A 72,089-nucleotide genomic window follows, 5' to 3' on the forward strand; every position below is an offset into this window, starting at 1 on the left:
GGTCCATATACACAATGGAGTATTATGCCTCCGTCAGAAAGGATGAATACCCAACTTTTGTAGCAACATGGATGGGACTGGAAGAGATTATGCTGAGTGAAATAAGTCAAGCAGAGAGAGTCAATTATCATATGGTTTCACTTATTTGTGGAGCGTAACAAATAACATGGAAGACATAGGGAGTTAGAGAGAAGGGAGTTGGGGGAAATTGGAAGGGTAGGTGAACCATGAGAGACTATGGACTCTGAAAAACAACCTGAGGGTTTTGAAGGGGTGGGGGGTGGGAAGTTGGGGGGACCGGGTGGTGGGTATTAGGGAGGGCATGTATTGCATGGAGCACTGGGTTTGGTGCAAAAACAATGAATACTGTTATGCTGAAAAGAAATTAAAAAAAAAAAAGAAAGAATGATAGGAACACAAGGAATCAATGAATCGTTTCCATTGAGTAAAAAATAAATTTGCACCATTCGTAGAAAATAAGGAATAGTGCAGAGGACCATAGGGGAAGGGAGGGAAAGCTGAATGGGAAGAAATCAAAGAAGGAGACAAACCATGAGAGACTCTGGACTTCAGGAAACAAACTGAGGGTTACAGAAGGGAGGGGGCTGGGGTAACCGGGTGATGGGTATTAAGGAGGGCACATGCTTCAAAGAGCGCTGGGTGTTATACAACTGAATCAATGAGCAATACATCATAAACTAATGTACTGTATGTTGACTAATTGAAATTAATTAATTAATTAATAGATTCAGACTACTTTATGCATCAAAAAGTTCATGGGATCAAATCCCCCACCTGGCAATACAATACACTCTGACAATTACCTGTGTTTGGTTCTAACTCCTATCACTAATTCATCTCCTTTTTATTCACTCACTGATTCTTTTATTCATTTATTCATTCTTTCAACATTACTTACCTAAGAACACAGCTCAGTACCATCTCCAAAGAAGGAAGAATACTTGTCATCCACTATTTTACAACAGAATTTAAGATTTTAAAAGGCAAGAGCCACTTCTACTTCTATCTTTGATTTCTAAAAGCATCTATCACAAAACAGTGCTCAAATGTAGGCTGAACACACAAATACACAAAAACATCAGCTGGTTTTCAATTAATTTAAAAGTTGATTAAGTGAACTGGCCCTTTTCTCCCCATGAGGTGTTCCATTAATATTCAGTATCAGTTACCTCTATAAAATTACTTCTATTTCTCATTAGATAAATCTCTGCATTAATGGAATCTTTTAAATCCACTTACTGTGCTGAGCACCAGGCTGAAGAAGTTGTCTAAGATGGGATCCTTGTCCACAAGCATGGAGAGTTCGGTGCCATTGAGTGTTCTAGGCTCTGAGGGTCCTACAGTGAATGAGATAGAGAAGGTCCTTCTCAGAGAGCTTCCAGACCAGAAACAGAGTGCCTACAATAAAAAAAAAAAAAAAAAAAAAAAAAAAAAAAATTTTTCAAAAACCTTTAGACCATTCCTAAAAGTAATACATGCCACGAGATTATAACACAACACAATATAATGGGAATTGAGTCTAACTTCTTTAAATAGGACCTTGGGAAAGACTCTGAAAAAAGGATATTTAAGCTGCATGGAACAATCTGAGGACAAAGAGTGGCAAGTGCAAAGGTCTTAAGTCTAGAATGAACTCAAGTATCAGATATATATTTAACTATTTCATGTGAGGTAAATACTTAAAAAGAACTTAAAAAGAGAATACTGGCATACTAATCAGTGATTAAAGTTCAAAGCTAGCCACACACTCCACTGAGGCAATCTCACTTAAAACACTTCCAGAATGAGTATGCATGCATAGAGTATGAGTTTGCCTGCTCTGTTAGCCACAAATTATCTTTGGCTGTCAACCACGAATTGGAGCCCACCCCTAATCGGCTTGTCTTCCCCTCTAGCTCTGTGTCATGCTGTCAAGTCCTTGGCACCCCCGGATGCCTGCACTAAAATGGCAATCATAACCACAGCAATCCATCCACCATTCCACCCACCCCATGTCTGTCCCTGACCAGAGAGTCCTTGTCCACCTCAGAGCCAACAGCCAGCATGCTTTTATCCATGAACATAAGTGGTGTGTGCTCATTCTTCTGCCACATCAGATTATTTGTAGTTATCACCCCAGGAAACAATTTGTTGATCAAGACAAATGAAAAAAATTTCATTTAGGAATTTCATATTAAATGCCTACTGAGATCTTAATTGAAGTTTTTATGTCATCCATGAAAAAAAATCTATCTAGGTCTATCTATGCCTGTAACAAGGACATGGGGACAGATGCTTTACTTGCCAGACACTTTTCCAACTCTCCTCCCTTCTCCTTTTTCACTGATTCCAATTTTAGAGTGGAAATAAAGTGGTCATTTTACTATGTGGGGTCCCTAATTGTTCTCACCTACAAATTGGTCTAGGTGCCTAGTTAAAGCACAGGGCCAAAGAGCCAATCATTTCACTGAAGGGTACTGAACCAAATCAAAATCAAGATGGTAACATTTCCCCAGACCCTTAGATTAGGTGTTCTTTCTACTCATTTCCCTAAGTGGCTATACTTTTGCTATGATAGCATTTATGACACTTAATTGTTAAAGTTTGTTTAAAGGTCTATCTTTTCCATTAGAGTATTAAGCCCATAAGAATAAGAATTGAACAGATCGAGCTCATCACTTTACCCCCAGCGTCTAACCAGTGCCCAGGAAATTTACATTCATAATTTGTTGAATTAAGGGATAAATGAAGCAATTCCTCAGAAACACTTTCTCAAACCAGAACAAATTCAAGCAATGAGTCTAGTGTTCTTAAGTTCTTCCTACCAGTCACAATTCTGAATGTCACACACCACACCCTACAGCACAAATTAGTTCCATCTTGGTGCATTTTCCTTTAAGACAGCTCATGATATAAATTTCTGCAGGTATGTGTACAGTACAAGGTGGCATGTGTTATAAAGGGGTATATATGGAAAACTATATGGATGAGTAGAATTAGGTCTTCTACTGCTCCATTCAGAGTTATATTTCCCAGCACTTGTATTCAGGACTAGCTTTTCAAGGGCAAGGATCTTTCTTTGTGCTACAATGCCCACTAAAGGTGCAAGACTTCCTCTATACGTAGAGTACTCACAGAGTATCTAGGAATCCACAAAGTTATACAGGCTAGGAACAATCCAATATTAGGAGCACTACTCATGTTGTAGATGTCCTAAGTTTCTCTAATAGGATAATTTTAAGGTGCATGTGAGTAGTGTCTGTTTTAACAAAAACACCAAAAACATCAATTTTACAACAAATAAAGGTCTTGAGCCACCCTATGAATTTGTATACCACGAATATCCTTCCAACAAATTATTTTTGGTTTAATTAGACAGTAGGTTTCTTTTCATTCCAACTCAGGAATTCCACCTGATTTATTAAACATCATCACTAGCTATTTAATTCGCCTTCCAAAAAAAATAACCTCAGGTTTTCCAATCAGCATCCAAAAATAGTAAGACTTGTTTGTTTCAGTAAGTGTGAGAACAGTATGGTTCATATTAAAAATAAATTTATCTTGTATGTAAATTTTACATATATAATCTCACATAAGATTCACAACAACATTGACAGATGGGTACTGAGGTTATTGCCATTGTACAGATGAGGAAACTGAGATTGTTTGAGTAAAATAACTTTCCCAAGAGCCACAAGAAGTATGAGCTAGAGGTAGAATTATGGGATGTCCAGCATTCTACCCTTCCCCAACACAACCCTCCCTCTTAGACCTGAAAGCCACCTATTAGTGCCTAAAATCAGCCTGAAAGAGAGCAGGGATCACATGCCCAGTCACCTGTGCCCTCAGTGTTGATACACCATGATTGTCCCTAATACTCAGCAGGTTACCAGGCAACCAGCTGTGAGATGAATAGCACACTAAGAAGATGAAGTGATTAGGCGGAGAATCAAGTAATCCATTTTACCTTCAGAATTATGACTCAGATCTTGCTCTCTTCCATTAGCTTTCTTTCAGTAACATGATAGTCCTATTTTTTCTATACTGGAACAGATTATATTTCCACCTCCCCCAAAAAAATTCCAATTATTTTGATGACATCAAACCTGCTATGTAAAGACCAACTTCATGCAGATCTGATATGAATGCTTATGTTGATCTGTTTAAATATTTATAAATGATGCCTCCAATCTTCCTTATTCTAGTGGGGTTTTTTTATGCTATTTCTTTTCTTAAAAGGTGTTGGTTAAAATAAAGCCAGCTGAGCTATCATACCCCCATATAAAAATACATAGAATTTTTTAACACTAAGTTGGCAAATCAGCTTGCTAATATCCAGTTGAAAAATCTTTCACTCAGCTCTTGTTCTTTTCTTCGTGATCTTCCCTAATTGTTTTAATTTTCATTCCTTATGTGCTTACAGTTCAAGTCACAGAAGTTCAGCCTACTCAAAACGGTAATTGTCCATACTTTGCCTCATACCTGAAGCTACATAAACACCCATACACACATATACACATATATTCCCAGGCCGGGGTGGGGGACCCACTTATTCCAGAGTCCCTATTTGCAATGTTTTTGTCACTTTTTAAGATCTCTTGAAAGTAAAATCTTGCAGAAGAAACCACTGGGATACAAATGGACCATTTACTTGGGATACGTGCTAACAATAATCAGTAAGTATATCTAATATTCATCCTCAAGCAACTGGAAAAGTGCATGCAAATGCTAAATGCAACGAGTAATTTAAACAGAGACATGGGTGAGAACATCAAGCAATCGGGAAAATTACAAATGCTAAGTTTTCAACTCTTACCCCTTGCTTAGATCCACACAGTGTCCAAAAATAATCCAATCTAAAGAAACACACCAGGAGAAACTCTTCTTAATTTTGAGATTTTGGTTTCTCTTAAAAACTTAAAGGTCTGGTATATTGAACAGAAATTTCTGCATGGTCAAAGCCAGACAAAGCTGAGGAGATTGGCCTTAGGAGTTTCCACAGTTTGCACAGTTCCCACCCCTTCCCTTCATACTTCTATTCTAGCTGACTTTATTCATGTCCCTTCCTTTCCAGTCCCTGGAGGCATGAGGGTCTTAGTCCCCTGTCTACCTCCTTCTACCAAGATCTATCTTCAGATCTTCTCCTATATCCTCTATATCTTCGTATCAGCTATATTATTTACCCTCTCTCACTATCTGTGTCCACACGGCTACCAGACTGTTCGAGAGCCACCTCTAAGCTAGATCTCTGTCCTTCCTTTAATGCCAAATGACCCCACCCAGTGTTTTCACTGTGGCTCATCTGAACTATTCTCACGGACGGCCAAGCAAACATGCCACTTCCAGATTCCCCTGAATCCTTCAACCCATGGCTTCAGTGTCCTGATTTTATGATTCATTGCTTATAAAACGTCTGAACAGCACAGCCTGGCTTTTAAGATCTTCCGTGATCTCCCTACCTCTGTCACTGATACACCTGCCACTCTCGCCTCACCATTCAACGCGCTCGCTCTCTGCCCCAGAGACCTGGAATCATTCAGCGTCCCTTGTTCCGGCTGCTCTACCTGCAGAGTCATTCTTTCCTTCCCCTTAGCTTATTCCTATGCTTCTCTTCTCCCTTCGCCTTCCTTACCCACCAGACAATATCTAACGGTCTCTCAAGAGTATCATAGTCACAGGGGCGCCTGGGTGGCTCAGTCAGCTAAGGTTCTGACTCTTTATTTGGGGTCAGGTCATGATTTCTGGGTCCTGAGACTGAGACTGGCATCAGGCTCCACGCTCAGCACGGAGACTGCTTGAGATTCTCCCTCCCTCTCCCTGCTCACTCATTCTCTCATACATATATACATACATACATACATACATAGAATACCATATTTGCTATGAAGTCTTCCTTAATACCCCTCATTAGAGGTACTCCCTTCTCCTCTTAGCTCTTGGCTTTCATAGGTCTAACTAACTCCCATAAATTCCCTTGTACTCTGTTCTCATTGAAGTATAAATTTCTTGAGGCCAGGTACCAGGTTATAACATTTCTTTAACCCTTCAAATCTTGGTGAGCTGCTCTTTTACTCCTAAGTATTTACTTATTTGTGCATCCTGTGTTTAACATTTTACAAGCATGTTTTCTTGATTCCTCACTGAACTCAGTCTCTCATTTTAAATAAAAGAAGGCTTAGAGATGCCTAGTGACTAGCAGAAGGTTCTAACAGTAGCTGATATCAGGCGGAACCAAGACTGAAAATTAGATGGGTCCTCGTCCAAAGGACATGCCCAACCAACTTTATGCCATGTTATACTTTTTGTTTAAAAAAAAAAAAAGTTATTTTAAAACTAATTTAACAAAATTCAAATACCTTGGCACATTAAATGAGCGGAAAAATACACACAAAGCAGTGTGCCATGTTTAAAAAAACTTCTTTGGAATATTTTCCAGATATTGGCAAGTTTCCAGCTGAAAACAACATGGAATATTATAAATGCCAACCCTACTATCTATGTCAACAGTTACGTTCTAGTCAGTAGAGGCTTAAACAAAAATCCATCCTGTAGATACCACACCCTGACAAGATCACACACATAAATTAATGATAACTGACAGGTCATATCCAAAGGGAAGTAATGGAGTTAGCTCATCGAGTCATTGAGAGCCATGAAAGAAATGATTTTAGGAGCAGGTAAAAACTTAAAAAGGGAGAACAGAACAGTGTTAAAAAAATATCCTTACTGAAGATATTGTCAGTAAACACACATGTATCGTGTACTATGAGAAGAAAATTAGATCTTATTGAAAAAAAATTAATTTCTTTGGGGAAAAAAATTGTATCATAGACAGCTATTGCTGGGAAGACCATCACTGCATGATGAGGGATTAAGAAAATAGTGAATGACTTACTCAGAGCCATAGACCTAGTCAGATTTTAGGCTAGGCTTGAAACACAAGTAGTGGGATCCATATTGCCTCCATCACCATGCTGTTCTTCTCTGATATTTTAATACCTCCAAAGTCTAATACCTGAACAGTATTTCTGCACTATTAGAAAAACATGGAATTTGAGCTGTGGGTCATTTTGTGGTTTTGGTTTTTTGTTTTATGGTGAAGGCTGCTATCAAATCCCTCACAGAGTTTGTCTCACTATCCCCGTTTTCTTTCCTCCCTTTCTGTCCTTAATCTGCTTCCATAATTTTTTTGCCTCCACTACTCCACCAAAACTGCTCTTCTCCAGGTCACCCACAGTTGTTAAATCCAATGGCAATTTCTCACTCCTCGACTAACTTCTCTCTGCACAATGGGCACAGTCTATCAGCACCACCATTATGGGACACTCTGCCCTCCCCCACCTTGCAAGCACACGGTTATTGTGCACGAGGACAGAACAGGGACACAGGAGGATATGAATGGAACACTCAAAGAATTGGCTACCGCATCTGTTTCTACATGAGAATGTTCAGGAAATGGGGCACTGAATTTCGCATTTGGTTCATCCAAGCATTCTCCTGACACAAAACTGCTTGCAGACCAAAATGTTTGACTTGTTCTCATTTTGCTTTGAATAACCTAAGTGCAGAAGCTCTTTTGATTCCCCTCACAGAAACTATTTCTTCATAGATAGACCCCGCTTCCCTTCCAGAGCTTATAGATAACTTCAGATCAGCCCCACACACATCCCCCCCCCAACTTTCACTTCTATCTCAGAGGATAGCATAAGAAGAGAAAGGAATCTGGGATCAGATAAACCTAAATTTGCATCCCAGATCCTTTTATTTCAGAAAATTTCCATAGCACTCAGAGCCCTAGTTCCCTCAGTTGCAGAAGAGAGGTAATGGTGTATGTGCGTCTTTTACATGGCTGTTCTGATGATTATGGCCAATGATTTATAAAAAGCACTTAAGGTAACGTATTAATACTGTTAGCTTAATTGTGCTCATTGGACTATTCTCTGCTAGGATGGTGGTCTCGTTATCTCTTTTAAAGCAATGTGTGTTCTTTAAAGCACTAAACTCTTTACTGCCTCTGGGTTTTGCACCAACTCTTCACTCTTCCTTACTGATAACAATTATCTGGGGCCAACGGCTTAGCTCCGGAGACTGAGAGTTAAGTATTCAAATACTGAGTATGCCTTAGAAATGCTGGGTTGTCTCCTGCCCCAAAGGTTAGGGAAATGAAATGATATTTCATTTATTAATTTTGTCTAAAAAAATAGAAATTATTATGTGCTATTCTTGGGGATAGAACATACAACAAGCAAAATCCTGTCCCTTTTTTTTTTTTTTTTTTTTTTTTTTTTTTATTTATTTGACAGACCGAGATCACAAGTAGGCAGAGAGGCAGAGAGGGGCGGGGTGGGGAAGCAGGCTCCCTGCTGAACAGAGAGCCCAATGTGGGGCTATATTCCAAGACCCTGGGATCATGACCTGAGCTGAAGGCAGAGGCTTTAACCCACTGAGCCATCCAGGCGCCCCCAAAATCCTGTCTTTATTGAAGTTTACATTGAGTTAAAGGAGAAAGAATTAAAAGCACACATCAGGGCAATATACAGATTTGAGTTGTGTTGGGCTGTATTTTGAACTTATTAACTTATTAATGATGGAATGTCTATCAGCATCTAAATGGGCAGTTGGATGTGTGAGTGGAAAGCTCAGACACAAGGTCTAGGCCAGAGATATAAAATTCAAAGTAAAAATCATGAGTATATAAATAATAATTAAAATCCTGACACTAGCAGAGAACATGTGGAGTGACTATAAACAGGAAAAGATCCAGAGAGAGATGGCCTAGGAATTTAAACACTAAGAAATCTGGAAGAGGACGACAAACCAGCAAAAGGAATGGAGAAGGAGTGGCCAGTGAGATAAGAGGATAATTATGTCCCTGATGAAGACCCCTCTGGGCTGGACTGTCCCTGGCAATGACAGGGCATAGGGGAGGGGAGTACCAGCATGAGCCCATTCCCGGTCTCAGTAGGCTAACACCATGGGGGATTCTCTGTTGGCCCAGAAGACACATCTTCAGAATGGTGCTGTGGTCTGAGGCTCTTCCTATTCTGTCCTCCTCCACCCCTCCTTTCATCAGCCTTAGCTCGTGGTCTGAGCACTCCCTTCCGGCTCCTGCCCCCACGTCCCTGACCCTCTCATAGACGTTTGTCCTACTAAATCCTTCACATGTCTGTTTCCAACATAGCGTCTGCTTTTCTAAGCGGGGTAATTCTCAGGCTTGTATTTTGCATTGTTATCTCAGAGTTTCTCTGGGGAATAAAGCTCCACTCATCTACTGCAACTCTGGGCTAATAAGCCCTTTAGTTCCCCTAATAAGCCTTTCCTTCCCCTTATTGCTTCCTCTTTACCTACCCATTCCTCTTGCACCTTTTAATCAACTATTTGCATTTGAAACTTTGTCTCCAGGGAAATCCATACTAAGACAGATATTATAAAGAGAATAATCACAATTTTTTAAACATTTTCCAGCAGTAGACAGGGGTGCTATTTTCGTTATTTGGTGGGCGGGGGTGGGTGGGTGAGTGGGTTCTATTCAGATGGATAAAAATACCTGCATATTAGGGATACCTGGGTGGCTCAGCTGTTTAAGCATCCGACTCTTGGTTTAGGCTCAGGTCACAATCACAGGGTAGTGAGACTGAGCCCCGAGTCAGGCTCTGCACTGGAGGTTGAACCTGCTTAAGAGTTTCTCTCTCCCTCTCCCTCTGCTCCTCCTGTACCTCTTTCTCCCTCCCTCTCTCTCTCTCCTTTTTTTTTTTTTTTTTTAAAGAGAAAGAAACACCTGCATACTAGTGAGTGGAATTTTCAAATGGTCACAAAGCTGCTTGTGCTCACTCAGTGTCTCAGATTTCCATGTTCCCAATCCCAAGAGCCATCAGCACAACAGATGGCTAAAATATTCTGGGATTTATTTATATGCAGAGATTGTGCAGTTAATGGGAAGAAGCTTAACAAGGGAGCCAAATGCTGGAGTACACATCTGGATGGATGCTTTGGGCAGCTGGGCATAGATCAAGAGGGTTATTACCGCTGTCAGAGAACTGAGAATTGCCATAACCTTCTCACAAGGCATCTGTGACAGTCCCCTGCTTCCCCAAGTGTGGGCCTTAGTCAGCCTGAGACCCTGTGTTCCTATTGGTCTATATGAGGTCTTCCCTAACGTTCCCAGTCCAGTGTTAGGCTGAATTAGGGCCTGAAATCCTCCCTCCATGGGTACCATTGCTAACTCTCCAAGGCCCTGAGTTTTAGTGAACTGTTCATAACCCAATAATGCATTCTCTATCACTGAAAACTTTCTCATGCCACCCAACCCCACCTGAGCATAACTCGCCGCTAAGGTTTAAATGTCTACATTCCCCCCAAAATTCCTATATTGAAAACCTAATTCCCAAGGTGATGGCATTAGGAGGTGAGGCCTTTGGGAGGTGATGAGGTCACCTGATGAGGAATGGGATTGGTACCCTTATTAAAGAGGCCCCGGAGAGCCAGTTCATCCCTTCCAGTATGTGAGGATCCAGAAAGAAGTCTGCACCCCAGCAGATGGCCCCTAGCCATGCTGGTACCCTGATCTCAGACTTCCAGCCTCCAGAATGGTAAGAAATAAATGACTGTTGCACATGAGCTACCCACGTGGGGGCATCCTGTGATAGCAACACGAACAGACTAAGACACTTATCAAACTGCAAAGCCATTTTAAGAGAAGATCAAGGAGCCATATTAGGAAGCTGAAACTGTTCCTTGAACATCTTCTCAAGGGGCCAGCAATTCTATTTGTAAAAATTTACCCAGATGACATATAATTAAGGAGGATCAAGAGTATTCCTACAGCAAGAAGGGTAACATGAATGTTTAAAATATGGCATATGTTAAATAAATGATTAAAATGATTAAAAATATTGCCCACAGAATTCTGTTTATATTTTGCAGTTTACTATTTTTCATCATTGTATCAAGAACACCCCTTCAGGGGGCGCCTGGGTGGCTCAGTGGGTTAAGCCTCTGCCTTCAGCTCAGGTCATGATCCCAGGGTCCTGGGATCGAGCCCCTCATCGGGCTCTCTGCTTAGCGGGAAGCCTGCTTCCTCCTCTCTCTCTCTGCCTGCCTCTGCCTACTTGTGATCTCTGTCTGTCAAATAAATAAATAAAATCTTAAGAAAAAAAAAAAAGAACATCCCTTCAAGATTGTTGATGACTATGTAGTATTTTAATCATTTCAATATATTATAATAAGTGTATTATATATGTATGTATATATATCATACACATGCATCTATACAGATCTGTGTTTGTAAACCCTGTATGTAGAAAAAAAGACTAGAAGGATTTCATAAATGGTCATTTCTGAATAGTAACATTATCAGTAATTTTCTTTTGCATGCTTTTCTGGAGTTCACAATTTGCAAATAAAAAATAACCATGACTTCCTTTGTTCCCAGGAAAGGAAAAATGACAAAGTATTAGTTAATAAAGAGAAGGAAATTCTAAGTGTGCTCCAAAGACAACAGACATCACTTTGAAAGCGGGTCGGGGAGGGGGTAGAACCAGGGGTCAGGCACCTACACTGAGTCTGCTGAGAGCAAGACCTCTTTGGGGTGTTTTTTTTTTTTCCTTCTGTGTCCTGAGCTCTTTTGCAGGACCTGAGGGAAGCTGTGGTCACTTTGCCCAGCAAGAGAAGAATTAGCGACAGATGTTAGGAATCATCAAGTTCCCTCTGGTTTATAGGAAAAACAAACCTGAGCTTGCTTCTGACCCTGCCAAAAATAAATAAATAAATAAATAAAGACATCGTAGAAGGATCCCAGTGGCTCCCCCTGACACTTCCTTCAGAATGAAGGAGGCTAATTCCTTCAAAGACACATAACCAAGGGCTTTGTGCTCTTATTCAACTCTCAAGTGTAAAATTACAGAGGCCGAACTTTCTGCACACACACACACACACACACACGCACACACGCTTCTACACCAAACAGCGGACTTTAATCTTGGATTAAGAACCGACTGGTTCCGCTGCCCTGGGCTTGTCATTTAACCTCCCAGGAGTTCCCATTCTGCTATCTGGCAAAACCTGGTAATTATCCTGCCCTTGCTGCCAGGGAGGTTATGTCGCAAGGTGGAAAAATAGCTGCAAAGCATAGAACTCTCGGATACTTTATCAACTTTCTGAGCTAAGTAAGGGCTTTCCTGAGATCATGTCTTAGGGCTAATATTGCTGTGCTCACAGCAGGATAAAGGAGAGCTTTGGGCCCCAAGGTCAGGTCCAGTTCTTGGTTCCCAGTAACAAGTATATTTTGAATTATTTAAGATTAAAAGGGATTTATTGGAAAATTATCAGAGTAGGAAAGAGGTAAGAGTGTTGGGGCACTAGGCTCAAAAATGAGTAGGGATTATGTTCAGTCTGGAGGGTAACTACCCTGTAGCTGCTCTAGCAGCCGAGGTAAGGCTAACTCCACTGCTCCTGCCACCCACTGTCTCCAGCATTCCCTCTAGTCCTTGGGTCATTCACTCCTGTTACAACGCTCCAGGCGGCAGAGCGTCCATCCCACGCCTGTCTGATGATTTTACAAAGGCCTCCTTAAAACAGCAGTGGAAAGTGGCTTCCTGGAATAACCCTGCCGGCAATTCCACTCACGATGGGGGAAAAAGCTAATGCCTCTTAGACTCTTTCTTGCAAGAACAAAAAGCCAAACAAAGGATCCAGGTCACCACACTGTCAACTCAATTGAAGAAGGAAATATCGTGACAAAAATCAGTGCTATATTAAAAGCTAGTTCACTGATTTCCGGCCTCAACCAGCTTTCCCAGTCTTATTTCATTACGGCCTAGAGAATCCAGACTTCTTTAATTAAAGAGGAGCTTTTGTTCATCACAGAGCAAAAATACAGAATATACTTACTGACATTACCCTAAAGAGAATATACTTTGTTTTTAGAGAAATAAAGCATCAGTCATCAGGACATCTTTAGTCTCCTAAAGACATTGATCCACTCTGCACTTTATTTAGAAAGTGTCGGGGCGCCTGGGTGGCTCAGTGGGTTAAGCCTCTGCCTTCAGCTCAGGTCATGATCCCAGGGTCCTGGGATCCAGCCCTGCATCAGGCCCTTTGCTCAGCAGGGAGCCTGCTTCCCTTCCTCTCTCTCTCTCTCTCTGCCTGCCTCTCTGCCTACTTGTGATCTCTCTCTGTCAAATAAATAAATAAAAACTAGAAAAAAAAAAAAAAAGAAAGAAAAGAAAGTGCCCCCTGCCCAGAAGACGTCTTCCTGCAGATTCTATTATGATAAGCAAAAGTCATCCATGTTTGTTTGTTTGTTTGTTTGTTTAGTTTTATATATTCATTTGACAGAGACAGAGAGAGAGCACAAGCAGGGGGAGTGACAGGCAGAGGGAAAGGGAAAAGCAGACTCCCCTCTGAGCAGGGAGCTGGACATGGGGCTCTCTATCCCAGGACGCTGGGATCATGACCTACGCTGAAGGCAGACCTTAACCGACTGAGCCACCCAGGCATCCCTAAGGTCATGCATTCTTTTGGGCCACGTTTGAAAGCCATTACCAGCATGATGTTTACCTGCCCATGCCCTATCATGGCAACTCTCCAGCTCCTCTGAATTCCTCTGAGATTCCGGATCTACAATCTTCTGAAGACCATGATACATATGGTTCCATTTCAGAGGGGTGCTACATTCGAACAAGCACAACCTTCACAGGCAAAACACAATCTCTCATATCCTGATTCGAAGAAACCCTCAAACACTAGACACCCTGTTCATCAGGAAGCCTCTCCTCCTTGACCCCAGCACTGCTTTCCTCTCTCCCATCTTTACTATGTACGTAATGCATAAACTTACCCACCAAGTCTTTCTTTTGTTCTTTTCTCTACATTTTCCGGTTCTGTAGCACTCCCTCTCTGTCTCTGTCTCTCACATATACATTGAGAAACTGTCTTGGTAGAGGCAGACTCTAGGGAATAGAAGGAGGGAATTAACATAGAGGTACCAGGAAGCTCTATCAAAGGGGAAGTGGTATTAGAACTACTGCCAGGGTAACAAATTGTATCCAGCTTACCTATCTAATACGCATTTGGAAAATCACCTCAATTTCAAGTTATTTGTTCACAGGCAATTTTCTTCCCAGCTGAATTTTGAGATGTTCAGGAATAGAGACCATGTCTCATTATCTCTTTTTGCTCTCCCAGAGCTTAGCACAGTGCCTGATAACCACATGATATACACATAATGGATTAACAACCACATTCATTTATTAACAATAATCAGCAGGTAACCGGTAGTCATGATTGTACTGTCCACTGGTGATGTACAGCAAATTAATAATTACCTAGCTCTTGATCCCCAGAAGTTCCATTTCTGTCATATCTGCATAGACATCATCCATACAGACTTCAAATGAGGGCTCTCTGAGGGATAGGCTCACTACTAGGAGCCCAAAACCCATGTTGATCCTTCACTGAAAGAAAGGTAGCTATGACTCACGCAGTACACACTTTGTTAAAATAAGCTTTCATTTCCTTGCCCCTGGCAGTAGCTCTTAGAAGCAATCGTGAATGGCTGGGAGAGGATTCACAAGGTGATGAAGAGTGAAGGGTCCTCAAAGTCAGGACGAAGTGACAGCAAGCCCTTGGGCAGAGGTGTGAGATACAACCCAACTCCCCCATCACCAGGTACTTGAAATTTCCATTAGGAGGAATAAAAACTACTTCAGTAGAGTGGAATTTTCTACTTTCCCAAGCCCATGACCTCATTTAATCCTCCTCCAAGCAATGGTGAGGTCCCCTTTCCTATTCTAATGTACCCCTATCTCCATCTACCTAATGCCACACTATATAGCCACATAGAGTAAAAAGGCACTCACCATAATAGTAATAAATTGCAGAAAAAAGTATTGGGGCTATATAAAAATACTCATAGTATTGGTGAATTTCTTTTACTTTATTTTTTACTTTTTAAAAATGTTTTAATTTTTTTTTTTTTACTTTTTATATATCAGTGATTTTATTGTTTTACTTTTAAGCAAAATGGTGGTGATAACCATGAATACAGATTTATTAGGATTCTATTAGCGGTCAGTCATTTGCCATTCATTTCATCCCCACACTACCCCACAAAGAAAATGCTGTTATTGTTCTAGTTTCCAGATGAGGAAACAAAGACTCAGAGAAGTTAAGATGCTTCACAAAGGTGACAAAGCCTAATGGGCCGGTGTTCAAACCCAAGAGTTATCCAGTTCTGGGAACCAAGTCACAACATTAGCTGTTTCCAAGGTAGCATCAATGTATGAAATAATGAACCAAACAAAACTTCTTTCTTACAAGACCACCATTTTTATTATGCTTGTTTGCAATGCAATTCTGTAAGTGTTTTTTGTTTTTGTTTTTGTTTTTCAAAATTCATTTGGTCGTGATACCCTTTGTGCATGTGGAACCAGCATGCTAACTTGGGGAACACGCCACTGCTTTAGCCTCTGCCTTAAATTCAAAGTCTCTGGAAAGCTATTTGATGTTTCCAACGAAGGCCCTGAGAGTCTCAAAGCACATGATGAAAACTACAAAAAAGAAAAATCACCTACCATTACATCAGTCCAGGCTCTGTAGTAAGGTGTGATTCCCAATTCTGAAATGAAGAAAATGAGGCTTAGAGAGGCTCTTCACGGCATTCCTTTTTACTGGTTTCCATTCTCCCAAGCATAACTGCAGATTGTGAAACAATCTCTAAATTAATCTTTCAGTATAGCCCCCACTTTTCCATCACACCTTAATAAAATACCATTTTGAGAACACAGAATTGGATTAAACCTTTGTTTTGTTTTTTTAGAAGATTTGAGGCCCATTTCTGAACAGTCTGCCTTCTAGAAGAACTATATTAACAGATTAAGTTTCCCACGAAATAAGTAAAAATCAACCTGACAGCCCTATTGTGGCAAAAGAATAAAATAAGGTCAATAATAAGAACTCACTCCAGAGTCAGATCTCCTACTTGAGACAAAATGAAACTAATTCTCTTATTTCAGAACTGACCTTCAATTATTACTGGCCTCCTGTATAGTCAATTCTCCCGTTTTTGTTAAGATGACCAAAATCACATAGTATAATAATGCTTTTGTGGCAACGGCAAAAGAAAACCGTCACTCTTGTTTACTGAGAGTGTGAATATATAGTCTTTCCTAAGAGGAATTTGGCATTTTCATTCAAATTTTAAGCACACATTCACTTTGGCCAACATGTTCTATTTCTAAGACTCCAGTCTACAGTTATTCTTGTGTAAGTATACATCATATATACACATACCATGTGGTAAAGAGCATGTAAACATTATATGTAGATGAATCTTTTTTCTGCATTGTTTGAATTTGAAACAACAGTATAAGCTTGTAAATTCTTGGCAAAATATTAGAAGGTTGCACAAGACAACCATTTGGAAGGGTGAAGGCCAAGTCAAAGGGATGGTGAGTGGAGAAGCATCAGGTCAGAACAAGAAATGTTTTATTTTCCACTTACGGAATAATGAGTTAATTTTTTAACTTTGTGCATATGTAATTAAGACAAAAAGAGAAGGAAGATGCATCTGTCCCCACAGGATTGTATGCCGTAGGCAAGTGAGGGCACCTACCTTCTTTTGACTTCATGTTCTTGGCTCATATGTTCTGTTCCCCCCAAGCATTACTTCAGGTTGTGAAACAATCTCTAAATTAATCCTTCACTATATGGTCTACTTTTCCATCAGACCCTAATAAAATGTCACTTTGAGAACATAGAGCTGGATTAAACCACCTTCCTGGTTAGTCAGCGTACATGTTCTTCTTAAACTTAGAGAACTCACTTCAGCATCTCAAGGGTTCACCCTCAAATGTTGTAAGCCACAGGAGAAAATAAGCAAGGAGTCCCTGGCCAGGGAAGGTCAGCCAGCATGATTTAACAACCACCTCATCTGCTGTCATCCTGTGGGAAAACATCTGTGCTATTCTTTGGGTCCTTTCTGGAACGGAAATGTGTCACCCCATGTTGGAGGTACCAGAGCCTCATTGGAATACTGGCCTTAATGAGTCAAAATTTATAAATGTAGTCCGTGGAAGAGTTTCTAAGAGGGTGACCCACATAAGGTCAAACACTAAAATTCATGCAAGAGGTAAGAGATGAGGTAGGCACCATCCATCTGGCACTGGAAAAATTCAGTCTGTTCTAGGAACGCTGGCTGAGTCTCTGTGATACCAGCTGGCAATTCCAACAACAAAGGCCATTTGTTGAGTATGTACTCTGAGCCAGGCATGCTGCTGAGCACGCTACGTACATTTTCTCATTGAATACTTGCAATAGGTTTACCATGTTTATCTTACAGATTAAAGACTTGGCCAACAGTTTCTAAGTGGTGAAGCCAGGAATAAAACCACACCAGCCGGATTTCTCAAGCCCGTGCTCTCTACTACTCGACTCCAAGATGCTGTTATTTTTGCCTTGGTTTTCTAAGTGCCTTTTTCAAGAGACAGGGCTGCACAATGGTGGGAAATTCGAGAAATCTGAACGCTCGTGATCTAGTCTTTCTGGGCCAAGACTCATCATCACCACTCTGCCTTTCCATGTGTCCACCTCTGAAAAAGGAATTCTGCTGGACACGTAAGTGATCGCTACATGAGAAGCACACAGTCATCATGGTATTGATCATTTCCCAAGCTATTTTGGTTCGTCTGGGCTCTAAGGATAGAAACCCAACCTTTTGCTTCTTTCTTCATCCCCCTTCATTCTGTTCTTCACAACAACATTAACACCAAAAAGGAGATGATGTTTTCTTCCTTTTCCTGCTACAGAAATGGAGGCTCTGACACATCAAGCATCACACCCAGAGCTATGTAAACCTTTTCTTAACCTCTCAGAATCTGTTTCCTTGCTGATACACTAGAGATGACTCCATCCAACCCTTAGAGGTATTGAGATCACGCCTTTGAAGTACAGAGTGCAAAGGATACACGGGACATACTACAACCTGCTCTCACTGGTAAGTAGTTACTTCACACTTGGGAAGAGTGTTCCACCTGCATGGACCCTGCAGAGGTGACCTAACTTCACTAAACATCATCTGCCCCATGGAAATCTTCCCACCCAGCTCAGGGGGCTATTTGGAGAATTAAATAGAATGAACACTTGACCTAAAACCCAGCTACTGCCTGGTTCATGCTCAAAACAGAATCATCACCTCCCCCAAACAGAATGCTGTTGACATGTGCCTCTGTAATCCATGCCAAAAATTTGTTGTGTTGTGTATGTCAGCAACATTTTCCTCTTCTCCTGCCCCACCTTCCCCTAGACTCCTTAGGAAAATACACAATATTAGATGGGATTTTTTTTTTCCTTCCTCTGTACGTTGCTTTTTAATAGGATAGAGAGCGCCACAACAGGTTCCATCTTTTTTCTCAACTTCCGTCCCCGTCCAAGTCACTGAGCGCCCTGCGGTAAGATGCCTCCGAGGAGGCTATGTTTTGGGCTTGGTCTTATTCAGCAACACGGCTGATGGGATTCTCAGCTCGAGCCATACGCTTGATTGCATTCCAGCACAGCATTTGATGTGAGAGAAAGGAAGAAAGAATCCCTCTTACTCATGGCTGAAAGTAATTTCAGGGGGCTCGAGACAAAGCAGAGGTGATACCAACCATCTCCTTACAGCCGTTGACAAACTGACACTCTCCCGCCAGCCAATTTCACGCATTTTCTTTTTCTATCTTTTTGCTTCCCCCTCTACTCGTTTTTTTCTGGACATGCTGAGGGAAGCCTCACAAATTAAACTAGGAAAACTCTGGGTGCCCTGCCATCTCGTCTTCAGCCTGAGGTTGAAGTCTCACTTTGCAAAGTCTTTCCATTGAGTCGGTACTGCTGATTAGAAGACCTGTTCCCACATGCACAGCCTCGAGGTGCCTAGTTTTAGAACTCAGCAGCTCTACACAAAATATGCCATATCTGTCAAGAGGCCAGATGATTTATAGATGCCTGGAAGCAAGGCAAAGAAGGCTGGCTAGAGTATGTGGTGTGAGAAGCAGGCAAACAATACCACCAGGATGCTGGAAAGTCAGAAGTGATTTCAGACATGTAGCCCCTTGATTCAGAAGAGGAGTGGCTTCCACTTATAACTGTTCTCCTGAAACCCAGTTGAGCTGAAACTGTCCCTGAGAGCAAGCAGGTACACTGTCCTGGTCTTCTTGGGAACACCAGAAACTGCTTCTCTCCTGCTATTTATGATGTGATTATTCTGTGATATATGATATGTGATATGATGTAATGATGTGTGATAATGCACATGCATAGGGCCAGCTGGAATTCAAAAAAGGCCAAAGAGTTCCAGGGTTCTGATTTGAAAACTACTGCCAGCTCATGTGTTCTGAGCGTCAAGTGTTACTTCTTTTAACCCTTGCACTATCCTACCCATCCAATCATTCTGAAGTTCTCATCATTTTCACAGGGGAAGATCAAGAAATAAAGAGTGCTCTTAAACACCTTGTTCAAACATCACCAAGCTAGCAGGTGTCCTGAGGACACCTAGCTAGAAGAAACTGTCTGTAAGGAATAGGAAATTCAGAAAGTGACTTACCCAAGACAGGAATTGTGTTTCTTATTTAACAATACAAGGGGAGCCAGGCAGCTATTGGCCTATTGGCTTAATAGTTCAAAAACAATTGCATTCCTTTTAATTTCAGTTGGCCTTTGCCTAATGGTGTCGGAATGACTGCTTGAACTCTGGACAGAAAGCCTGTATTCAAGATGGTTGAAAGTCATCTAGGAATAGCACCAGAAACTTTGTGTTTTCTACGAGGAAAACAATGTCTTCCTAGAACTTTCTGAAATTGCCTGGCTCCCCAGTAATGTCTCACTGGTCAGAAATTAGTCCCACAGCCATCTCTACTTGCAGGGGAAAGCTGGAAAATAAGTATTTAGCCTTTGCAGCCTGCATAGTGGTGGGTGGGGGAGAGGCAAGAGAGAGCTAGTGCTGATTTCGACCAACGTGGCAGGGGTGGTGAGAAGTAAATGCCTCAAGAGATACTTGGCAGCAGAAATCAGACAGAGCTTGCTGATTGACTGTATGCTAGAGATGAGGAAGTGGAGGTCAGATATAAATCCTAGGTTTCTAATGTGGTGCATTCATGGACACTGGGAGTCACAAAGAAGGAAAAGATTCTGCAGATGGGAGGTCATGAGGGCACTTGGAACATGATGACACTGGACTATCTTAGAAACATTTAAATAGCGATTTTAAAGCAGTTAAATTCAAGAGTCCAAAGTAAGATAAGTTGTCTGGGCTAGAGAGATGTGAGATATAAGTTTGTGGTTATCAATCATTTTCATCAACTGGGGGCTTCCCACCTTTTCTACCTGTATCTTTGCTCTCTTGAATTTTTTTTTTTAAAGATCTTATTTATTTATTTGACAGACAGAGATCACAAGTAGACAGAGAGGCAGGCAGAGAGAGAGGAGGAAGCAGGCTCCCTTCAGAGCAGAGAGCCCGATGCCGGGCTCAATCCCAGGACCCTGGGATCATGACCTGAGCCGAAGGCAGAGGCTTTAACCCACTGAGTCACACAGGTGCCCCTGTTCTCTTAAATTCTTTATGGCAGTGGTTCTTGAGCAGGTACAGTTTTTTTTTTTAAGATTTTATTTATTTATTTGACAGAGAGAAATCACAAGTAGATGGAGAGGCAGGCAGAGAGAAAGAGAGGGAAGCAGGCTCTCTGCTGAGCAGAGAGCCCGATGTGGGACTTGATCCCAGGACCCTGAGATCATGACCTGAGCCGAAGGCAGCAGCTTAACCCACTGAGCCACCCAGGCGCCCCCAGAGCAGGTACAGTTTTGTACCCCGGGAAAGATTTTGAGTGTTAAAACTCAGAAGTGGAGGAGTGAGTAGTCCTATCGGCCTCTAGGGGGGTAGGATGACAGGAATGCTGCTAAATGTTTCATAATGCACAGGACATCTCCCTGCCCTGAGACCCACTCATAATGAAGATTTACCCAGTCCAGATTGTCATTTGTGCTGAGAAACCTTGCTCTATGATAAACTCACTTCTGACCTTGACACTCCTCCAGCCCATGTGGTCCCCATGAGTTCTGCTTTTGAGCTTCCCCTAACTTCCTCACACCTCAGCCATTACCACCATCTTTAAATCGCTGTGACCTCATTCCACAGCAGCTTTCCAGAACTAGCTTCTAACACACAGACTCCTCTAGCAGTAGCGCATGGCGAGTACTTCTGTGGGCTTGACTCAAATTATGGTTCAAGTCATCCCTAGAACAAGGATCCTTGCCTTATTTGTAATTTACAACCTAAGAATCTCCTGAATATTGAAATCATGGGAAAAGTTATTATAAGTGAATTCAATCACTACTCCTCAGACACTGAATCTAAGAGGCATCCTAAGGTCTCCAAGGTAACCTTTAGAACGTATAAAAGGAATGACTACTTTAGACAGTGTTCTACCCTAAGAAATAACCTAGATTACTGAGTAATGTAAATTGCAGAGGATGGATTTATAACAGGAAATCTATTGCTGTTTGAAATGCATCCCTAAATTTTTTAGTTTCATGGGGAGAAAAACCAAGTGCCTATAAATGACCATATGATTTCCCTGTAATGGTCACTCTTTCTTACACTTTCCAATTGAACAACTTGAAAAACATTAACTTGCCTTGCCTACAAAAGCCATCCAGTTTCTTCCAATGAGGCTTTATTAACTGTTAATTTCAGAGACACACTCTCAGGAAAATCCAATTGAGTAGAAGCTCTTTTTAACTTGACTCTAATAGAGCCTACATATGATTCTTAAAGACTTATTAAAAAGCTCAGCTACATGTCTGAATTTGTAGAATCTGATCCAATGACGTGGAGAGCAGCAGACCATTAAAATTAATTGAAACTACTAAACCATTTCGAGATTGATTTATTTTGTATTACAAAAAATTAAATAAAATGGGAGGTGCTAAGTTAGCCTCTGCCCTGAAGAATTAGTCTAAAATTACAATTGAAACATCTCAAATGAAATTATTGTAAAACTCATTAAGATATATATTAGGTTTCCAAATCACACTCATGCCCCTTGTAATTTAAATACTGAGCTATTCTCATTTAGAGATAACTTGGATCTCAACAGTGAGCAAGTAGCAAGGGTTCCAACAAATGTGAGCCCCTGGTGAGAACCTGGAACATCTAACCTGTGTAGATCCAGCTGTGGAAGAGAGCTTTTTCTCTTTACAGAGCAGGAAATATCTGAACAGGAAAAACAATTTCTCAAAACCACGACTGTATTTATTATTATTATTATTATTATTGCATTTTGCATTCCTCTTTACTGTTTCCGAGAAAACCCAACGGGGAACTTGCTGAATAAACCACTCAAGAGAAAGATGAAACATTTAGAGGCTTTCATCCCAAGTGTCCAACGTGATTTCAAACGTGGGCATCCGAGCTGATAGGTAAGGCAAGGAAAAGTAAGAAATCATTTTTCTACAAAATTATCCACACCAAAGAGGTAAAAGGATGAGCGTGAACCCTCTCATTTGCCAGTCAGCCCTGGAGCACCCCCGGGGTCCCATTCTTTGGTGCTCCCTGACCCTGTGCTCCCAACACACCAGCCTTCCTCAGTTCCCCAGATACACAGCAGTCCCCTCACCTGCTCACCTGCCCTTCTCATCAGCACTGCCTTCATCTTCTCCTCTCCCATTCCCTTCCCTTCTTCCTCAATCTCTCAAAGGACCAGAGTTCTCAGAGCTACAACCTTCCTTAGCATTCTGAGCTTCCCACGAGATGATGCAACTGTAATTGAATAATGATATAAATATGTTTTAATATCTCTCATTAGAATTGAAGCCTCAAAAAGATGTGATGGTCTGCTTTGTATTATCATTTTATCCCTAGAAACTAGCACAATGCCTGGAACAGAGTGCTCAATATTTGTTCAGTGAATGATTTACATTAAAAATGGTCCCATTTGAGCTTCAGGCAAGAGAAGACCCCAGTTATTTCCCAGGGGCCTATAATTAGCCAATGTGCATAGAGATCCTACAAGGACAAGAAGTTAACAAGTCTGAAGCCTTCACAGGGAAGGGCAGCATTTCAATCACAGAAATTTAAAGATGAGGAAAGTCAGTTAGTTAATCCCAGGCTGGGCAAAAAGAAGCCTTGCAGGCTGCTGAGATTCTAGTCATTCTTTTGTGGCATGTTTAAATGTTCCAACCATTTACTTATAATTAGACACAGTGGGGAGCTAAAATGAACTTTCCCATATAACGCTTTGCCAGCATTTCTGCAAAAGATTGGCAAAGACTCCTGCAAAGTGTTAGCTGTTGCCTGTCACGCAGTTCCTCTTCATGGGGGACAACATGCTCAAACTCCTGCAGGGGCCAGTTAAGGCCGGCAAAGCTGGAGACGGAACAACCCAGCAAACTGAGAGCCCACACCTCGGAGGAAGGAGCAGGCTTGGGTTAGCCACAGTTGACAGCTGCCATGTTAAAAATGGGGGCGCAGTGTGGTTGTGACATCCCCCTATTTTTAAACACTTTTAAAATCACTTTAAAAGTCACTGTGTAGGCCAAACAAAACACATCTTGAAGATGGATACATCAAAGGGCCGTCAGTTGGGCAAGTCCGCTCCACTATCTTTATCTTTGTTGCTCAAGGACCAGGGCACTGGCCATGGTGAGAGATGCTGCCTGGGGCTGACCCAGATCCTGTAGAGGGCAGAAAACGCAGTCACAGCCAGGGGGGCACCTTCTTAGCCCAACATTCAAAGAAAAACCCCTTTCCAACAATTTGCCAATCTTCCCTCCCTCTCTGAAAACCAGGTTGGTGAAAACACAGTCTTAATTTACTATATGGATGAAAATCACCAGGTTCCAGCTTGTGTTTGGCCACACAGTGGGGCACTGCTGGAGAAAAATTTAACCTCATTCACCTTATTCTCTTTCCAACACAACCTGTCTCTCTATCAGTGAAAGAAAATTATTACCATATTGTTTTTTTTCTTTTTTTTACTCACTTATATGCATTGAGACATTAAAATATAACCAAAAAATTAAATAAGACATATATCCATTACCAAGAAGTACAGACTGTTCAAATGTTACCATGTTTGCTTCAAGTCTTTTCTTTAAATAAGTAACACAAATAAAACTAAAATTTCTCACACCAGTTAGAATGGCCAAAATCAACAAAACAGTAAACAACAAGTGTTGGAGAGGATGTGGAGAAAGGGGAACCCTCTTACTCTGTTGGTGGGAATGCAAGTTGGTGCAGCCACTTTGGAAAACAGTGTGGAGATTCCTTAAGAAATTTAAAATAGAGCTTCCCTATGACCCTACAATTGCACTACTGGGTATTTACCCCAAAGATACAGATGTAGTGGAAAAAAGGGACATATGTACCCCAATGTTCATAGCAGCAATGGTCACAGTCGCCAAACTGTGGAAAGAACCAAGATGCCCTTCAGCAGACGAATGGATAAAGAAGATATTGTCCACATATACAATGGAGCATTATGTCTCCATCAGAAAGGATGAATACCCAACTTTTATATCAACATGGATGGGACTGGAGATTATGCTGAGTGAAATAAGTCAAGCAGAGAGAGTCAATTATCATATGGTTTCACTTACTTGTGGAGCATAAGGAATAACACAGAGGACATTGGGAGATGCAGAGAGGTGAGTTGGGGGAAATTGGAGGGGGAGATGAACCATGAGAGATTGTGGACTCTAGAAACAAACTGAGGGTTTGGAGGGGAGAAGGGTGGGGAGATTGGGTGAGCCTGGTGTTGGGTATTATGAAGGGCACTGGGTGTGGTCCATAAACAATGACTTTTGGAACACTGAAAAGAAATAAAATAAAATAAAATGGAAAAAAAAGTAAAATTTCTCTGTGTTAACTTCCAATCACATTATCTTCCCCTTCCTGAAAACTATGTCTTTCAACTGTATCTAACCAATCCCTTTTATGTTTTTACACGTGTATGTATAATAGCAGCTACATTATATTATTTTAGGTGTTTTAATTAGGATAAATGTCATCATACTGTATGCACAATTCTGCATTATATTTTCCTACTCACTAATATACTTAAAATCTATCTATAAAGGAAGGGATACAGAGAAAGAGAGAGACACAGAGACTTTATTCCTTTAACTTCTGTATTGTATTCCATCACATGAATTTATCTCATTTTTTTCCTTTCCTAAATGATGGCACATGTACCAGAACATAATGCAAAAAATTCCCCCAAAACTAACACTCAAAAGAAATACTCCTATGCGAGACTTGACAAAATCTTTCACATTATAGCACAATCTTGCAATTACTTTATGTTAAACATAGCATCATTAGGGAAGACACATTATCAAAAAAAAAAAAAAAACAAAACTATGCAATGTTAGCTTTAGCTACTAAAATGATGTCACTTAATGGAATATATATTTTTTAAAGATTTTATTTATTCAACAGAGACAGAGATCACAAGCAGGCAGAGAGGCAGGCAGAGAGAGAGGAGGAAGCAGGCTCCCTGCTGAGCAGAGAGCCCGATACGGAGCTTGATTCCAGGACCCTGGGATCATAACCTGAGCCAAAGGCAGAGGCTTTAAACCACTGAGCCACCAGGCGCCCCATGGAATATCTTTTTTAAAAGAAGACAGCTAGGGGTGCCTGGGTGGCAAAGTTGGTTAGGCATTTGCTTTGGCTCGGGTCACAATCCTGGTGTCCTGGGATGGAACCCCTCATCAGCTTCCCTGCTCAGTGGGGAGCCTGCTTATCCCTCTCCCTCTGCCCTTCCCCCAACTCATGCTCATTCTCTCTAGTGCTGTCTCTTTCTCTCTCAAATAAATAAATAAGATCTTTAAAAAAAAAAAAAAACAAAGAAGATGACAGTGGAGAAAATGAACAGAGATCAGGTAATTATTTATGAGGGTAAGACCTCACAATTGCAATTGCTGTGTGCCATTATTCAGAAGCCCTTTACAGATCACTTTAGATCAATACAGTAATGGGTTATGTTGTTGGAAAGCAAACACATAACTACAGGACAAATGAACAAATGACCTATCCCAATGTTAAAGCAGATGTGTTCTTGTAGCTGGGGTAAAATTTCCAGGGCAAATTATCATTGACTCATAAACTACACAGAATGATAGGCCCTGTGATACTACAGGACTCAGGAAGTGGTTCTTTGCTGATGAGATCCCGATATCAGAGGCACAGAGGAGGAGTTAAAGTGAAACCATTTTCTGAAATATGTAATTTAAGAAAAATGCATTTTAGTTAATATTTGATGAATATATTATTTCAAATATGCATATTTAACAGAGTTGTTATTTCTTTTATATCCCTAAAAAGTTCTATGCTCAATTTGGTCCCAAACCTCTTTTTTAATTTTCTCAGTGAAAACATGGGAAGTGGTCACTGTATATTGGGATCTACCTTATATTTATTTAGTCATATGTAGCAATGAGTGTTCTGGTACAGTCTTTCTCCTGCATGTGGCCAATAATAAGAATTTCTCCAGTGTACGTGCCCAGAAGGAGGATTTGGCACATCACTTTCTTACTCTGCTATGTCTTTAGAATTCTGCACTCCTTCTCAAAGGACTTCTTGTTTTCTAGGGGTCAAAAAGCCAGCAAGAAACAGGCAGAAATCCCCAGTCAGCTCCACTCAGAAGTCTCTTTAATAAGGGAGCTCTTCACAGACAGCCGCTCCTACATGAGATTATCATCCCTGTCTGACCCCTCGCCCACCCTTTGTGAATTAAGGACTAGCTAGAGTCTCCATCTCAAAGGACCATTCATAGGAATGGGTCACAGGTCAGTTGTAAGAGATTGTGTCCCTTACCTATCATCCATGTCTGCAGAGTAGACCACTATCCTTATTAGTATGAAGTTCAGGTACCAGAACAAGCAGTAGTGCATGGCCTCTGAGCACTCCCTCCAGGGCACTTGAAGGTCTTGGTCATTTCAGAGCAGACAGAGGCCTCAAGAGGCAAAGAGGCCCAAGATGAAGGCAAACCCTCCCCAATTAAGCTAAACAGTAAAAGTAATCAAGGATTCGAGAAATAAGTCATTAGAAACCTTGAGAAACCCAGCAAACCCAGAAGCAAATCATAAAAAAGAAAATTTCCTCAGTTCTCTATGTGGTTATTCTTTAAGTCTGTCCCTTGCTCAAGTGCAAGCTCCAAGTGCATCAGGAAGTCCTCCCAGAGAAGACCCAACTCCAGGGCACCTGGAGAAACTCACGGACACGAACCATTTTTTACAGGCATGGGATCTGATTAACAGTTCTACTTCTGGACAGCTGTGGGGCCAGTCGCTTCAAGGCTCAGTTTCCTCCTCTAAAGGAGGAGAATAAAAATCCCAGTCTTGTGGGATTACTGTGAAGACTACATATCATAATACATACCCAGTCCCAAGCATGGTTTGTTACATGAAAAAGTACTTGATACAAGTTAGCTCTACTTTTCACTTTTCATTTTAAAAGCAAGTAAAACCAGCACTAATACTAATATTAATACCAACACTAATACTAAAGATACCACCAATGCATATTTATTATTCTGTGCCACTGGTCCACATCGTCGCCTTCAACCTTCGCAAGCAGGGTGTGACTAGTTTCAGCTTCACTTTTACCAATCAGAGAACTCACACTCAAAAGGCTCAGTAAATTGTCCAAAGTTGACATCGAGTGAGGGGCAGAATTGGGACTAATGCTAAATGAAGCCAATTCTAAAGCCTCTTTATTCTTTAACCGAAGTTCTAGGTATTTGAACTATACCACATGATGATTTATGTAGAGTGAAATGACCACTCAAGCTGAGCTAATATATACTCTCAATAATTAACTTTTTTGTAATGAGAATACCTGAAATCAACTTTCTGAGAAAACTTCCAGTATTCAATAGTGTATTATTAACTACAGTCATCATGCTCGCATTAGATCTCTAGAATTAGTCATTCTGTGTAACTGCAACCTTGTGCCATTCACAACATCTCGTTTACTCATGTCGCTGCCCCGGGTAGGCATTGCCTCCACTCTCTGCTTCTATGGATTCAACTTTTTTTTTTTTTTATTCTACATATAAATGAGATCATTCGATTTTTCTTTCTGTCTCTGGCTTATTTCACTTGAAATAATGTCCTCTAGGTACATCCACCTTGTTGCAAATCTCAAGCCTTTCAGCATCAGAAACCACCCTGCCCTGCTAACCCTGCTGTTGGTAAACTGGAGTGAGAGAAAAATCTCTGGGAGGATCTAATTTATAGATACTACCCAAGAGTGGGGCACAATTCAAAGTCCCACATGATACTGGCTTTTTAAAATTTCTAAGCAGTGTGAGTCAGGGGTTTCCCCCACGAAGTCTGCAGGCAGTTTATCCCCCACACCTCCTTACTTCAAGAACTCTGGGAACATGACAGGGAAAGCTGGTCACGAACTCTCTTGTTCTCAAGCTTGACTGCAGGCTCCAAATCAGGTCAGTCCCTCAACCTCTTTCAAATCCTGTGCTTCTTACCCTAAAGCAAAAGTCAAAGTTTTATTCAAACACTCAGAGGATTCAGTTCACTCTTAATGACTGAAAAACAACTATGTGGGTATTTAAAACAAAACAAAACACCTACAAGAAACTGACTGTTTCTGCTGGGGGTAAGAATGCGTTTGGGACTTGCATTTGAGGTGGAAATGTCTAATGTACTAGAAAAGTGACTTGAATCCAAACAATTAAGTTCTCTGAAAAGAACAGAAACTGAAACAACAGAAAAACTGATCCATTATCCTCCCTTCCTTGGTTTATTTTATTTATTCATCTACTTCTTTCTTTCTTTCTTTTAAGATTTATTTATTTGAGAGAGAGCACCTGGGGAGAATGTCAAGCAACCTTCCCACCGAGCACAGACTCCAACACAGCTCTCAACTTCACGACCCTGACATCATGACCTGAGTCGAAATGAAGAGTCAGACACTCAACGGAATGAGCCACCCAGATGCCCCATTCATTCATCTACTTCTAAGTACTCACTCTGTGGAAAGTGCTTGGGATCAAGGGAATCAAAGCACCATCCTTACCAGCAAATTAACACCCGACAGGGCAGATGATGCTATGCCAGAGGGAAGCACAGGGTGACATAATAGTTAGCGGGCTCTGCTCCATACCAGGTCCTGCACCTCATGTGTGATATCTCCTTTAACTCTTACAATCTAGCAGGGTCCTTAGTGTCACAAATATGGAAACAGATCTGGGGGACATGACTCACTCAAGATCACACATTTACTAAGTGACAGAGATGAAATATAAGTTTAGATCAACCTAATTCCAGAACCTGATTTTTTTTTTTAAGATTCATTTATTTTAGAAAGAGAGAGAGAGCACTCACCAGAAGGAGGGACAGAGGAAGAGAGAATCCCCAGCAGATTCCACAGATGTTGGGTTTGATCCCTCAACCTCAAAAGCACGATCTGGGCTGAAACCAAGAGTTGGACACTCAGTGACTGCACCACACAGGCACCCCACGGACCCTGATTTCTTAATAACTTTGTAGTGCTCTCCAGGAAGCATAATAAAGGCAAGATTTCACTCTTCTAATGGCTGAATAATATTCCATTATATGTGTATATGTCATATGTACATATGTATATATGTGTGTGTATATGTATGTATTCAGTCTCTTATGCACATTTGTGCATGTATTATACATATGCATAGGTACCTAGGGGTACACATATATACATACCCCTTCTTCCTTATGCATTATCTATTGATGGACATTTGGGCTGCTTCCATAGTTTGCTTATTGTAACCAATGCTGCAGTAAACATAGGGGTGCATAAATCATTCATATTCTTTGGGTAAATAACACTGGAATTAAAATTGTTAAGAAACAAAGAAAGCATAATAAAGAGACACAAAATCTGCAGTGAAGGGCAATTGTGGAAACTTCCTCAGAGGAAGCAGCCTCTCTGGTCTGAAAAGTTATAAGCAAGGGCTGGGGGAGGGAGAAAGGATGGTTAATGGCTTCGTGGACCCAGAGAGGCTGAAGAGCAAGCTGGGGTCAAAGCCATGAAGCTGGAGTCAACCCACTATAGAAAGCTAAGATGATGGGACTTGGTCCAGGAAGTCACGGGAAGCCACTGAATGATTTTAAGCAAGGCAATTACATGTCTGGATTTTACTTTTATAAAGATCACTCTGACTGTTCTGAGAAAAATGTATTAGAAAGTAGCAAAACTGGGTTTTGGGAGACCTATCTGGCTAAAAACAAGATGGACGCTAACAGGGGCAGCTAGCAGTCCACGTTGCAATGACTCAAGAAAAAGGTTGAGAGCCAGACAGGCTATGTAGAGCACAGGATTATACAGCTAATAAATGATGGCATTAGGAAAGATGCCTTCTTTTATTTGAAAAGTGAGAACTGTCTAATTTGGAGAAGTCTTTACTTATTTTTTGTAGTATACTGCTACATGCAAACAGCTAACCAAAAGTCAACTGAGATGTCTTGTTCATTAATCTCTCTTCAACAGCAAGTAAACCACTTAATACTGAACAAGATTAAGGGGAAAAGGTCTAAAACTCATATAAATAATGATTAAGTAATATAAAAGCCCTTTTTATTAAAAATAATCTAGATAGGCGTTGGTGGGGAAAGGAAATGTCTGTGGCTCTAGGAGGGTAGCATAAGGAATCCTTGAAGAATTGTTCTGTACCTTGACTGTGATGGTGATATGCAAACCCACGTATGCTAAAAAGGCAAAGAACTAAATTTTCTCTCTCACTCACACTCACACATAAAGGAGTGCATGCAAAATTGGCCAAATATGAATAAGGTTAATACATTGAATCATTAACAACTCCCTGGTTGTGATAGTGTACTGAAGTTATACAAGGTGTTACCACTGACAGAAAGTAGGTGAGGATTACACAGGATCTTGGTGTATTATTTCCTGCTATTGCATGTGAATCTACCATTATCTCAAAGTATTTTAGAAAATAATCTAGAATAATAGCAGCTCTCAATTTATTTTGAGTTACAAGGATAATATAGTATAAACTATAAATTTTTCTCCACAAAAACTCCTGTGCAAAATTTTTCATAGAATTTCATCAACTTCAAGAAGACACAGAAATTCTTCTGAATCTCTATATTTTTACATTACACAGATGCTGACAAGGACACCCAGAAAATTGATGCTTTGCCCTTCTAAGGATAGAGTTGGGTTAAGACCTTTTACTCTAGAGCAAGACTGCATTCAAATCCTGCCTATATTATTTCCAAAACTGGACCACTGATATTGGGCCAGTTTTTTTAAACTGTGTCTTGTGTGCCTGGGTGGCTCAGCTGGTTTAATGTCCGCCTTCAGCTCAGGTCATGATCCCAGGGTCCTGGGATGGAGCCGCACATAGGGCTCCCTGCTTAGTGGGGAGACTGCTTCTTCCTCTCACTCTCCCTTTGTGTTGTCTCTCTCTCTCTCAAAAATAAATAAATAAAAATCTTTAAAATTTAAGATGAATGGATCAAGAAGATGTGGTATATATACACAATGGAATACTATGCAGCCATCAAAAGAAATGAAATCTTGCCATTTGCGACAACGTGGATGGAACTAGAGCGTATCATGCTTAGCGAAATAAGTCAAGCAGAGAAAGACAACTATCATATGATCTCCCTGATATGAGGAAGTGGTGATGCAACATGGGGGCTTAAGTGGGTACGAGAAGAATCAATGAAACAAGATGGGATTGGGAGGGAGACAAACCATAAGTGACTCTTAATCTCACAAAACAAACTGAGGGTTGCTGGGGGGAGGGGGTTTGGGAGAAGGGGGTGGGATTATGGACATTGGGGAGGGTATGTGCTTTGGTGAGTGCTGTGAAGTGTGTAAACCTGGTGATTCACAGACCTGTACCCCTGGGGATAAAAATATATGTTTATAAAAAATAAAAAATTATATAAAATGAAAAAAAAAATTTAAAAAAAAAATAAGTGTCTTAGGTTCCTGACCAGTAAGAAGAAATTTATAATTTTACACACATTCATAAGGACTAAGTGAGTTAATGTAGTAAAACCCTTAAAAGAGTACCAATCACACTGTTAATGTCTATTTGGTTGCCATGTGCCAGTTCCTTCCCATCTTTTCAGTTTCATCTTTTCTGGTGTTCCATTCCCAAGCTCTGCTTTAACCATAACTGCTCCTACATCAGAGCCTTCACATATGCTGACCTCTACCCTAACCACCACATACTCCACATACTCACACCCATTGAACATGCCAATCTCTCCATGTCATCCTTCCCATCTTAATGCCAGCATTAGTTCCTCAAGGAATTCTTCTCTGACCTCACTACCAAGGTCAGTTATTCCTTTTAGAAGCTCTTAAGAAGTTCAACGCTAGTCAAGATGTCTGGGAAGTGTTTCCTGAGTTCCCATCCAAGATAGTGACAGAGGAAGACCCTGAACTCAGTTCCTCCATGGAACTCACCAAATTACCCCTATTTATAGAACAATTCTCCTAAAGAAGAACTGAGGATGGCTCCAACAGCTCCTGAATGACCGAATACAGAACAGCAAAAAAGAACAGCAGCAAGACAGACATGGTAACACAGGGAGCCCCCAACCCCAGTGATGTGAAGAACGGTGGCCAGGGACAGTACAGAGGTATTTTAAACATCCCTCTGTCCTTGAGCACAGAAAAAAGGTGCAGTATAAAAGAGCAACTAGCTTGTAAAAGAGACAATGCTATAACTCTGCCCAGTGGGAGAGGAGCTATTGGAACTCTCTCCAGGTCAGAAGAACTGGAGAATAACCTGGTTTACATTACCACCCAACCAAAGCAGAGTCTGGACACTAATCAGAAGGAGATTTTGACCTCAGCGACCCCAGGGTCTACAAGCCCATAGCAGCCCCTGTGGCTCTGGGACACAGAAAATAAGTTGCAGGTTTGGGGTTTTTTCCCCTCTGTCTTATTTTTGGTATTTGGGTTTTTTTTTTTTTTACTTTCTACTTTCTTCTTTTTCTTTCTTTTTTTCTCCTGTTTTTCCTTTTTCTATTTTTTTCTTCTATTTTTATCATTACTATAATTATTTTTATCTTTCTTTAAAAATCCATGGCTTAAAAGAACAGCTAGCATATAAAAGAATCAACCACAGAACCCCACCAAATGGTGGAGGGAGCTGCTGAAATGCTCTCTGGGTAAGAGGGGCTAATGGACAGGGTGTGCCCTCGCCCTCCACCTGGAAAACACAGACCAAGTCTGTGCTTTGCACAGTCAAGGCACCCTAACCAGCCTGTCACCTCACTGGGCCCTGGGTCCCTAACCCACACCAGCCCCACTGTCCTACCAAGACAGCCACGGGATAGTGTAAACCAGACCACCCCTGGATAGTGCGCACTACAGTCCCAGCCTTCATGCCCAAGTGACACAGGCAAAACTCCCCAGAAGACTCCAGACCAACACCCTTTTGGCTTTAGACCCCTTACTACAGTGCTAGTGCAGAGCACTCCAGTACATCCTAACTGATGTCTGCTTCAGATCCAGGCACCCTAAAAGACAGCCTGGAATACTCCCACACATGTGGCCTTGTCTCCAGCTCATAGGCCAGAGCAGCCCCTACCCTGAACACCTTGGGACCCTGTCTGACACCTAATTCAGCATCAGTTGTCTTTCCAGGTCACTCTCAGAGTCAAGAGCCCCAGGACACTCAGCTTGTACCCGATGCAGCCTCAACTCTACCACCAGGGAACATTTTGTGCAGAGATCCTGGGAACCACATTGGCTCATGCCCATTAAGCTTTAGCTAGGCTGCCAAGATGCCTCCTACAGAGAGCTACCCAGGACCTCCAGGCCCATATCACACCTCAACTCCAGACACCCCTTCAGGACACGCTCTGCACATAGAGTCTACGAACAGCCCAATTTACAACCACTTCTGCTTCAGTGACTCTGCCAAGGTGCCTTCTGTGTGTGAAGCCCCAAGTCCCCCCAGCTTATACCCACTGTAGTTTCAACTACTCTGCTAGGGCAACCTCTGTGCAGAGCATTAAGGGACCTCCTGGCCCACACAGCTCATCAACTTCAGCCACCCAGAAAAGGCATCCCCTGCACAAGACACCCCAGCCTATTTGAGTGTTAGTTGTTTTGACAACTAACTAACTAACTAACTAACTGACAACTAACTAACTAACCCCCCGTGGAGGGGTCTAGGAACCTCGGCCTATGCTAGCCGCAGCTCCAGCCAGCCCACAGTCACTGAACACACGCAATCTAAATGGGAGATGAGCATGCATAAGACCATTCCTTTAAGTTTAAGACAAATAGGTCTTCCACCTAATCCACAGAAGTAAAAAACAAAGTCAAGCAAAATGGAGAAAGAGAGGAATGTGCTCCAAAAGAGACAATAAGGAAAAAATCTCAGAAAAAGAGCTAAATGAAACTGAGATGAGCAATATGCCAGATTAAGAATTTTAAGTAATTATTGTAAAGGTACTCATGACCTTCAATAAAGAGATAGAAAATATTAGAAAGAACAAATAGAAGCTGAAGACAATGAACGAAATAATGAACACCTGATGAGCATAGATGCAAAAATCCTCAACAAAATACAAACAAACTGTATACAATACATTAAAATGATAATTCACCATAATCAAGATAAATCACCATAAATCACCATAATCAATAAACTTATTCTAGGGATACAAGGATGGTTTAATATTTGCAAATCAATCAACCTGATATACCATATAAACAAAATGAAGGATAAAAACTATATGACCTTGAAAGATGCAGAAAAAGCATTTGACAAATTTCGATATCACTCATGATAAAAATTCACAACACAGTAGGTTTAGAGGGAACATACCTCAACCTCACAAACCTAGTAAACCTAATAAAAGCCATCTATGAAAATACACTGGCTAACACCATACTCAGTGGTGAAAAACGAAGAGTTTTTTCCTTTAAGATCAGGAACAAGACAAGGATGTCCACTCTCACCATGGTACTGGAATTTCTAGCCGTGGCAATCAAGCAAGAAAAGGAATTAAGAGGCATCCATATTGGTAAAGAAAAAGTTAAGCCCTGACAACTCTACCAAAAATCTACCAGAATAAAATGAATTCAGTACAGTTGCAGGATACAAATCTAATAATCAGAAATCAGTAGCTTTTCTATACACTAATAAAATACCAAAATCATAACTTTAAAAAAAACAGGGCAATTTAAAAATTTAGAAAAGAATAACTAGGAATAAAATTAACCAAAGAGGTCAAAGAACTATACTTCACCAACTATAAAATACTGATGAAAGAAACTGAGGAGGCCACATGCAAATGAAAAAATATTCCAATCTCGTGGTTTAGAAGAATTAATATTGCTAAAATGTCCATACTACCCAAAGCAATCTACAGATTCAATGCAATCCTACTGAAATACTAGGAACATTTTTCTGTTTTTGTTTTTTTCCAGCAGCACTTTCCACAGAACTAGAATGAATTTGAAAAACAACAACAACAACAAAGCTGAAGTATCACAATCCCAGATTTTAAGATATACTGCAAAGCAACAATCATCAGAACAGTATGGCACTGTCACAAATAGACATAGCAATCAATGCAACAGAAACAAGAACCCAGAAATAAATCCACATGGTAATATGGTCAATTAATCTATTAAAAAGGGAGGCAAGGACAGTATCTTTAATAAATGGTGCTGGGAAAACTGGACAGCAATATGCAAAACTGGACAGCAATATGCAAAAGAATCAAACTGGGCCCCTCTCTTATATCATACACAAAAATAAACTCCCAGTAGATTAAAGACCTATATGTGAGAGTTAAAACCATAAAAATATCAGAGGACGACACAGGCAGTAATTTCTCTGACACTGGACACAGCGACATTTTTCAAGGTAGTTCTCCTAAGGTAAGGAACACAAAGCAAAAATAAACTATTGTGACTACAACAAAATAAAAAGGTTTTGCATAGCAAAAGGAAGCCATCACCAAAACAAAAAGACAACCCACTGAATGGAAGAATATATTTACAAATGATTTATTAGCTATGGGGTTAATATCCAAAATATATAAAGAACTTCTACAGCTCAACACAAATAAAACAAGCAAACAGATTAAAAAATGGGCAGAGGACCTGAATAGACAATTTTTCTAGAGAAGACATATATATGGCCAACAGATATATGAAAAGATGATCAATATCACTCATCATCAGGAAAATGCAAATCAAAACCACAATGAGATACTACTTTACACTTGTTAGAATGACAAAAATCATGAAGATAAGAAACAAGCAATTGTTGTCAGAGATGTGGAGAATAAGGAACCCTCATACACTGCTGATAAGAATGTAAGTGGTGGGGGCGCCTGGGTGGCTCAGTGGGTTAAGCTGCTGCCTTTGGCTCAGGTCATGATCTCAGGGTCCTGGGATCGAGTCCCATATCGGGCTCTCTGCTCAGCGGGGAGCCTGCTTCCTCCTCTCTCTATCTCTCTGCCTACTTGTGATCTCTCTCTGTCAAATAAATAAATAAAATCTTTAAAAAAAAAAAAAAGAATGTAAGTGGTGTAGCTACTGTGAAAATCGGTATGGAGTTTCCTCAAAAAATTAAAAATAGAAATACTAAATGATCCAGTAATTCCACTACTGGGTATTTACCTAAAGGAAAAGAAGACACTAATTCTAAAAGATATATACACACCTATATTTACTGCAGCATTATTTACAATAGGCAAGATATGGAAACAATCTGAGTGTCTATCAAGAAACAACAGGTAAGGAAGATGGGGTATGTATACACAATGGAGTATTACACAACCATGAAAAGGATGTGATCATGCCATTTGTGACAACACAAATGGACTAGAGAGTATAATGCTAAGTGAAACAAGTTAGAGTGAGAAAGACAAATATCATGTAATTTCACTTGTAAGTGACATCTTCAAAAAATATGAACAAAAAGTAAAATCAGATCTATAAGTACAGAGAAATAATGGTTGCCAGAGGGGAGGGAGGTGGACAGCTAGGGAAAATGGATGAAGGGCAGTGGGAGATACAGGTTTCCACACATGAATGAATAGGTCACAGGCAAAAAAGCACAGTGTTATGAGTATATTCGGTGACACTCTAATAGCAATGTATGGTGACAGACAGTAGCTACACTTGTGAACATGGCATAACATAGAAACTTGTGAAATCACCATGTTGTACAGTTCAAACTTATGTCACACTACAGGTGAGCTCTACTCAAATTTTCTAAAAATGTTTTTTAAAATGTTCATTATACACCTGCAATGCTACATGACCAACATGTCTCTTCACTAGATTTTAAACTCAATGAGACTAAAAACTAGATCTGATTTGGTTCTCCCTAGTGTACCCAGCACCTATCCCAGTGCTAGTCATTGTAAATACTCAGTAACTATTTGTTAAGTGAGTGAATAAAAAATAAACATATCATGAAAGAAGCTGACAGACATATGGTACTTTACAAAGAAGACCGTTCACCCAAGAGAGGGCAGGTTTTCTTCTCTACCATCGGTTCACAAGAGAGAGAACTTGTACACAAAGGGATCTTGTATTCCATCTAGTATTTCACTTTCATTTTTTTATTGTAGTTAAAGGATTTTAATTCACTTATTCTTCATAAGGCACACTAGAATACATGGAAAATAACAGAGCCATAGACAATCAAAATGCCATTCTGCTTTGGACCTTCATTCTGAACTACACACGTGCGTGCGCACACACACCCACACACAGTCTGTCTCATTCACACACAAAGATACCCGAGGAGAAAATTAAATTTCTCCCAGTCTTTTCAAGATTCAGATGCATATCTCATCAATGTTTATTCATATTCCCACTGTACTGATTCTCAAGGAAGTAAATGGTACTTAATGAGGAAAAAAGAAGCAACTTTGAAAGAAAAAATGAAGCTTACATCACGCTCTCCTCCATCCCCCAATTATACTCCTAATCTTCCTAGACACTGTATCCAACGTCTCCTCCAGTTTTCTATGCTATGGTGTATTATTGAAAGGTCCCACAGTTGGATTAATTGGATCAACACTGAAGTTTTCATTTGCTATGTGAGTTTAACAAATTAATCTGGCATATAATGAAATATTGTGCAACAGTTTCAGAATGGATATTGCAAATACTGCCTTGTTCAATTACTGTCAAAATGCACATACAGGAAAAATATGAAAATCCGAACATATAATTGCAGACTTAATTACCACTCTGTGCTAACCAGAGGCAATCACACTGAATTTGTCAAAGCATTTCAACTAGTTATAAAGTCTCTGTATAATTCCAAGAAATGGGAACACATGACCAAAGACAACACAGACTTCACTGAGTCTTAATTTTCCTCGAGTTGTGAGGATGGCACAGGAAATGGTGATTAACCAGAGCCAGAGAGTAGGGGAGGTAGGGAAATGTTGATCAAAGGGTACCAAGTTTTAGTTATACAGGATAAGTAAGTTCTAGAGATTTAGAGATGTATAGCATGGTGACTATAGCTAATAATATGGTGTTTTATACCAGAAATTTCCAAAGAGAGTAGATCTTAAGTGTTCAACACACACACACACACACACACACACACACACACACACACACAGTAACTATTTAGAAAAAAAACTTACCATTACTCTTCTTAATCAAATAATCATCCTGAAATTTAACATGGAAAGAATATGTGCACTAAGCCCAAGAGGCCTGATTTGTCCTGTGTCTCGGTCTGTGGCCTTGGGCAAATCACACCATCTTTTTGAGCTTCACTTTACTTAGCTGAAAGATTAGTAATGCCTAGTAAATGGGGTTGTTGTATATATGATGATGACAATAATAGTAGTAGTTTTAATAATAGCGTGGGGAAGGGGCCGGGATCTGACCTCACAACCACCTACTATGATCGGATTGTTCCAGAGAGGTAGCCTGGACACTTGGATGGACAGAAGTGTTTCCATCCAACAGACCTGCAAGCAGATCTAGAAATGTTGGCATCACCTCTCCTTCAGCTACTAGTTGGGGTGGAAAAGGGGGACACACTTGTCAGCTGTATGCCTAAAATGAGGTTCTTCTGTAATTCTTTCCACAGCCTCTGTGGACAGCAGCTGCCTCCTGAGGCAGCCTGGAGTATGGAGGAGAGAGACGGAAGGATGAAGCAGCTCAGAACGAGGAACTAGCCTTCGAATTCATTTGCCAAACTGGAGTCCTAAAGCAGGCTAGATGTCTACAGATGCTCCCCAGTGGGAACAACTGCTGTGTACCTGCCTGGCTCAGGCTAGTTAACCTCCTGATGAATTTAAACTGCCAAAATACTGAACGCCATAAGCAGAACCAGCCCCTGTCAAAGACCTACTATGTGCCAGGAGCTTCTGTTACCCTGTCTTCGTCTGTGAACTAGGGACAGCTATAAGAAAAGCACCAAACTCTCTGGTTCAGCGAAGGAAGCAAGCAAGCAAGCAAGCAGACACAAGAGTGGTCAGATAAGGAGTTTTCTCTGGACGACAACTATGACTCAGCTCTTACAATTTAATGGTTTAGAAGTGGTCGAACATAGGTTATCTCACTTGCATTATCTTGAGAATTGTGATCAGTATGAAATTCAGCAACCCTGTCACGTGTCCTTAAAGACAGACTACTCATTTACTGTTGAGCACGGATTGAATGCCTACTAGGTCTCAGATACTGTCCTAAGCACTAGAATACAGCTGTGAACAAGGCAATGATCCTGCTTTAAGAAGGCTGATATTCTAGTCATCTAATAGAAACAGCAAGCATCAGAGAGCTGCAGAGACCACGAAGTAACCGATGATGCAGAAAAACTGTGTGTCTGTTTTAGATTCGGTGATAAACAAAGGAATCTGAGGAGACAGCATGTGAACGCAACTACTCAAGTCCACGTTTGTATGTCCAAGAACTGTCTCATTCCTGCACACCCAGTAAATTTTTATCATTGAAAAACAGTTGACACACAATGTGATATTGGCTTCAGGTGTATAATATAGTGCTTCATAAAGTCAAGTCATTTCTTGATTCAATTATTGATGAATTTGTAGATCAGCGAAGTATCAAAATCCCCAAGGAGACCATTGGTGTTGACGTTCTTCCTCCTCACACCTTCACCAGAGCAAGCACTATATATAATCACCATGATCTGCTTTACTAAAAGCAACAAATCACACTAGAATATTACTTCACACTCTCAGGGATTTTCACTTCTATTTTTCCTTTGATTCTGAGAAGTGGGTATTGTTATATCTGTGGTACAAGTGAAGAAACTATACTTGCCACACATCAGATGGCAAGTGGGTGACTTCTAGTTCCACGCCTTTTCCAAAATATACGTCTAGCAGAGACCACTTCATGGAATCAACATGTACTAAATCTCTAGAGCGGTTTTGCTCATTGCTGGTTGATGGAGATTACTCAGTGATGAAGACGTGATATTTGACCTTATCAAGCTCTTCGTCTAAATTGGAAAAACATTTAAATAATTACCTAGCAAGTCGTTAGAAAAACACAACATCTCAGGGAGTAAGGGATAGAGTTTCACAAAGGCTATGTTTAATCTAGGCCTTGAAGGAGGAGTAGAGGTTTACCAAAGACACAATGAAGAGTTGGCGGGGGGGGGGGGGTCGTTGATCCAGACCAAAATGACCAAACAGAAACAGGAAGGACAATGATGAGTTAGCAAAGCAGCCATCAGACTCTTATGACTGAGGCAGAGAGTCAAGAATGAGTAGGGAGAGGCAGAGGATGAGTCCTATAAAGTAAGCAGGAACTGAACTCTCAATGGTACCGAATGGTAAGCTGAGGAATCGGGACTTTGTTCTGTCTGAAATGGAAGTCACTGGAGCATTGAGAGCTGTGAGTAATAACAGTCCATCAATAACTTCAAAAAGCGGTCTGGAGGTAGAATAGAGAATGCGTTGAAGCCAGGCATGGCTGGGAGCAGGACAGCACTATTAACCGTTGTAATCATCCAAGGAGAAGTGCAGCGTCTGGAACTAGGACATGCCAATTACCAAAGAGACGAACACTCCATCATGGCTGGAGAAATAATGCAAAGAGGAAAAAACAAATATCTAGACATGTTATCTTTATCAAAGCCCTCTCCCGATCCTGATAGAGTCTTAGAAAGTGTGTGATTGTTTGTTTTATTTGGAAATTAACTCCCTGAAAGAATGTTAAGCCCTGAACTTAAATTCTGCTTTTGCTTGAGAGTCTATCTACATCTATATTCAGACCAAGAGCGTTCTTTGATCTATCTTATTCTGTGGGTGATGGTCCCGTTGCCCATTTCCATAGTATTAATAAGTGCATCTGAAGGCAGAAGTCATCCCACAGCATGTGCACGCTTTCGTCTAACCTTGGGTCTGTGGCAGAAGTCTGAGTAAGACACCTCTTGGTTTCCACCTTGAGGTGTTATGCTGGGTCTCCAGCCTTGGACGGTTCTCAGACTTAAAGACTTTGCCCACTCCTTCATTTACTTAATCTCTCCTAAAAAACACTGTTCAGACAAAGTGAGGTAATCACTGTTTACTTCTGGCTAGTGTCAAAAGCCACATTTTGCTGGTCACATGTGAATCAGGCGTTTCCCCCAAAGGGTAAAGGCAGAGAACTCTGACCTTGATAATTGAAGAAAAGGGCTAGAAAACCATTTGGCAATTCTCCTACTATACTGGGAATGTGACTCATCTCAAAGCACTCTTCACGCAGCTCAGGCCAGGAGAAAAATAAGGACTGGAGGAATCTGGAAGGCTCATTGCTCATGCTGATTTGTAGCTCCCTGCACACTGCATCAGGAAAGCCTCTGGGCTGCTTCTGGAAATATGAATTTCTTGATCAGTTGCAGAAAATTAACTGATGGGTCCTGGATCAACAGAACTGTTAAGTAGATATAGAGTAAGTCTAAATACCTACCATGACTCGCTAACCAATATCTACTCTACATGTTCTACTGCTAAATGTTTTTGTATCAAAAATAACCTAATCCATCAAAGGACCTGGATTCAAATCCTAGCTCTGCCACTCGCTAACCAAATGACTTGGAGAAAGTTAGTGACTTTAAGTTAGTTCCTCAGTAAAATGTTAACAGTAGAAACAATCACACAAGTGTTATAAAAAATTAGACAACAAAATATAAGGCACTTAGCATAGTATCTGGCACATAGTAAGTGTTCAGTAAATGTCTGCTGACAGACTACTGTTATCTTTATGTGTCATTATCAATATCTTATTATTCTTGCCTGCCTTGTCTTATTCCTCTATCGTAGCGGTTAAAAGCCTCAGTGTTAAGATTAGCTTTCTAATCTCATGTAGACCATTCATTAGGTGTATGATAAATCTTCTTTCTCAGCAACAAGATAAGGATGTCAATAAGAATACTTATAGGGCTTGGAGAAAGATTAAATAATAGATACAAGGCTACTAGATGGGTCTTGACACATAGTACATGTTCAATTTATGTCATCGTTACCATTATCCTAATCATTATCATCACTATTTTCAACACCACCTCAATTTTATTGCACACACAGCAGTTAAGAACCATAATGTCATGGGTGTCCATAGAACAACACAGAAGTCCCTGCTCTTATCTTTCTACAAATGACTCCTTAGGGCCTCCGTCCCTAAGAATTTGGATGGATCCAGGCCTACATTGGAGTTCCACTTCTCAGTTCTGATGCCACCACTAAAAACGGGGATATGGAAGGAATCCTTACACGTTTGGTCTCACAATAAGGAGACAGAGAAAGAGGCCTATGTAACAACTGGGAAGGCCTGAGAGAGAATATCAAAGTTACTGTTCATGTTTTCTCTAGTATTAGGAATAGTGAAAATCAGTGAAAGAACGAAGGATAAAAGAACACTCTTTAGGCAGACTGGAAATAAAGCCTTTCCTAGGTATTACACACCTGGTTCAGTGTTTTACAGTCACCAACTCCTTTCTTTCTCAACATTAGCCCTCAGAGCATACAATTATTAGCCCCAAGTGAAACTGAGGCTTTAAGGGACTAGGTGACATATCCAAGGGTAAACAGTTTTAAGAGCCAGCACTGACTTGCCCTCTTAAAAACTGTATTCTTTTTTATATAAATCTTCTCACGGTAGGTATTACCACAGTCAGATGAAAAAAGTGGCAGATTCATTCAGTAATGCCTCCTGGATCTTTATATTTTGGGTTTCAAATATTTGTATACTAAAAAATACCTGAATTATCTATTGCTACTCAAAGCAAGCATCCACACGAGCAACTAATTAGGTGTCTCTCCATTTGCACGTCTTAGATGCATACAAAGCAATTCAGACTGCCTTGTACAGGCTGTCAGCTAATGAGCTCTCTACTCACAGAAGTATTCAAGCACCAGGTGATCAATCGCATGACTGAGGAGATTCTACATTGGGAAGGAATTTGGACTCCAATATTTTATTTACTCTGCAATATATCAGAGTATTTACTATGACAAAAGGAAATGGCAAATTGATTATAAAGGTATATTGTTATGAGAAAACAAACCAACCAGATACAGGTCCTTTAATTCATTCAGAGGGTGGTAGTTTTTCACTACACAAGCTTATACCCAAGAAAAGAAGAGGCAGACATTTTTCAAATTGTGTTCCATGGTGCATAAGTATCTCTCCTTCTTTCTTGAGAAACACAGGAAATGTTTTATAATTATAAATAGGAAAAGAAAAGTAAACGTATTTTTAAGAATGTCAACCATATGACTTTTCTGAGCCTTTTACCTGTTAGTAGGCATTGTAATATCTAAAAAGGGACTACAGCATGCACCCTATACCCAAATTACGTGATCACAAAGCCTCTCAGCAGAACAGTCCAGGAAAGCACTGCTTCTCTAGAACATGCACGGGCCATGGAGTAAGCAGACTGAACTGCCTCCCCCGTCACCAGTTAATTACTTAGAGTGAGTCCTCATTAACCCAACCAATGCACTTCAATTAAATAAGATGATAAATGCAATACAGCTGGCTCCTCGTGGTAGTTGCCCGATAAAAGCTAGTTTCTTTCTTGTCATCACCAAGTTGAAAAGACCAGTGTTGTATTGTGGAAGTGATTGAACATCCCAGGCCCTATTATTTTACCTATAGAAGGTCTCTATTAGGTGACCAACTATCGCCAACCTGGAAGTGGACCCGTTTGTGAGGTGACTTTAAAAGACTTTCTTCTTATTGAAAGCATCATTCCAGCAGTATTCTGCTATTTCCATGATCTAAGACTAAAGCTTTAATGTTTTTCTAAGATCGTATTTGTCTGACAGAGTTTTCAGGATGCCTTTGACATAAGACCTTCTCCCGGACAACAGTTTGTGAGTTCATCTCTGCTATTGCGCCATGTTATAGACCCTGCCTAGCTTCAGGACTCCCAGAGGTTTTATTTCTAACAGAGACATGTGTGCCTTCTCTGGCTACGTATTTCCATTAAGTGCAATGTATTTAAACATACTTGAACTTGTTATCATCTCAACTTTGCCCTTTATTCAAATGGCTGTCTCTGCACATCAGTATCATCTTTTTCCTTTGCACCATACATTTTCAAAGACCTTTTGGTGATAATGTCCCTCAAAACGTAGATAGTTTTAATTACTATTTTCCCATATCCCAAAGAGCTGAAGTGACTTGGCCAGGGCCACACAGCTCGTTAAGAACAAGTGACACTCATTCCATGTGCTCCTGACATAGCATAGTCCTCAGTCTCCAGAAGAACCAAATTCAATTCAACAAATTGAGGAGCTCTCATATATTAGGCACATAATAGCAGATTTTATCACTCTCTCTAATATATAGGGGGATTACTGTATTATTTTTAAAAGGGGAAAATGTCCTGAACTTATTTGCCAAGAGCTATTCTCACAAATGCTTAATTTCAAAGAGAGGAATCCCTCTAGGGCATGAGAAGAAGGGGTGTGTAAGAAAGGATATAGTATGTCCAAAATTTCATAGTTGCCAATGTTCTCCAGATCCCATTTCAGCTCTTTCAGGGAAAAGATCTTACTCTAAAGATGAAGCAAATGGCCTCAGCCATTCATCATATCCAATTGTTTCAGTCATTTCTTCCAGAACAATAGCTTATTTCCCTTTATCGCTTTTAGTTCTAACATGTGACATAGTAGACTTTAAGAATGGGCTAAGTTATGTGCACATCCATATGCCTGTATGGTATTTAAAGGCTTGATATTTAAAGGGCTTGACATTTCCATTACAACCAATTCCTCTGAAACCAATTTTAGGGGCTAAGATGGCAGACCAGCCCCTCGCCTCACATCTAATCAAGGTTAGTTAAATGTGCAGTGGAAAAATACCACAAAGTTTGTGTTGGCCTGGCTTCCACAGTGTATGTCTCATTGACCAAAACAAAGCTCTTTAAAAATGAAGACAGTAAAAAGACCTGTGGTTCTCTCTACTGCTCAGTTAAGGGAGGCTAAGGGACAGCTCCACAAAAAGAAATGGGTTTGAAAATTGCTGATGCATCCTTTATCACTGCAATTTCCACAAGGTTATAAAAGTCATGCTTGGATAAAATCTTGAAAGTGCCAAAGCAATGATCTAAGAAATGAATGCAGATAAGCCTTCTCCATTTTAAATTATGAGCAGTGGGACTAGAATAGAAATGATATCACTGCTGAAGAATCTAAAATTAAGTATGTGAGTTTGCTCATTTGTATACAACAGGACAGTAAATCATTTTATGGACATAATGAGTTTGAAATGCAGCTGCCAAGAACTCTCAACCTTGGCGATGTTGGTTGGCACTGGAGGAAAAAAGGTCTTTATTTCTCCACGACTTTGCAAAATACTCCAACATGCTCATTGCTGTAAGTCACTCTCTTGTTAATTGCACATGTGGGGACTGGGGGGTAGGGGAAGCTGGGGTTTGTTTGTATTGTGTCTTTAAGAATGAAGAAAGAAAGAAAAAAAGATATGGTGCCCTCTCTCTTGGAGTCCATAGAGAACAGGCTACTTCTGTGAAGTTCAAGGCAATTAACTTGGTCCTGGCCCCTTGGAGGCTGTAATAAAATATCGGCTTTCATATCCACATGAAAATAAGGACACAGCTATCTTTTCAAGGCTTAAAAAATAATAACGTGACTCAAAGGGTGAATAAAAGAAAATCTAATTTATCTTCTGTCCCTTTTCCAGTTCATTTTGGTTCATATTTCATGAACACATGAATCCATGAAGGACTTCTGAGCCTTTTCAGAGGAAACTAAAATGGGGGGGGGGGGGGAGAAGAAGAAGAAGTAGAAATTATAAGAACTTTGTTGTGGAGGAGAAAATTCTTAAATTTCAAATTATACTTAAATTTTTTTTAAATGAAGTTACATAAATATTACCAAAATACCTGCAGAAAACTGATTTTAGAAAAAGAAGGAAGTCAAAACAAGAAAATTAGTATCAACTGTAAAACCATCTCTGGTCCATTTGTGAAAGAACATTCTTATGCATAGTTTGTCTTTACCAAAATTTCATGAAACCATCCACATGGTTCATAATCTGCATGTTTTGTTCTGAGTTTTTTTGATCCTAAAGAAACAAAAAGGCATGAAATTTCTGAAGGGAGTTTGGGGAAAGAGAATGGAAGAAAGAAAACCAGGTAGTATGGATTCTATCAACTGATTAAATGTAAAAACCATCTTGAACTCTTAACTATCTAATTGCAGTTATGAGTGTGTCTTCAAATTTGGGGGTACAATGAGAGGGCAGAAGAGCTACATTTACTATAAGTGAGACTACGTTTATTTTAACTCTATCCAGCTGACCTTTTTCTAATTCAAAGCTGTGAGAACAACTACTGAACAGTTTAAGGTTCAGTGCCCAATATAATATGGTAGCTATTATCCACATGCATTCATTTACATATCAATTAATTGATATTAAATTATATTAAAAATTTCATTCTCAATCATGCCAGCCACATTTCAAGTGCTCAAAAGCCACAGGTGGCAAGTGGTCACAGCATTGTATAGGGCAGATTACAGAACACTTTCATCATCCCAGAAGGTTCTATGACATAGCACCAATTTAAAGCGCTCAGCTACTAAAACGTCTGTAGTGCCAGAAGAGAGTGTATGGTTGTGTATGTTACCCTGTATACCGTCATTCATGAGACTTTTTGATTCTGGCAATAGTTGGTGTTGGCTTGTTCCTACTTTCATTTATCCTTGCTTATAATTCATGGTGTTACCTGAAGAAATATGAAAGCCTCCTTGCCTGGATGGATGGATGGTCCTGTGCTCGGTGGCATCCAAAGACAGAGGAGCGATTTAAGCAACCAATCTTTCCTGTGCAAAGTTTATTGATATGAGGACACAGTTATGAGCTTCAATGAATGAAGCAAATTTTTGAAGCCCTTGTTAAAGAAAAGATTTATAAAAGCTATTTCCTGCTCAAAAGCACATAGTCCATCAGCAGAAAGCCTCACTGCATAACTCAGTATACATGACAGCATCACCACAAATCATCTTGACCAATCATGTAAAAGGCCTCCAGGGAGCCCAAGAGCAACTTTATCTGCAGGAATCAGAATTACTGAATGCCGGGCTTCTGAGGATGTAGAGGCAAGAAAGAAAGAAAGAAAGAAAGAAAGAAAGAAAGAAAGAAAGAAAGGAAGGAAGGAAGGAAGGAAGGAAGAGTGAGAGAGAGAGAAAACCAGACCCAGCCAGAATGAGGAGTCACACTCAGAGAGAAAAGGATGACCAAGACAAACTATTTCCCCTTCCAAAAATAGAGGGAGCTTTCTGAAGTCCTCCCTCCCTCCTCCCCTCCTCACCTGCCTGGTGATAATGAGGCTCTTCAAACCCTTTCATGTTTGCTCACCTTCCCCTGCAGAAGGGAAACAGTTTTTAGCCAGAGATTTGCTCCTTGCCTTTTGCAGAAAGTCAACAGTGCTTTTCTAATGGGTGACATCTAAGCGGTAATCAGAGCCAAGATGAGTTACTCACAGGACACCAGTTACGAGTCCTTGAACAGTTTCATTTTGAGGTTGCCCACACAGTCAAGAATCACCAGTATATGTGTACCTGAAGAACTAGGTCCATTTTTCCCAAATCATGTGCAACAAACCATTCATGGCTGAAACATCCAGGAATTTGCTTAAAAACAAAAACCAGTCTTTTGACCCCAACCAGAGGTATTACATCAGCATCTGGGGCAGTAACCAAGGATCAGTATTTTACAAGCACTGCAAGTGAATCTTTTACACACTGAAATTTGAGGATCACTCTACCAGAGGATGAATCTTCTTCCTCCTACTCTGCCCACCTGCCTTTTTTCCTCCTCTATGTCTTCTCCTCTTTGTCTTGCTTGGAATAAGAAAAATATACTCCTGATACATGAGAAAAGTTCTACATCTGTCACAAATACACTGTGACAATGAAAGCATTAATAAATATTTATTGAATCATAATTATATTAGCAAAAATGTTTATAATCCTGGAACTCTAGCAAACAATGAATACCTCATAATTGTAATATGGTTAATTATGATGAACCCACTATGGTTTTTATTCATTTATTAAATTGTATGTTTGCACAAGGTTCTTGATAATGTGAGATTACACTGTGAAGTGAAAAAACAGCTTACAATATTATTTATCAGGTATGTTCACAACTATGAAAACTGTTAATAATACATGAAAAAAAAAGTACAAAAGCCAAAATGTGAAGAAAAGTAGTTGACAAAGGAAGGAAGGAAGAAATAAATTAGTTGGCTCCAAGTAATGAAATTATGATTTGTTGGGTTTTTTTACTTATTTATTTCTCCTTTTCTCTCTTTCTGTTCATTCAATTAGCATTTAAAAAGATTATAACTAGCAGGGGTTGGAGTCCACTTGGCTGGCTCCATCAGTACAGCATGTAACTCTTGATCTGGGGGTGGTGAGTTTAAGCCCCATACTGGAAGTAGAGCATATTGAAAAGAAAGGGAAAAAAAGATCATAATTAGAAAAAACAAAAGTAAGCTTAAGCTAAAATACACCAATTTAAGAGTCTACAGTGCCTTGTCTATCATTATATTGTGCATTTGGCACACAATGACTTGTATCTCAGCCTTAACTTATACATATGTAATTTGTATGTACTGTTTACAAATGTTGGAATTAGACTCTTAGGTTTAATACTCTGCAAAACGTTTTCTGTCCATTGTCTCTTTAGCTGATTCTACCTGTATCTTCCTCTGTCCATTCATAAATTTAAAAAATAAAAAAAGTAGCAACTTAATAAGGGGAAGAGAAGAGGTTGTAGGTTTAAGGATTGTAGGATTAAGCCGCTGCCTTCGGCTCAGGTCATGATCTCAGGGTCCTGGGATCGAGTCCCGCATCGGGCTCTCTGCTCAGCAGGGAGCCTGCTTCCCTCTCTCTCTCTCTCTGGCTGCCTCTCTGTCTACTTGTGATTTCTCTCTGTCAAATAAATAAATTTAAAAAAAAAAATAAAAACAAGTTTGCAAAAGTGTTCGTTTCTGAAGCCGATAGATATATGAGGATTCTTCATGCTATCCTCTCCATTTGTTTAAAATTTTCCATAACAAAGTTTTTTTTAAGCAAAATAAAAGAGATTTTCACAGGATAATAAATTAATGATAAACATAACAACAGTCATAACAAATAAAATGATGTAATAGTACATTTTGCTATGTTATCAGCTAGCTCCCAGAGCTTAGTACGTGTGAAGTACTGTTGTGAACATACTGTGTAGATTAACTCCCTTCATCTTTGTAGCGACATTGTAAGTGGGGTATTTTTCAACTCCACTGCAAAGACAGGAAAACTAAGGCACTCATAGGTTAAACAAATGATCTAAGGTCACAGAGCTAGTAAACAGTAGAACCAAGATTTAAACCCAGATTCCGGGGGGGTGGGAACAAAAAGCAAAAACACCCTGAACCACTGCACTGGCATTGTTACAGACAAGCTGCAAAATGATTCCAGGATGTCTTATTAAGAGACATAATCAAGGTGCAGTCTTTTATACAGAGCACGTTCCCCTTTTCACTGTATTATTTGTACACTATAAGCATTTTTTTTTCATTTTGTAAACATGCCAAGAAATTATAAAGGAAATTCACTTTGGGAGAAGAACCTATGGGTGGCAAATGTTTAATTCTTTATGAATTCCTATTCTGTTTTGATTTTTTTAACCACATGCATGAATGGTTCTTTTACATCAAAAAGAATGACTTGGATTTTGAAATAGGCCAATTTTGTTTTCTCATTTATAATTTTCTAACTAAAAATAAAGCCTCTAAAAACCTTACTGTTATAAATGAGTAAAATTTTAAAATTTTTAAATTAATATATTTAAGTATAAGAAAATGAGATAAATCTTGAGTTTCTGCATAAAAGCAAATTCATCAAGTTAAAAATTTTTATTTTTGTTGCATTTTAGAAATCAATATGCCAATATGAGACATATGTGTATCTTAAATGGTGTGGAATGATGCACACCAAATGGGTAATGGTAGTTGCCCTTGAAGGTAGTTATCGTTATTTGATGTCCCTAAACTATCCCCTCCAGTCCTGCCCCAAACAAGCTGAGCCCACATTTTGGTCTGTGGACCCTCTGCTCCTTCCAGTGTCTTCTCCCTTCATTCCTGAGAAGTGGGCTTCTTTTCTATTCATGTTTCACATCTCTACTCATTTGTCCCTTCCTTGGGGATAGTTTTCCATGACCTTCCTCTTTAGGTCAATTATCCCTATTATATGCTCACTTGGTGTCATAGCTGCCTTCATAACACAGATCCATTTGAAATTTCACATTTGCTTCTGAAATCATTTGAATACCGCCTGACTCCCCAGGTAAGCTGCCCTCCCCGTGAGAACAACTCAATTTTTATTTACATTGTATCACCATTTGCTCCATACCAAAGTGTGAGCTCTTGGTAACTACTGGATACACATCCACTGAATGCATCAAGAAAACAAAGGCATTTATTTTAATAACCTATTTCTTTCTTCCTAAAGTTTACTGTGTTCTGTCTGGGCCGAAGAAAAGTTAATCAATTAATATATTCATTATCATAGAATATATTCAATATAATTAATATTTTTATGGACTTTAAATTGTTGCTCTTTATTCCTTTGGTATTATTCATGGCAGGCAGGGGTTTCTTTGATTTCTGAGTGTTTAGGGAGGTTGGTTTGTTTGCTTGCCAATGACTTTTATCACCTTATTCAAGTTAAAGTGTTCTGCTAACATAACCTGAACCAAGTGAAATTTTTATCTCTTCCTCAAACTCTCTCTCTCTGAAAGAAGAGTAACCAGTAAAATTTCAGTTTGGAGTGCCAACAGCTTCACGTGGCATCCACTGGAAACAGGGAGAGGTTAACGAGGTCTTGACAACAGTCACTGAGTTCAAATTGGTAGGTTTTTTCCCTTCAAACGACCTTTCTGTATGAAACCTTGACTATCCGTAATTGTCACATTTGGAGGCCATCTAGAAAAAAATGAGGCACTAAAGCTTCACTTTCCTTCCAGAAGTCAAACAGTTCATAAAGTTGGTCATTGGGTTCTTTTATGAGATAAGAATTTTCTCGCAGTCAACTTTTCTTTCTGAGAATAGGGAGGGCAGTATAATTTCAATTTGAAGTTTGAGTGGCTACAGGGGGTCACACTGAGATGCGCTCCAAAAACCAGGAAATAAGGAAGATTGGATTTTCTACCATGAGTCAAAAACTATAAAAGGAACAAAATGAAGTAGAATGAAATTTGACAGAAGAGCAAGGTGAGGGTCAGAATATAAGAAAAATATCAGAAGTCACACAGCTAGCAAGTTGCAAGGTGAGACTTTTGATCCAAGGCAGCCTGTGCACCAAGTTCATGCCCATTACCACGATGGTAAGTCTGCACTAAGCACATGAAGGTAGCCCACTGTCAGAGTCAGGAATAAACATCACTGTCATAATTGACCTTCCTGTAAACTATCGCAATCTTGCAAATGAACTATTACTCCAAGCACACGCTCACCCGGCCAACTGCAGATAATAATTTGGTTTCACGTATCCATTTGGATGGTGAGGTAGGAATGTACTAATTAAAAGATATACATACTTAGCCCCCTTATAAATTATATTAATATAAATTAACAAATTGCATCCTGTTATTTTATATAGCAGTTGCTTGTGAATTCAGTTTACCAGAGTCCCTCCTAGAGACTAGAGTGCTCTCAGGACCTGGCTCGGGACCAGAGCTGGTTACTGCCACTCCTGGGCATGTGTCTAACAGACCAGCTGGCTTCTCCAAGATAAAACATGTCCCTCTGTGGTCATGTGTACCTTTTCTGCTCCCACAAAATTAAAGAGAGTTCATTTTAAGTTCACTGGGGGTACAGTAGCACCTTTGTGTGGTCTTATTACAGAAGATAACAGAATTCTAACTACTTAGAATTTTTGTCAAATCATCCTTTTAAGAGCAAAGAGGTCAAGAAATGTCCAATTTGGAGCGATTATTAGTGACCAACAAGTTCACAGAGAGGTGAATTGAGACACAGCAAGATCAATACATTTAATGAGGGTGACAAAAGTGCCCTCAACAAACTTTAGTTGCATTAAATTCCAGTATAGGTGCTCATGTCAAGTTGGATTTTCTTCCTGCAAACCCACATTCTGATATCTATTTGCAAGTACAAGTTCAGTTTGGGGCCAATGAATTCATACAGAACTCAAAGAGAGTTTAGAGAATCACCAAAAAAAAAAAAAAAAAAAAAAAAAAAAAATCCTTTGCGAATAAGGTCAATAAATTTAGCATTGGATCGTTTACACATCAAAAATGCAGTCACCTTTTTGGTGAGTTTTTTTTTTCCTTCAGAACATTCTCCTAGTCCCGAGACATCAGAGCACATCTAATTTGGAAATTGAGGTCGGTGCATTAAATGGCAAATTTGCTTAGAGTTTTCTTAAATCATGAAATCAGAGAACTGGAGGGAATCTTTGGCATCATCTAGTCTATTCTCAAACTCACGTCTAGGAAACCGCTGGGATGGGAGGCAGCAGGAAGTGAAGCCATGGGGGGTTGGTATTTTCTCAATGGTATTTATTTTTAAACATTATTTTTACATTGAAGTAAGCATTGCCTATATGATGGAGTAGAAAGCGGGTGTGGGGGGGTGGAAAACTCTTACTTTTTAAAGTAAGACACGATGCTTCAAAGATTTTTATCCAGTAGTGGACTAGTTGCAGCTGCAGTCAAAATTCTTTGAGGACCTGCAAACATTCCTCTGCTCTATTTTGGTGGGAGAATCTAACAAACACTGATCTAGTACCGTTTAACAGCTAAGAAAACAGGCTCAAAGAGGCCGCAGAGACTAGGCCAAGGTCACACAGCCAGCATTAGAAACTGAATCAAGACGCCTACCTGTGTCATGCTTTCTCTCACCCAGGCCAGCAGGGTGCTTCTGAAGGTCAGGAGCTACTCCACACTTCCTCACTTCTCACACCCAAAAGAGCATCTTCCTCCAGACTGCAGGTTTTCGTAAGAGGAGACCAAACTTCATTGCCATGAGAAATAACTTTTATGTTATGCATTTGGTGGTTTCTCTGTTCCTTAAAGTTACTCACGGTTACTCCTGCGCAGAGAAGTATCAAATAACATAGCTGGTTTGTATATACAGACATCGGGAGTCTAGATCGTAGGGAAGTTGTTCATTTATGAAACAGAATCCATTAAGGCAGTGTTTCCCAAAATATAACACACAGATCTCTTGGGCCAGAATTACCAGTGATTTTTGTTAAATATGCACATTTTTGGGCCTCACCTTGCTTACTGATTCAGAACCCCTGGGGACAGAACCCAGGAATCTGAATGTTTAACCAGTTCCCTCAGGTCATACTTTAAGACTAGAAAAATACCACCATACATATAGTATAGGACCAGAGAGGACAAGGGGGAATAAGATGGTTTATTAACATCTTGTATTCCTAAGGCTCAAATGGCAAAGGACATCCATATACAATCTCTCATAGGGTTTTAAAAAACTGTGACAGGTAGAGCAAGGAAAACTGCCTTGACTTGCAAAGGAAGGAAATGAGGGTCAGCTGACCAAATGGGTTTTAAACTAAATGTGAAAATAAAGAAAATACATCCATACAAATACCCATAAAACAACAAAGCAGGTGTAACCACAAGAAGGTTTATGTGAGAAACAGATGGGGAGGTGGGAATAAAATGTCCTGTGTCTCACAGTCTCATTCAGACTCTTTTTCCCTGTATATAAATGGGAAATAGCACTACATCAGATTAAAAGAAAAGGGGAGGGGGAGCTCAAAAAAAATAAAATATTAAAACATGTATAAGTACATGACATTATTTCCATCATACTATCAATTTTCCAAGGCATTTTGCAATTATTATATGTTAACATGATATCGAGGAAGCAACAGAGGAGCAAGAGGAAAAAAATGATTTCTACAAGAAACTAACTAGGAAACAGAGGATAGACTGAGCACAATCATTTTAACACTCAGTATCTTTAACATATGTAAAAACAAAATCATTCATCAGAGAAGACACAAAATTAAACCACAGGTGAGTAAATATGATCTCCAGGATTTAAACAATGTTTGGAAGAAGGCCATCATGTATAGCAATGTGGAGATGAAAAGTTTTATGTGTCCCCTTCCAAGACACAGACTGTGAAGAGGGAAACATGGCACAGCCGCATGGAAATTCATAAACTTGAAGGAGAATAGCAGTGGGGAGCAAGAGGAAAGAGAAGGCAAGTGGAAGGGACAGGTTAGCCTGCCAGACCACAGAGTCTGGCCAGAGAGACAAAAATGGTCTCCTCTAGGCTCTGATCTTTAAGTTGGCTCAGCTTCAGGTCGAGAGATGGAGTACTTCATCTCCTTCCCTGCCACCACAATTCCCTCAACCACAGGTTCTCCGTGGAGATTTCCAGATGTTGGGCAGTAGACACCTTTTCATCTGAGCTATTTCTCACTGAAATCTGAGGAAATGCCTATTCTAATTCAGAGGAGATGGACGCATGCTCATGATGGAGAGACAAGTAACACCAAGGAGAGGGGAGATGATAAACAACCCAGCCTCACAGTTGAGAGGACAAGCGTTGTGATCTGGAACAAGTTCATCTCCCCATACCTAAACTTCTTTTTTTTCTTTTCAAAGGAGTAATACCTACCTCAAGGACTTTCCTTATGGATTAAATAAAATATATGTGAAATACCTAGGAATATGTTTGACACATAGTAAGTGCTCTGTCATTGGTAAGTTCTTATTAGGTATCAGGAAGACTTCTTCGATTAAGAATGTATTTTGAACTTCTCCGGGTTCTCAGCATTTGCTTAGTGAAGTCTACTTCAGACAACTGATAAGAAAACTGGAGAAGCCACCCGTGATGACCTGCTTTTGTTCTCTGAAGTCTCATGGAAAGGTGTACATGGAGAGAGTGACATGGCTTTTCTGTTATAGATCACACAAATATCTGAATATAAAACAACTAGGCTAATAAATGGTGTCCTTTCTCTCTCCTGTAGTTCTGAACTCACACAAACCATTCATAAAAATCAAGCCTTTCCTCAGACTAAGACAAATTCAGGTGGAAAACACAGGACTTTATTTTCTGGTATTTGTGTAATAAACTTGCATCAACTGTGCAATAGAAAGATGATCTACAAAGAACATAAGTAAAGAAATAAAATTGCCCTCAAGAAGAAAAAATATTTCTTTCTTTCTCTGAAAGGATAGTTGCCTGAACTTTAAGAAAAAAAAATGGTACAGGGTATGTCTGATAAGATTTTTGTACTTATTTGCAAGGTTGCAAGAGATGGAAATGAGACCATATAACAAGGTGGATGTAATTATATGCTCAAATCAATATCTACTCTCTACTGCAAATTCTGCTCAGTCTTTTCCCTGTGGTACCTCATATTGGTTTGGTTTTATCACTGCTTATAAAAATTTATCTGAATAAATTAAAGGAACCAGGCGGCCTTTTCATCAGAGTATAGTCATACAGAGATCATCTGCCAAATGTAATGTTCCTTCCTTTTTTGAGACCCAGGAAACATTTTCACCATTTGCCATGCAAGAATCTTCACTCTTATAACAATCAGTGCAGAGAAAAGGCATCATAATCAAGGAAAATGCCTACCAAATTGACTCCCCTCCTAAAAGCCATCTGTGTATAACGACTCCCCGTAGCAACTGTAAAGTCATAAGCAATCGGGAGAGTTGCTCAAGCTAAGAGAAAACGCAAATCACAGAATTGAGAATTATAGGACAATAAAGTCAGCCTGGCCACAGAAGATCTAAAATCACCCAAGTTATAAAATGTGGAAGAATAAATCTTGTGTTATTTCATGCTTATGAAAGCTAACATATTTACCAGCTTATGCCAGCTCCCCACTCCCTTTCTTTTGTTTCAATTTAAATACTAAGCAATACAAACATTTTCTGTTTTCTGTGCTTAATTGGTAACTAAAGGCTAGATTGGTTAGATGCCTGAACAGCAAGAAGAAAGGGAAAATCAAGAATCTCTCTACAGCTCTAAAATTGCTCTGTCTTTGGCCACATGAAGACAAAATAAGATAATCATACAATTGCATTGCTGTGCATCAAACCCTCTTATTTTACAGCTGGGAGAACTAACTTCTCTCCTTCATCATCCTCCCAACCTCAGCCTACTCATTCATCTTCCCACATTCCCTATTTCAGGGAAGAGCATTTCTTAATACCAAAGTTGGGAGAGCATCATGTCTCTTAGGTCCGCCTCTCAACATCTCTCATGGATAACCATTTCTGTCTATCCCCATGGTCTCTACCCAAGCCATTGGCTTCATCGTCTCCCTGTTAGATGGCAGTGCTTGTATCCAATGTTGCCCCTCCCTCCATCTTGCCCTCCTGTCCCAACCTGTATGCCCTCCTCATCAGGAAGCCAGAGCAATGCTTCTCAAGCACTAAGTGTATCACTCCCCATAACATTCTTTGGTAATTTTTCATCGCATTCTCAATAATGCCTATGGTCCATAACAGACTCACAAGACCCCTGATGACTTCTTCAACTACATCTCTTCCATGTCCCCCATTCTTTTTGTAGGAATCATACTGTACTTCATGTAATTCCATGCTCCCTCTCACCTTCCCACATTGTGCTTCTTCTGCCCAAAATACTCCTCCCCTTGTCTTCAAGCACTGACTCCTACTCATGGCGAGGTTGCAGCTTAACTGTCATCTCTAGAAAACCTTCCTGACCACTCTCTCAGATGCAGTTCTCCATTCCTGTAATATATTCTGAAACCTTTCTCTGAAACTCTGACAAGGAACTTGCCCTACTTTATTGTTATTGCTTGTTAGTTGTTTGTCTTCTCAGCCAGGCCACAAGTGTTACGATATCAGGGCCCAAGTCTCTCTTGCTAATGCTTATAGCTTTTCACTCTTAGGAAGTTTCTGAAACATAAGAGGTGTCGAAGTTCTATTTTTTGAATTAATAATTCATTAACTATGTAGTTGCTCAAACTGTTAGTGAGCCAGTAGTATATTGAGGACTAGATATCAGAGGAATTTTTCATTACTAATGAAAAATCTTTATTTTTCATTTATTTTCTTTATTCAGTGAATATTATATTAAATGTCAGAACACAAATAAGCACTGAATATTACTTTGCAGTTAAAGTATAAAGCACTTCATTGCTTAATCCTGAAACCCATCCTGAAATTAGGTAATTTGTATAACCTCATTATAAAAGATGAAGTTGTTTCCTTCCTTCTTTCTTTTCTAGTTCAGTCAAAAAGCCCCATCACAGGGTTCAAGAGGATTGGGAAAGGATACCAAGTGGGATAGCGCACCAAGAGGGTGAGGAGTTTGCCTGTGATTTGGAGAATTAAACACTAAGTAAATGTCTTAAGAATAACGGGAGCCACATTTCCCACGGTGAAGAAGGAGTACAAATAGGGAAAGGCAGAAGGGATTCACATGAACCTTGCGGTGTATATTTGAATTGGTGATAATCAGTTTAACATGAGGCTACACTGATATCACTGTAAGACTCAAGGAAAGGAACAACTTTAATGACTGAGGAACAGGAGAGCCTTTGTGTCTAGAACATAATGAGCGAAGGCAAGAGTGAAAAAAAAAAAAAATGAAGACTGGCACTTACCAGGATCTACAAAACCAGTCAAAAAATGAGATCCAGAATCTATTTCACAAAGTGTTATCAAGGATTCCAAAATTCAAGTTTCCCCTCACTAAAGAAATTTAAGGTATTAACACAATCACCCTTACAAGCTTTAAAGAGATGAGAAATATATCCAAAAGAGAAATTGGCAAACCAAAGAACCAAACTGAATTCACTCAGCATTCTATCAAAATGGCCTCAACCAACCATCAGTGTCTTCAGTTCTAGAATCATGATCAAAGACTTGAATCCTAGAATCAAAGAGGTAAAATGTTCACTATTCCTACGAGAAAGTCAATATGCTTTTCGGTAATCTGTCCTTGTGGTTGCCACTTACGTGAAGTTGTATAGAGATGGAAGTTTCCATCAGTAATCTGAGTGGTAAATACCCCTGTCATGACTGTCCAACTATACTAATATTCTTCCTTTAGTACTTCAAAACTATACTAATAACTACTGAGAATAAATACTCCTGCTAAAACCATTGTGAAACACTAAAATACTAAACTAAAATTTGCATTTTTATTTATAATTTGTAGCTGGATGAGTCAAGAGGAATCTTGTCCAATTTGCAAATGAACATGCAAACTGAAAGGAGGCACCTCCTTAACAGCTGCTATAAAAACTCTACACCCCTCCTGGCCCATGCTTCTATCCTCAAGCTGCAAATCCCTTAACTGGGTGACTGAAGCACAAATGATCAAAATCGACTGGGGAAGCTGTTTTTGTCCAATTAAAGAAAATTTACCTTTGGCTGATATCATGATAGTTCTATTTTGGAAAAGTGTTACTGCCGTGATTGAAAATATGCTAGGAGAGAGATGATTACCCACTGTATCAGTGAGGGTCTTGGCAGAAAACAGATGGCATCCTCCAACTGGGTAATCTGAGACAAGTTCAATAAAAAGAATCTTTACAAAGGTGTAGGCAGAGTTTAGACAAATCGACAGTGCAGAACCCCCAGAATAGCAACAGAATAAAGACCAAGAAAGGCAAAGAATGATTTAGAATCCGGAGAGAGTAGGTATGTAGAGAGGCCTGCTTGACAGAAGCAGGGACACAGCCAACCCACAGCCCAGCAGGGAGAGAGCCAAAGAAATAAATTCCCCAGTCTCACCCTCCTCCTGCCTTCTGGTCTCTCCATTGCCACACCAATCCTAATCTGGATAGCTTACTAAAGCTGACCACAGAGGAAGGTCATCCCTCCATGGCAAAGAGCAGACAATATCCAGTTTATCTCCCTTTTCAAATATCAGAATGATATAGAAAAGTGGTCCATTAGATGCTGGGTCTTACTCCTCCATAGAAACAGGGCTGAGTTGTGAGTCATCTGTGGAATGCACAGCAATCACCTCAAGAATACATTTTCCTTTTTTGATCCATTTTCTTAGTAGTATTTGGAGGTCATTTTACGGGTTTTGGCTGTCGGGCATTCACTTGCCCTCCACGTGGGTCAGCATTCAGGCTTTTCTTTAAGTATCCACCCTTTGCCCCTACAGCCCATTTGCCTGACAATAGCTGGTACCACTTCAGAGTTGAGGATAAGGTGTGGCACAGGCCTACGTGATTCATGTGGAGGAATCACATTCCTCCACTACAGCTATCAGGGATAGGCATGACCTAAAATGATACAAACTGAATCATGTTGATCAATTGGGGAAGAACATACTCCTTTCTCCTAAATTGTATGAGTAGGTGTGTAACCTTAGAGCCACAAGAGGAGAAGCTTGATGAAAATGGAAACAACACCAAAAAAGAGAGAAAAACATTATATCTTATTCTTATCAGAACAAGCCTCATCCTGCCACTGTTCTTTTCTGTAACATAAGGCAATAATGCCTCATGTTTTCTGTTGTTTATAACAGAGACGTGTCTCATCAGTACAGGCAATTGACTCTATCAAGGTTCCTGGGCACTTCAATTGGAAATAACTTTCTAGGTAGTCTTACTTAATGTTCTTGAAAATGCCTGCTCAGAGCACATGGTTAATAAACTTTGTGCAGCATACTAAGAAGCTATGATGCTTCTATGTTGATAACCAAAGCTATTTTAATTAGAAGTGTTTAGATTTGACAATAATAATTTAATGGATTATAAAAATACTCCTCCCTCTACATTCTGAATATATTTCCTGAAGACTGACTATGTGCTAGATATTGGGAACTTAAGAATGACTGAAACACTGTGTCATCATAGTTCACTTGAATTTAGCAGACACATATCAAGAAGCTCATCTTATACAAAGTGATATAATAGGATAATAATTAAAAAATACACAAGATGTCAAGAGAACTCAAAATAAGGAGCTATTGATTCTACTGTGGTACCAGAAGTCTGATAAGCTTTATAGCCTTTGAAGCGGGACCTTGCAATACACAGGGGATTTCCACAAGGAAGACAAAAGACAAAAACCTGGACAACACAGGCTAAAGAGGCAGCAGAAAGAAAGGCACATTCACATGTAAATGTTTAGTGTGGTTTCAGATAGAGTAGTAGGGTGCAAAGCTTGACTCCAACGTGGTTCTTTGTCCTTTGCTACTTAAGGAGTCTTGAACAAGTTACTTCCTGTGATACCACTTTCCTAATACAAGACCAATAAATAATTCCTTGTTGATATTAAAGTGGAATTACATGAAAAAGTTCCATCACTCAAAAAATAATAGGAGAGATAACTGATGAACCTGGAAAGGCAGACTGGTGCCAGACTGTGAAAAACCTTGGAAGCTCTATCAAATAATTGGATTTCTGTAATAGAGCTAATATACACCAAACATTAAAGATTTTACCTAGACACAAACAAGGTTGTATTTTAGAAGAGTAGTAGGACTCTTGCACTGGTGTGAGAAGAGATTAAAGGCAAAAAAAAGTAGGATGTGACAACAGTCCTTACAAGAGTTGATAAAGGCATGAATGCCTTAACTAGGCCAGTAACAGGAGGGATGGAGGAAAAGTGACACAAATTCACAAAGGATCAAGGATGATTGCAAAGTGTCTGGTGGATGCCTGTAAAAATAAAGATTTTAAAAAGGAGAAATAGGTTTGGGAGAGAAAAGAAAAAGCTCAAGTTTGGGACCTGCTAAATGTGAGCAGTCTATAGGCTACACAAATGGAAAATCATAGAGGTTATTGAAACCCTCTCTTGAACTCAGATTCCAGGCAGGAGGAAGATATATGAAAATCAAGTACAAATATATTCCAGCTAAAGAAAGGCACACGATGGGCCTGACCAAAAACAAGGCTAAAACCATGAAAAATACTAAAGCAAAAAGGAGGAAGAACCAGCCAAAGTTACTTTGCAGTAACCACTAATGTGGTAGAGGTTGAGAAAGAACTGAGTAGAGATCTCAAAAGCAAGGGGAAGAGAGCTTCCAGGAGCAGTCAGCAGAAATAAAGGGTCCACAGAGGTAGCACTTAATAACAATTCAGAAAACATCACTGCACTTGGCAAACAGGAATTATTTCCAACCCTATAAATAGAAGTTTCAGAGAAGGGGTAGAAGCAGAACCAGGCAACAATAGCTGAGGGCAAAGAGAAAGGTGGGGAAAGGGACGTGGAACCAGTTTGAAGGCCCCCTGTTTCAGGGAGCTGGTTGGCAACTCTCCCTGGTTTTCCCCACTCTCAGAATCTCTGACCTCAGAGTCAGACTCTGCTGTAACTAAACAGTGCATATAATGAGGCTGTCTTGCTGGCCGGCAGTCCTCAAAATGGATATTTTATAATCAGAATGGGTTGTTTTTTAAAAACCAGGCAGTTTCTGTTCAACTTCCCAAGAATTTTCCTCCAGTCCCTCTGTAAGAACTTTCCTCTGAGTAAGTAGCAATGATTTAAGAGTTACATTTACGGTTCCTGAAAGCTGACAGTAAAACACTGATAAGGTCTTATTCATTTTGGGGTCATCATCAGGAAGTAGTGAGTAGTGAAGATTAATTTTATGTTCAATCAATATAGAAGCTGTCCAGATACATATTAACACCATCTTTCATATTTACGACACTAGGAAAGAAAGGTCAAAGCTTATTTCCAAAGTTATTTTATTAGCCTTCAAATTCACTTTGAATATAAGAAAGAGATAAATATTTGGCCCATTGGGGGCGCCTGGGTGGCTCAGTGGGTTAAGCCGCTGCCTTCGGCTCGGGTCATAATCTCAGGGTCCTGGGATCGAGTCCCACATCAGGCTCTCTGCTCAGCAGGGAGCCTTCTTCCTCCTCTCTCTCTCTCTCTGCCTGCCTCTCTGCCTACTTATGATCTCTCTCTGTCAAATAAATAAAAATAAAATCTTAAAAAAAAAAATATTTGGCCCATTGCATAAATGGAAAAAGAGAGGTTTGAGATCCAAAAAGAGTTCCATGCCCAAAATTCGTAACAGTGATTCCTGGGTAAGACTCACCAACACTTTAGAACAGTGTCCAACAAAGTATGGTCCTTGTACCACCTGGGGCCCTCTTCAGACCTTCTGATCTGTTCCCATGAAAGTAGACGATGAACTCTGAATTTTTAAAAAATGCCACAGCAGATTCTGATGCATCTTGACATTTCAAAAATATTCAAAAGTCTCCAATGACTCAACAAGGACAATATTTGTTGAGTATCTACTAGACACCACTTGTTTGTTATTCACTCTGAAAAATGCCAAAGACCATAACATTTCCCCTGCCCTGAAGGAGTTTCACTAGACTTATGTACTACTGTGTTCCCTGTTCACAAGCCCTAGAGTTGGGGCAGCACTAGTTTTATCACAATTGACCACCAGTTCTCTGTCTACTCCTCTCTCATTCTATCACTAATTTTAAGTAAGATACAAACACTGTAGGCTATGAGGGATGAACGTTAGCAGTGATCAGTTAGGATTCCATTTGGGGGCCATATGCAAAGACAAACTGCCTAAGTGTCTATTCAAGAAAAAGAGAAGACTGGAGGAGTCTCAGAGAGAAGCAGAGATAAATGGGCGAGAGCCAAAGAGATCTTAGTTCCAGAAAACCATCCAGTTTCCCTAAAGGCATGCTACTCCAGCTTCCATGCTATTCCCTGTATCTTTACATAAAAACTTTTTACTCAAGCTAGTATGAGTAAGTTTCTACTCCTAGAGATTATAGACTTTACCTAGAGCATATAATTAATCATTGAGTAAACCCAGGCAATTCAATTTCATTCTTCTCCCACTGCAGTGAAGATAGTCACTCTCCAAGCAGTTGTGCATGCCAAGAAACTTGAGGTCATCTCTTTCCCTTATCTATCATATCTCTTTCGTCAAAATTGCTAATTTCACCTCCACCATCTCTAATACCATTTGTTTCTTTCCCTCTACAACTGCTGTCCTGGTCAAGGCTATCAACACTGCCTACTCAGCCACATTCTAAGTGGTCTACCCATTATCCATTCTGTCCCATCCAGATGGAACTGAGCAAAAGGACAACCTGATCACGTCCCTACTGTCCCACTGCCATGCTTACCACCATCTAATGGCTTCCCATTTGCACTTGATATCAAGACCAAAATCTTTAGCATAGCCTACAAGTCCCAGAGTGGTATCACCTAACCTCATCTCATCTTGCAATTTGTCTTCCTATGGAAGGAACAGGAATTCTATATTTGAGCCTCACTGGCCTTCTTTCAGTCACAGGCACTTACCATGATCCCTTTCACCACAGTTTTTCTCCCAGCCCACACAACTCTCTGAACTTGCCTAATTAAGTCCCAACCATCTTCTGGACCTCATCTCAGGCATCATTCCCCCAACAAAGCCTTTTCTGATCTCTCTGACAAGGTCAAATCCCCCTAGTATTCAGTCTCCTAATACTGTATGACTCACCTTTATAATAGTGACCATAGTTGCAACTTGAAATTTGTGTGACTATTTGACAATCTAATAATTACCAACCACACTGAAAGCCCTGTGTTTGGGATGTTCACACTTTATACCCAGTACTTCACACTGTGCCTGATACACAGTAAGGTCTCCGAAATACTTACTGAATAAAGGCTGAAAACCTGAAAAAAGCAAGGGATAAATCAGAAACAGTGCATGAGAATTCATATTTTTAAATGGCAAATACAGGTTTGCCCAAGCTGGGGACCAGATGGGGAAAGAAGAAGTTGGAGTATTCAGGCATGATTATGAAAAACACTGATTTAAGACAGGTTGAGACAACAGAACATTTGGCTATCTGGGGCTTGGTTAGATAGTAGGCCAAAATCATTAGTTAATTGAAGTTGAAATAGGAGTACAAGAACTATGGATCAGGAGCCAAAACAGAAATTAGGAAAACTTCCATCTGAGAGAAACACTCCAGACGAGGATATAAATAATTGAGTAACCACAAAGTTGATGAACTGGTTTTTCCAAGGGCCAGAAAGCATCAGAAAGAGATGGTACTATGAAACAAGATGAGAAACTGTAGAAAGGACTAGTAGTGTCAACTAAGTAATGAATGACAGGTGGGTGTCAACTTAGTAATGAATGACGGCCATACAATGTTCTTAATTTATACTTAGTATTTGACAGGTAGCCTTCTAAATGCTTTGACACATTACTTCACTTTAATTCTCAAAATAATCCAATGAGGTAAGCAAATTTATTATACCAATTTTATAAATGAGAAACCTGACCCTTGGTAACGTGCCCAAAGACAACAATTAGTAAGTGGCAGCACCAGAGTCTGAACCCAGAGAAACTGAGTCTATACCTTTAAACACAATAGTGTACTATTTCTTTATGAGATGAGGACCCAAATGGTAATGAGTGGCCTCTTCTCATCTTATCCACAACAAGGACCATAAAAAGGATAAATTAGCAAGGATCAAAATAAGATGAGGAAAGTACCTTATCAAAAGGTATCAGATGTCCCTAAACAGATTTTTTTAAATGACATTATTTAATGCCACATGGCTTAAGGAGCGGCAAGCCATTGTGGTTAACAATATGGTATTTGCCATCAGATTAATATACTTTCAAATACTGGCTCTGCCACAACTGAACTGTGTGGCTCTTGTGTAAACTCTCTGACCCTTACTTGCTACTCTTAATGGGAATACTAACACTTAGTTCATACAGTCATTTGAAGGTTAAAAAAGGTAATGTATTTGAAAGTCCTGAGTATAGAACGAATGTATGCACTCAATAATTAATCAGAGAAGCTATTTTGCAGATATAATACCTCATACTAAAGAAGGGCAAATACAGAACTTTGTCGTCGCTCTTGTTATCAAACCTAGGGACCACATGGTCCATTACCACTGACTTGACAGATACACCTAGGTACTTGGAGAGCCTTCTCACTAAGTTTCATATCTCCTGTGGGAAGACTGAAAATCCCCCAGTGAAGGCTGTTGAATGCAATTGGTAGCTGCAGGTATGTTTTGCTCTAAGATATGCTGACGGCTAAAGTGAACTAACTTCTACGCCACTCAGAATCCTCCCAGCAGCTTTAGAGCGGACTTTACAATTATCCCTAAAAGTCAAAAGTTTTAACACTTCCACATTCAAGACATGACTTGGAGCATACCCATAAGGATTGCTCTTCTACATAGCAGAAAAGCTGGCTCTCTGAGACTACTGTGCCCATCTTTAAAAGAGAGAGAGAGAAGAAAAGAAAAACATTTTTATTATTTTGAGGCATATTCACAAATAACACTGAAGATCTTGCCTCAAAAGAGGGAGCTAATGAAGATGTTAAATATATGCATTTTTAAACACTCTATATGGTAATGTGACACATTTTTAGATTACAATTTGGTAAAGTCATGACAAAAATTAATGTACTTTCTTTATGATACAGCAAATGAACTTCTAAGAATCACTTCCCAAAAATGTTTACACAAACATGGAAAGACATGGGTTAAAAGATATTCTGGGGGAAAAAAAATTCTGGGAAATATTGTAATGAATATCCAACAATTAGAGAAATAGTTTTCCAAATTTGAGTACTTCCATGAAATAAAATGCCATAGGCCTAATTTTTTAAAATGACAAAGATATAGGTCTACTGACCTGAACATATGCTATAATAGTACATTTTAAAAGTTGCAAAATATCAAAAACACATGATATAGTCTCTTTTGTCTACAATGGGTCATGTGTGTGCATATATATGGGTACATGTAGTATTAATATTTATATATGCATCTGATCTGCAAAAATACTCATTTTAAGATGGTTACTTCTTGAACAAGGGCAGAGGCATATGGCGTGAGGTAATAGGGTAGGGCGACAAGCAGCTTTTACTTACCATTGGATCATTTTTGCTACTGTCTGAATTTGTAACAAACAGTTAAAACTTTGATTATTAGCAGAATTATTTTTCCTAGAAACAATAAATAAGCAAGAAAACCCACAGCAATGCATTTTAAAAGCTCTCCATTCGCAGCCTGGCTCATTTCATGGCTTCTGACCCGCTTTTCCTTCTCCCCCACATTTTTAGGCCAACTCCTTCTGCTCTAGCATTGGTGCCCAGCGTGAACACCTCTTGTCTTTCCAAACCCATCCTGCCTTCTCCCATTTTTGCTTATTTCTTCTCTTTTTCCCAGCTCTCCATCACCAACACCCCCCCCAAGAAACAGGCCATCAGTTCAAGACATGTCTCAGAGGAAAAAGGGGGGAAAATAGCTAATATTTTTTCACTGGCACAATAAAGTCAAAAACCTCTTTACCGAGCAGGAAGAGAAAAAATGCTGAAGACACTGACCATAATAAGTCTTGTCCCACTGCACCTGTTTCTTTCTCTCACCTTCTCCCTCACCTCAAGTTTGAGTCCCAAGAAAAACAAACTGCAGCTTCATTATCACATCCCTAGAATCTACCAGACACCCAATAGTTCATATGGAATAATGCTGGCTGAATCAATGCCTGAATGAGTCATACCCCTCAAGTGGCTTATATCCTGTTAAGGAGGCATGTAATTTCAGTAGTTCCCTTCTCATATTATATGTGCTTCTGATCACTATTACCTGAGAGGCAGTAGCAGCTTTAAACAACCAGCCGCCAATAACTACAGATTTGCTTCTGCAAAGCCCTGCATGCTAATACAGGCTGTCAGCCAGGGAACCCAGCAGAGCTGTGCTTAGCAACCAGTCCCTTTGCTATCTATTTTAGTTAGCTATGTCAAAAGTTATTCTAACTTCATTCAATCAATGGCTTCATGTTGTGAAAGAAAGACACCACAAAAAGATGAGAAAACAGAATCAAAGATATGTATGTTCAACACCTCTAAAGGCTGTTCCAAAATGCCTTTATTCTTTCCCAGTGAAGCAGGAGCTGCACTGCACTCTTGTTTACAACCCATTGGGGAGGGATCTGTTACGCAGAAGGAAGGTGTCTTTGACCTTCATCTCCCTGGAAGGAGAAATACAGAGCAGCTGTCTGTTTACCATTCCGATCTCATTTCCATGACGTTGAACCACTCGTTTGGGAAACATGAAAAATAGAATTGATTTACTTTTTTTTTGGGGGGGGGAGATGTTTTTGAAGACACTAGACCCTTGGTGAGCTAAAGGGTGATAGAAAGTATTTGGCCACAAGTGTCCCTTAGGTGGAAATGGAAAGATGCTCAGACTTCAAATTAGGAATAAAGTATGGTATAAAATTTGTGTATTTTCGTCTTTCCGTGTCTTTTTTTACTTCCACATTTTAGCTCATCATTTCCAGGGAGAAGCCTCTGAATGCAAAGAGATGTAAACTGCCCCACAAAAAGGCTAAGAGTGAGACCTGGTCCAAGAACACACGTTCTCTTTTCCTGGTGCATTCCTTCCTGGTCCAGCAGGGACCAGTGCAGACATGATGGAGCCAGACCACAGGGCATTCCCAAACACAGTCCCCAGAAGGGAACTCTGTTGTTTCACCTATTCTCTAGGACCCCAATGAAAATGGAGAGAAATCCTGCTGTTCCCATTCAACAAATTGCTTATGCTGGCAGTCAATCTTGATTTCAAAATTAGCACTGCCCGGTGTCAGTTTGGACTGGAAGGCGCCACACAAATCACTGAGTCTATGTCCCTCATTTACAGAGGAAGCAAAATTATGCCTGAAGAATGGACGAGAGTTACCTAAGGGCACAGCTGGTGACAGAACAGAAAGAAAAACTGTAACGGATTCCTTGCTCAGTGTTCTTTGCACTATAGGACATGGCCTCTTACTCTCGCCTTGAATTGAAACAGCAATCAACATAATGAGTTATCAATTCAATACATTTCTATTAATGCCTCCTATGGCCCCAGAAATGGGCTAGGCTTCTGAGAGAAACACACACAAAAAGGATAGGTCTCTGCCATTGCCCTCAAGGTGCTAACTCCAGAGACAGAAGTCCTGCATTTCTGAGGGCTGAATGAGGAGTGACTGTTAATTAGTATAGGTTTTCTTTTTACGGTAATGAACATGTTCTGGAATTAGACAATGCTAATAGTTGTATAACTTCGCAAATATATTAAAAACAGATGAACTGTATATTTTGAAAGGGCAAATGTTATGACATAAGAATTATAGCTCGTTTTAAAAAGTCATGCGTTTACTACTGGGTATTTACCCCAAAGATACTGATGTCGTGAAAAGAAGGGCCATCTGTACCCCAATGTTCATAGCAGCTATGGCCACAGTTGCCAAACTATGGAAAGAACCAAGATGCCCTTCAACAGATGAATGGATAAAGAAGATATGGTCCATATCTGCAATGGAGTATTATGCCTCCATCAGAAAGGATGAATACCCAACTTTTGTAGCAACATGGATGGGACTGGAAGAGATTATGCTGAGTGAAATCAGTCAAGCAGAGAGAGTCAATTATCATATGGTTTCGCTTATTTGTGGAGCATAACAAATAGCATGGAAGACATTGGGAGATGGACAGGAGAAGTGGGTTGAGGGAAATTGGAGGGGGAGTCGAACCATGGAGACTGTGAACTCTGAGAATCAAACTGAGGGTTTTGGAGGAGAGGGGAGTGGGGGGTTAGGTGAGCCTGGTGGTAGGTATTATGGAGGGCATGTATTGCATGGACCACTGGGTGTGGTGCATAAACAATGAATTCTGGAACACTGAAAAAACATTTAAAAGATAAGAAATAAAAAATAAATAAAAATTAAAAAGAAGGGATGCCTGGGTGGCTCAGTGGATTAAAGCCTCTGCCTTCAGCTCAGGTCATGATCCCAGGGTCCTGGGATCGAGCCCCGCATCGGTCTCTCTGCTCAGCAGGGAGCCTGCTTCCTTCTCTCTCTGCCTGCTGCTCTGCCTACTTGTGATCTCTGTCTGTCAAATAAATAAATAAAATCTTAAAAAAAAATTAAAAAGAAAAAAAAAGTCATGCACTTAAAGTAATTAAAATGGATCAGAATTTAATGGCAAAAGGTGTTTTCTACTAAAGGGAAATCAGAAAGGCAGATTAGAAGACACCAATACTTCATGGAAAATCAAGAACTTAATGATATGGGGCATTGGAGTGTATACGAATAACAAGATGCAAGGTAGCAATATAGACAGGAATTAAGGAGATACTTTGAGGAGAAAGATGGGTTATGTTCAACAGCTATCTCTTCATGTTCTCCATGGGAAAATGATAATACAGTGGGGTAAATGGTGATTTTTTAAAGCATTTTCCGTGTTCTGTTAAAACCAAGTAACTCCAGAATAATGCTGAACAATAAGCCAGTAAGTAATTTTTCTAGCCAGTTAACAAACAATTCAATATGAATAACATAAATGAGGAAGCAAATTCTGGCTCTGCATATTTGCATAGTCAGCAAGTTGATGAGTACACTAAAGCAAACTCATCCGAAATTCCTACGAATCATGAAAAAGAATTATAGCACGTAGTCTAGGTGCATGCTGAGTTTGGAGAACTAAGAGCACATACTGAAGAAGCGAACTGGAAACTACACAATTCACAGAATATAAGCATGCAATTCTGGCATTTAAGGCCAAAGTAGAGGTTTCTTGTGGAAACAATGGAAAATTTCAACTAGAATGAGTATGTAAAGTATTGATTCTCCATTGCAGGATTCATGGAATTGTTCAAGCCAAAAAAAGCACTCATGAATGTGTCTTGTTTGCTAACCCAAAAACTATTCCCTCTTCTATTTTCACATGAATAATCATCCCTCCCCTGCTCTAGGTTCATAAGGGTTCACCATGACTACAGAGGTAGGCACATGATCCAGGCTTCAACCAAGATCTTATTCCCCACATCTTAGCCACAGTTCAGCCACAGACTCGTGCCCCAACTCAGGATGCCATCATGACATTTTGACAACACAGTTTAGGAGAAAAATATCCCCTGGCATAAGGACTTTTAGGTCTACAAATGACATTAGCCTAGAGCTACTGGGCATTATCCATAGAAAGGACCTCCTAGAGAGTAAATCCAGTATGGAGACAAGAGATGGAGAATCAGATTCCTGGTGATTTCATCTAAACTCCTGGATCCAAGCATTTCTGGAGCTATTGCCCTTGGATTGTTCAAATAAATAAACAAATATATTCCATTCTGCTTAAATCATTTTGCACTGGGTTTCTATCATTTTCAAAAGAGATGAATACAGTATCCATTCCAACCTTATAATTTCCAGGTAAGGAACTGAGGTCCAAAGAGGAATACAAACTTGCTAAGGTTGCACAGAAATGAGTAGCAGAATCTAGACTCAAACGCGGACACCTTGGATCTTGATTTAAGGTCTTTTCCCTATGCTGTCACTGAAGATGAAATTTGGAAACAATCAGATGTCCAAAGTTGAGATGTCACCTACAAGCCAAAGCTGTTCAACAATATCATTGATTTTTTCCATATTTCCTCTCAGAGCAGCAAAAAGCAACAATCACCTGCAAACCTCCAATGCCTACCCATTTTATTAGAATGAAATGCAACCTCCTTTCTATAGTCTTCACATACCTAATCATACCCTCGACTGTCTCACAATCTCATGCCATAGAACTCCCCCCTCCTGTCACTGTGCTATAGCCACCCTGGCTTTCTTTCAGGCCACAGGATGTCCCCTCACTCTTATCTGACCACAGCCTTTGCATGTATTTTTTCCCCCTGGCTAAGGTGCTTGTCCTGTGGTCTTAGCATACCTCTCTCCTCCTCGCCTCAGCTTTGATGTCACTCCTTCAGGCAGAACTTCCTTCAGAACAGATCCCTCTACCTCTAACTCTTCCACTCAGAACTCTTGATATAAATTTTAGCTGTATTCTGTTATCACTTGATTCACTTGGTTATGTGTCTATTGTCTTGCTCCCTCCTGGACTTCACGTGAGCGGAAATGCAGCTGTACAGACCACTGTTAAAACCCAATGCCTGGCACTTAGAATGCATTGAATAAATATTCAAATTGAAGGAGGAAATAGATAAAAGAAGTTCCTCTTTCCTAAACCAAACTCACCACTTCTTTCCCAAAAGGTCTTCATCTTTTTTATCCCCAACACCTGAAAGCTTCGCAATGCTCCCGTTACCTTTCAGAAAATCATTACAAGAGCGTTTTTGCCATTAAGACAGCACTGATTTCCGAAAGCCATTTTCTAAACCCAAATTGGTTGCCAGCTCAGCTTTACCCAAAACTGTGCCTACCAAAGGAAGGCAGGTGGCTCAGCGCATCATTTGCCAGTGGCGATAAGGCTGAAGTGATTGAATTGCCCCTCCAGGTGATTTGCCCGATTACTGTTTTGACATGGAATCATTATATTAATCCTGACATTGGCACTGCTTGCTGCATCAGACCAAGTGTCTTTGCTGCCAGCTTGAATAGCTAAACATTAGATTTTACCCCAATTCAATTGTAAATCTCAAAAGCTAAGCCTTCAGAAAAGGTCTGTTTAACCTCTCATGTATTGCAGACAACTGCTAAATCAGTATTTCAGACAACTATAAGCCAAGAAGTTTGGTCACTTATAGTCAGCTGGCAGATACATCAGTTCTTTAGCTCACACAGACCTTGTTAGGACCTTTTTGGTTG

Source organism: Mustela nigripes, chromosome 12 (assembly GCF_022355385.1).
Source record: "Mustela nigripes isolate SB6536 chromosome 12, MUSNIG.SB6536, whole genome shotgun sequence".
In the NCBI taxonomy this organism is placed as follows: Eukaryota; Metazoa; Chordata; class Mammalia; order Carnivora; family Mustelidae; genus Mustela; species Mustela nigripes.